General features: G+C 39.3%; 2 protein-coding genes across 2 annotated transcripts; one reads left to right on the top strand and one right to left on the bottom strand.

Moving 5' to 3' along the window:
- Positions 1-20,774: 20,774 nt before the first annotated feature.
- UBXN2B (UBX domain protein 2B) lies at positions 20,775-36,504 on the top strand. The gene is made up of 9 exons (XM_087735551.1): positions 20,775-20,914; positions 23,064-23,164; positions 25,612-25,683; positions 27,245-27,404; positions 27,951-28,028; positions 29,428-29,537; positions 30,031-30,168; positions 32,501-32,662; positions 34,822-36,504. The coding sequence occupies exons 1-9, from the start codon at positions 20,792-20,794 to the stop codon at positions 34,982-34,984; spliced, it is 1,107 nt and encodes a 368-aa protein (XP_087591677.1). The 5' UTR covers positions 20,775-20,791; the 3' UTR covers positions 34,985-36,504.
- Positions 36,505-58,381: 21,877 nt separating this feature from the next.
- On the bottom strand, positions 58,382-65,227 carry CYP7A1 (cytochrome P450 family 7 subfamily A member 1). The gene is made up of 6 exons (XM_009473050.2): positions 65,098-65,227; positions 63,533-63,773; positions 62,254-62,867; positions 60,614-60,744; positions 59,485-59,660; positions 58,382-58,866 (listed from the first exon to the last, which is right to left on the bottom strand). Exons 1-6 carry the CDS (start codon positions 65,175-65,177, stop codon positions 58,567-58,569), a joined length of 1,542 nt encoding a protein of 513 aa, XP_009471325.1. The 5' UTR covers positions 65,178-65,227; the 3' UTR covers positions 58,382-58,566.
- Positions 65,228-72,089: the final 6,862 nt, after the last annotated feature.

Here is a 72,089-nt window from a genome sequence, read left to right as displayed (position 1 = left end):
ACTAAATCAAACAAGTTATAGCTAAGGGACATGCAGGGAGAGGATTGGTTTTGTTTACTTCTCTCAAGGAGAGCAATACAGAATGTCTGAATTTGTATGTAGTTTTTTTAACACAGAAACTCATTTATTTTTAAAAAAACTCTATTATAGATTTATACATTATCTCTACAAAGAACGTGCTTCAGGAATAACAAGTAAGTTTTTCTTACATCTTGAGAATAAAATGTATATGGTTTAAAGTTCTTTCATGTTGCCAGAACAGTGTTTGGGTATCAGTGTAAATGAGAATCAGGCATTTAGAAATCCTGCATGGTTTTTCATAAAAAGCTTCCACATAAGAATACAGAAATTAATTAGTACCTGAAAGGCATCGATATCCTAATAGCTATTAGGATAGGGACACATTATGAATCCTTTCTTACCCACTTCCCCAAGTATGAAAACTGAGAATTTGGCTTGAGTATTAAATGCATTCATGTGACCTAATACTATGGGAACTGAAATCAGTATAGACAATATGCCGATGCTCACCATTTCAAATGTTGTGCCAGTTAGGTAATGCAAGTGTTTTCCCATAGCATCAACCAGGAAATGCACATTAACATTAGAATCATTAATATTTCTAAGTTTAAACAGAGCCTGAGCTCATAAAATTTACTAGTGGCTAATCAGTATGAAATCTATTCACTTTGCATCTGTTCACGTCAGTTGAAGCTAGATAATAGATATTTGATTCTTCATGCAAGCCAGTAAACATGAGAATTTACTGAAAAGAAAGCAAGAGAAGAGAAAGGGTACTCTTCTGGCATCATTCTTATTGCTAAGGAAACCATCTCCTTTTGCAACAGGCTACAATACCTATTCTATTGCTGGTGTCTGTTATATTTGCTCCAGTACAGTTCACTTCATTGCATGGCAGTAGAAAGAATTTTAAGTCTCATCACTAGTAATGGATACATTTAAAAGCATTGCCTGGTAACTGATTCAGTTTCTCCAAATTTTATTTTACAGCATGTATATCTTTTTTTTCTGACATCTGGTAATGTTCACAGATTGATATCTTTGACGTACCTGTTTACATACTATTCAGTACCTGAGAACACATACAAATATTTTAAATCATGCATACAGTGTAGTGAGGAATGTGTCCATTCCTTTTTTTTGCTTTCAAGCAACAATAACATATGCATACACATCGGTGTGTAACATGCCAAGTAGGACACTACAGTGGGATAAAGGTAGCAGATTATATGGACTGGAATAATGTAACTGAATTGCTTTGTACTGTATGGTCAGGACTATAATGCTAAACGACAGAGGGCATAGAATTGGGTGCCCACATTACTTAACTGTTAGCCTGCTCTGTTTTGGACTGTTTCAATGGGGTCTCTCCAGGAAATATCTGCTCTAGAGGAGCCAAACGCTAAGCACTGTAGATAAAAGCATGTCAGTGACACTTGGCCACTTTAATATATCAGTTTACAAACAACTCATCATCACAAAATGGAGGTTCTTGCATAGATAGTCAGAGTCATGGGAACCTGAGTCCCTGCATGGGTCAGTGCAGGCACTGCTGCCCTGTGTTACATGGGCTTTACCAGCTGGCGGCCAGATGCAGCCCAGCTGTGTTGGGTGGCAGAGCCAACTGCACAGTGAGACTGAATCTGGACCTAAGGTGACACATTACAAGTCACTGCATGGTACTTTGTAGCCCACAGTGATTGTTGTTAAAATGTTTTAATTTGCCAGAGAATGAGGATCATCTTCTATCAGTTAATTAATATGGAAATCACGAGGAAGCTTTTGGAAAAGCTAGACTTCCGAACAATATCTACTTGACGTTTTGATTCATTTCTACTGCTGAACTTTTTGTTCTGTACATTGAATGTTGCTTAGAAAAGTCCCATGATATCATTTCCTTTAATCAAACTTTTTCTTTCTTAGCCTGGAAAAAAAAAAGGAGGGGATAAGTCTGATACTTTCTCCTCCCTCTAAGATGTGGCACTTGCACTCTTTGTTAGTCCTGCCTTCAATAACCGCATTGATATTTTTGGACACGACATGCAACGTGATCGTGACTAGCAAGTAGTGATTTAATCATATTGGCTTCCACAAGTGTTTTCTGTCTCCTAATGTTGTTTGCCTACAGAGCTAATGATAACATTTTCTCCAGTCATCTCAGCTAAGTCTGCTCTATTGCACACAGCCCTGTTCAGTATGTAACCACATGACATATTCTTGGAACAGAGTAGAATAGGCTGTTGTATGGGCTTCTAAGGCTTTGCTGCCTTTGGTGAATTTCAGTACAAATATCTATGGGAAGAAGAGGCAAAAAAATTATCCGTTCTCTTCATCGTATTTTTTTAACATAATAAAAATCACCAAACTTCTAGCCTTAAGTTTATAAAATAAAATATTGCTAAAATGTCAAGGTTCATTCCTACCTTGACTCTAGCCTCAGACACAACGCAAGATAAATTTGGCTCATAGAATAAATAATTGTAATACTTAAAAAAGAAATCCAAGTAATACATATCCAAAAGATCACTTACAGCAGCAGGGTTCATTCGGTGCTTCATGGGACAAATCCCTCTGGCCTACCAGATTTCACAAAGGAAACACAGGGAAGACTGCTAGATGCAGCACTTAGAGCTGAAATATTTATGCACTGTATGTACCCAGGGAAAAGTGAGACCGCAGGCATTTCTTCTCCGTATGCATTTGCATGGCCCAACACTTACTGTTACATTAACACAAAACTTTGCAGGGGGCCTCAAACTGTAGGCCCCCCACCTCAATCCAACCACTGTAGCAGACAAGACAGGACCACCTGAAAGGTTTCATTGTATTGCCTTCAAAGCTATAATATTTACAGTGTAGGTAGGGTATTTCCATTCTTCTCCAAAAATAACATATAACTCCAGTGGCTGGGATTTTCAAGGGCAGCTAGGGGAATCAGACCTGCTGCTGAGGGTTTGCAAGATATTAGATCTAAAATCCCTTGATGCTTAGAAAATGCCAGTCGCTGTACCTCATCCAGATATATCTTTTTCTTGGGTGTAGCCAGACGCCTAGATTTGGCATTTCTTTGGATTTCCCTCTGGCACCTGCCTATTTGCTTCAGCTCCGCTAGCTCCCACTGCCTCAGGGACACAGTCCAGTGCTTTCTATTTAACTGAGGAGAAAAAAAAATGCTCTGTATTCCTTATCAATGCATGGGTATCTTCTCAATGGAAGACCCCCACATCCCTGTGCAATGTCCTGAGTCCTTCCCTTTCTAAAAAAAATCTCCCATGCAGAGGAAAACCCGTAATTCTTCCCTTTCTCAAGGCCCTTTTGCCCAAAGTTTCATCTTTGGAGCACAGCTGGGTGCAACAGATTCAGATGGCCCGTTTTGACTGTAGTGGTGCATGGATACAGGGTTTTGCCTAGCACATACAGAGAACCCTTAATGCTGCTGCTGGTACTGTTTTAAGAGGAGGATATGGGGCTGTAAAACTGCTCATTTTGTTCAATCAGTAAAGCAAATGAGAATATCAGTGTTTGGCTACTGTCAGCACCAGATGGAGGTTAGAGAGAAAGCAATAAGCAGAACACCACCGATGCACCAGCGTAGTCAGGAGAGGTTGATGAATTGGCTTGTTCTTCCCCATGATTTCCTGAAGGTGTAGTTGCTCAGGACTTATAAAATTCTCCTGTTAAATTTAAAGGGCCTTAGGTCAAGTCCATTGCAGTGTTGAGTACCTTTCCTGTATTCCTGGCAAATAAATCATGTTGCTTTTTGACATTTTCCCTGCTTGATAAGTAGTTGCTGTATCTTACACAGTGGTGTGAGGCTTGTCAGATTGGTGCGGTCTGAATTAAAAAGCAATTTTAACACAAATGCCAGCTTTCTGCAAAAGCCTTCCTTCAAGGGAGACTTGTTCCCTTTACGTTCTCCACCCCTCTGAGGGGGTCTGTTTATGTAGTGGAATACTTGTAGATTATAGAAAGGTCCTGTTATTTGGATTTAAATATTTTATTTTAACACTTCATGCATACTTATACAGTTCCAGGGTTTCATATCTTTAAACCACTTAGATTGGTCTTTTGAAGTCTAGTGGGAACCATATTTGTCACTTCGTCAGAACAAAGTGAGGCAGATGCACAGCACTTTTCCAGCCTTGTTTTGTATTCTACAGCCCACGTACGTTGTCTGGACAAAAGCATAAAGTCCAATAAAATTAGCATTGCACAAAACCACACTGAGCTTCCACTATTTTTTCCTTTCTTATGTAAACTTGCCTAGGATTAATTCTTTTAATTAGAGTATAAGCTCCTAAGTGACACATATATTGCATAATCTTATTTCTTTCTCAGATATTTTTCTTCTGCAGTAAAATGTTTCTTATCAAGTGAATTTTGAGACTCCCCACCACCCATTCAAATGAAATTGTAAAATGAAATGGCAAAATCAACAAAGTGTATATTAAGCATATTCATCACTAAGTCATACAGCCGCAAAAGTATCTGAGGTGTCCCTAAAGGTCTCTCTCTCTCCCTGGTTTCCCGTAAGCTGGTCACCTAAATGCCTTTATTGCTCCATGTCTTTTAACAAATGTAGTATCCTGGGGTCTATATTATTTTTAATTAGAGTTGGGTTTTTTCTTCTTTCCATATGTTACATTTATCAAGCCATAACTTTGTCTTACTTGTTGCTGAATCTAAAGTCAGTGAAGTAACACACTTTTAGCTTTATTGTTAATAAAGAGAATTTGTGTTTTAGATTCTCTAGATGCTCTGCCCAAATTTTCACTTGGTAAACATGCTGTGAAACAGCCTTATGGAACTTGGTAATTTCTTCTCTTCCCCAAATTTATTACAGCTGTATATTTTGATCAGCAAAGCAAATTAAGAATAGGTTATGCTGGTTTAAACAGGAATATTAATGTGTCATGTATAAATTAATTCACTGCATTCCACAGTTCTAAATGCAAATAATTTCATTAGCCAGTTTTTGTCTAATTAAAACAAATATATTTTAGAATTTTCTCAAAACAGCATTCTATATCCCTTTTAAATTGATTTCTTATATGATACATTGCAACAGAGCCATCATTCCACTTTCATTTTAGGTAATTTTGTGTCTGTGACCAATGGTTTAGAAAATTCTGCTTTCTTTCAGCAGAAATATCTGCCTCCAAATTGTATCATAATACAACCTTCAAGATGCACACCAAGGGCAGGAAAATTGTTAATATACTCAGCTTCATAACTTCTTTCAGAAATTTCTTTGGCATCAAATATGCTATTTGCAGAAATGAGCATGACTTCGGTTGTTCTCAGATCAAATTCTTGAGTTTTGAGACTCTCTTAGGGACATATTGGCTTGTTTAAAGTCACAAGAATATCTCTCCACCTCTCCCCATCTCCCATTCACTACACTTACTGTTACTAAATATATTTTTTTTTACCCTTCTCTGTATTTTTGTACATCTCTGGGCCAGTCCATTGACCTACCTGGAACTCTCATAGTCAGCAATGCCAGCTAAGGACTCTCCTATTTAATAGGTAACAGCCTTGTCTGCCCATGTGTCTGGGAATGCAAGCAGGGGAAAATGGTTGTTGTGCCTTATTTTGGAGAAAAAAGAATACAATGAAAACACTTCCATGTTTCTGAAATGACATTTTTTTTACCATTTCACTCTTGCCAGAACACTCCTGTACTTTGTTCAGAGTCAGAAAACAAACTTTCTTTATAAGTATTGATATTTCCAGAGTCAGAAAATTCTTTCTGTGGCCAGGAAAAGGCATGCTGCCCCTTTCCAGTCATGCTGCAGAGCATCTCTGCCACATCCTTGGTCTGGAAGCCGAGGGCGCTAGTCTGGGAAGATGGGAGCAAGTGCTAGCAGCTGGCTGGAGGGAGCAACCTCACTTGTCCATTCGGATGTATGCCCTGTTCTGGTGGCAGGGCTGAATAATGGTGATCTACTCATTATACAGTGAGATGCCTGCGTGGCATATCAGTTAGCGCTAATAGCCCTTTCAGCATGTCATTCTCCCATAAAGCTGCAAATGGACTTGACAGCCACATTGCAGAACTGGTGGTTCCCAATGCCATGGCCTCACCTGTCTTTGCCATGTTGTGACCCTTGGAGTTGACCCTGAAGCAAATGTAAGAAGGTCATTCTTGTTTCAGCTGCAGAATCACCACATGACTGCATATGGCACTATAGCACTAAGACCTGAGCATGAACATCACCTGTATATCCATACCACAGCTTGCATATGTGTTGTATTAGTGACCTAATGCTAAATCGGTCTTCTAGTGACTATAATAAATGTTAAACTTTTCCAAAGTAAAACTAGTTGATAACAGCATAATGGGGGATGGGAGGCTAGCCGTAGCCCAAGAGATAGTCATTAACTCCTGCAGTATCAGCTCTGTATTATATCAGATCTATATTATATAGCATAAAAGAATGATTCAATATCCAATAGTGCTTTGGTGTTCGTTCTGTTGAAGTCAATGTGACATACAGCAGACAAAAATACTCATTAACTTTGTCTCATCTTTACTTGAAAAGAAGTTGCTTACTCTCAAATAATCACACAGGTTTCAGGATGTCACTCAATATGACAAAATTAGACTCTACCCTGGGGAAAATCAATAGATTTTCTATAAATTATTCTAAGATAAATATCTTTTTGATGGAACTGAAAAGTTTCTTTACCGTGAAATCGAAACACCATGCAAGACCCTCCAGAATACTAAAGCATAATGAAACAAAAGTCAGTTATAAATGTACAGTCTTTCCTTATATTTTGGGGACATCATATTTTATGAAAGTTGCACTTCTGAATTCTAGTGAAGAATATGGCCCTTTGTGTCAGTTTAACATCTTGCACAAATCTCAGTAGACAGACTCTATAATCCAACAATCACAATCAATGCCTTGTTACACTGTTGAACAGAAAAAGGGTTCTTTGACAGGACGATTCGGTGTTATACATGCTAATGTGAGCCATAGCATCTGCAGAATAGCTCATGAATACCCCAAATACTGTTCAGCACTCTAGTCAGAGATGTGTTTTACTTAGCTATAGTGCCAAGATGCTGTTTCATTAACCTTATTTCTCTTTCTTTTCTGTAAGGCATAATTCTGTTGTAGCTTAGACTCACCAGGATACGTCATGGATACCAAGTAGAGTAAATAGTATTAACATAATATGCACAGTCTGTGCTTCCAATTTCCATGCTTCACACAGGAAGATGTGTAATGACTAAAGTCTGACAGTTTAATTTATTCAGCCCTATTAGACTGGTTTGTTAAAAACCCCTTCAATTTCAGATTCATTTTCCTTTTCTTAAACCATGAAGAAGGAAGTAATTTACTTCCATCCTGCCTTAATTTTTAAGTGACCTGTACTGTATACAGTTAATGGAAGAGCTCAGATTTTTCAAATGTCAACAGGGACACTGTCTCTAGTCTATACTTAAAATTCTGACCAGTTCTTGGTATTGACCTCGTGCCATGGTTTCTCAAAGTCAAAGACCAAATGAGTTCAATGTATGTTCAGAAAATGAACAAAGTTAGAAATACTGTATTAGAAGTAAGTTTCCAGGATGCAATGAGGTAGTTTTTTATAACAGGAAGGAAGCTGTTTCATTTTCAGTTTTAGCAAAGTTAAAAGCAAAACAAAAGAGAATCTATACTATGTTAGAAGTCGATGGAAATAAATTCCTTGCAAAAATTGGGAAATATTCTGGAACCGAACTTTTTCAGAGAGACCTTACCTAAAACCTCAGTTCAAGTCTCCATCACAGGTTTGCACTGTAATCATAGGCAAATCACTTATGACCAGATTTTTCAAGGTATTTAGACACTAAGTCCCATTAGACATTTTTCTGTGTCTGTAGCCACTTAAGTAACTTTGGAAAAAATCAGTCTCTCTGTCATAAAGTTCATTTCTATCGCAGGGAGGATAGACATGCTGACTTTGCTCAAAGATGTGGTGGTAAGTATGTTAAATACTGGAGTAACTGATAACTTTGGTAAATTAAAATACAAACAAAGAAAGTTTGCTTGTAAATCTCAACTTCCCAACATGCACAGAGCTCAGATTTTGAATTTTTCTTTGTACAGTCTCTGACTGTCAATTGCTAGCAAACTTCCCCTTCAGTCGCAACAAAATAATTAACAATAATTAACTATGTCAGAATACCTACTCTGTACAGATCACATTACAGCCTGAAAGCTCTCAAAGTTCGTCTACATGTGAAAAAGTTTTGGACTGTGCTACCAGAATAATTATTCTGATGACTGAACTGCTCCTGTTACATTATGCCTCTTTCAACACTCTTATTTTTAACCCCTTCTAAGGTATTGTAACCTAAATCAAAATCCCCAACTTTCTTACTTGAACTTTTTGTAAGGTTACAATACTCACTTCAAGATGGGTAATCTAAGTCATGATACTTGATTTTTATCACACACTAAGAACACACATGAACAGTTATCACCATAGTAGCAACTCATCAAGTCACAGATCACAGCCCTGAATCCTGTAATCCATACTTCATCTTAAACTAGCATACACTTTTCACACAATCGAGCCTCTACACTCCAATACGAATTCTACATAGTGACCTCCTTGGCTAGCATCAAAAGCAGCTTCTGATGAGTGAAATGATCCAGAAGTTCAACTGTGCAATCCAATATTCCACTCATATTCAGACAGAAGTGGAGGAGTTTTGAAAATTCAGGGGATATTTAGACAAGCAAATTGAGCTTAATGTCATTACTGATAAGAGAAACGCAGAAAAGTCTCTCAATGGCCAAAAATGTGCTCATTTTGAATTATTTAATGCAGCAATATTCCGTTGGGTAATAGAACATGTTTTTCTCTTTTCTTTTATTTCACAATAAAAATCGGTTCGTTTGTTTCCTAATACAAATGTAGCATCTAATTTCTTCGCAGACATGCTGTGCCAGTGGTGCCACTACAAAAAAAAAAAAATCTCTGTTGATCAAAGATCTCTGTCTTGTTGTTTTTTCCCTCCTGGAAGTGGTATGCTGATAGAGCTCAGCCACAGCATTCGCTCTGGTTCTGCTAGACCAACATCAATGTATTTGAAGGTGCTGTGGCTTGCTAATATCTTTCGTTCCTGGGCCAATGCCAGCTACTTGGTAAAGCTGGCAATATTGAATGTAATTCCACAGTCACAAGTGTAGAGATAGATACATAAAAGAATCCCTTAACAAATCAACAGTTTCTAATAGTGTCCAAACTTGCAAAGTTTTGACAGAAAATTGAATAAAAATCCAATAGAATAAGAAGCTGATACCCTGTAATACCAAGTAATTTCAAACAAGGCCAAAAATGCCCTATCTCCACTGGCTACTTGTGCAGCCACGCATGAGATTTGGACTACACAAAACTTTTCATGGGGAAGAGTCTTTCCAGAGAGTTTGGTTCCATTATCACTGCACTTGCCTCTGAATATCCGTCTTGGGAAGGTTTTGCCTGTACTAGTGTCTCATCATGTAGTATTACACAGTACACTGGAAAATGATGAGTGTTCAAGACTCCTTTTTTTGAAGTGCTTTTCACTTAAATGTAAAACAAGTCAGAGAAAGGAATCGAAGTTTACATAAACACACTAGAAGAAAGTCCCAACAACCTGTTTTTTGAAGGCAGGCTGTCCCATGAACAGCTTGTAGGTCCTAAATGGCAAATCAGTACAAAAGCATGAGTTCACTGTAAGTCCTGCTAATGTTGCTTGGCAGTGCCGTAGAAGCCAGCAGCTCTTCACCGATAAGTGGTGAATGAGAGGACATCCAGCTTCAGGCATCAGCAAGGTTCATACAAACCTCCCTCACTGTCCATCCTCGAACTGTTTTTACCATACTCTTTCACGAGCTAGACTGAAAATTGTTGACAGCCATATTTGACAAGAATATATTTTCATATCAGACAATCTGAAATGTAGTGCCACAGCAAGGCAGGTAACAGGATAGTGCCTTCACTCAGAGTGAGTTACTAGATTATTAGGTGAATTTGGAGAACCTTAGGAGTATTTTCACAGTCATCTGCAGGGAAGAAGAACAATAAGGCAGGACCGCAGAACTGCCTAACCCTTTCCTGTTATAAATACAGTTGGGCAGAAATTTCTCACTCAAGTGATTTTTCGACTGCAAAATGCCACATTGTCAGAACTGACATGTTAGTGAGGAAAGGGTTTTGGTTTCAACAAATATTTGTTCCTGAAAATATTTTGGGGAAAAAACACCACATTTTGAATGTGTCAAAATATCTATTAGTATTGTTATTAATTGGGAGATTCCAACTCTCTTCTTCTAAGTTACTTATTTTGAAATTCAAGCTATCTAAACTAACCAACCAAGAAACATTAAAAATAAATGACCTATTTAATTTTGCTCATGAATATTTTTCAAGATTTTATTTTTTCATTCTGATTTGAGCAAGGGCTGAAGCTGATAATAAAAAAGGAAATAAGTAGAAGAAAACCATTTTACTTCCAAAAATAAGTTGCAGTTGACTCCTAGCTACTCTAGTTTGCAGAAACCTGCAAGCATCAATCTACCAACTTATGCCATACCAAGTGACCTTTCTTGGCGTTCCTGTGCTTTTGCTTTGTACAGAGCACTTCAAAGACTCACTGGAGACATCTTTTTTTCCAGGATTCTTTCTTTACAGACATTTTTCAGGTGATGTCTTTTCCTAAAGTTCAAATATACCATAACAGCACAGGTGGTGTTTGTCATCTCTCAGCTTGCAAGGTGTGGCAGGTTCTAGGACTCCACCATGGGCTGTCCCTGCTAATGCAGATTAATGGGAGGGAGATTTGTAGATCCGGGTTTCTGTCATTTGTCTGTAAGTGCCTAGAAGATACTGTTGTGGCTGCTGAGTAGCTGCCAACAGCTGCCTCTTGTTATTCACCTCCTTTAATTCTTCTTTCCCTCCTCATTGCTTCCATTTACTGTTTCAGTAATGAGAGAAGATTAAAGAACTGCCAAAGATGATAAATGCAAAATGCAGAAATGAAAGGAAAGGTTGCATGGACAGAATGCCTGTAGATGACTTTCTAGAGCTTGTGCTGAGTTAAAGGTCAGAAGCTTAAGTGGATGGGGATTAAGTACTGCCCATGTTCCCTGGTACACTCTAATTTCACTCTCTAGGAGAAAAAAAAAGATCAGATCAAACTGTGTTCCAAGAAGGAAGACGACCAAAAAGAAAGATCAACAGGAATAAGCATCCCTTGGGGTCCAGAACACAGCTGAAATGTGTTATTTTTTTCTGAGCATTACTCTACAACTAGAATCTTTATTTAAAAAAAGACAAAATTTTAGTTGTCTCCAAAAGAACTGGAGACTTCATAAAATTTTATAACACTCAGTGCAAATAATATGAAAGTAAGCATGAAAGCTGTGTATAATTCTACTTATAAGAGACAGAAATTTAACAAATTCATTCATTTCAATTACCACTAGCAAATTAAAGAACAAATTAGTATTTCCTGGATTAAATTCCTTATGATGTGTTGCCTATACTTCAGCTGATGTTCCCTAACAAACATCTCACCTTAATCTATAGCAGAGCTGTGTACTGACGGACAGGAGGAAAAAAGACTCAAGGACAACCGGTGCTTTCCACAACTGGGTAACCATGAGACACTTATATTAAGAGCACTTTGTGGGAAATGTATTTTCCTTTGAATAATTTACAGGGTAAATGATTCAATTTCAGATAACAATTTGAAGTGGTAGGGATGCTATTCTATGCAGAGAATATTTCTCTACAAATTCTTTTTCAAGTGCCAGCTGTACAATGCAACTGTAAGTTTCAAGCATGTTTCTTTGTGTTGGTGGTAATACAGAGGTATTCCTGTAGGTGTGAACTATATTGAAGGTAAAGAAACCACCTCAACTTGACCTTTAGTTCATTGGTGGCATTTTGTCAAAACTTCTGAGAATTCCCACGACTGCTACGTAACACATTGTTCATCTGTGTGCATGAACCAGCAGAGAAACAAAATGCTATACATTGTCCTTTTGTTCTCTATGTATATAGAACTTAGTACTGTTTCGCCTTGGTATATAGCTACAGCTTTTAGCCCCCACAGCAGCAAGACGATAATATTTAAAATTAGGAAGTGATGTAGTAATGGTATCAGCTGGGAGGAAACGTTTTGAAGTGTTGGCTTTGAAGTCGAGTCTGCAGATCCTGCTTACTGTTGTATCAGCACCACCTACTGGTACTCACACCCTTTTTCTTTGTAATGCTGTCAGGAAGTTTTCCCCTTACATTTCATTTGAGCTCTAAAAATACTTGGGGGCCATTAGAAACAAAGTTTGTTGTTTCCTAAACTCTTCTGGGACTACACAAAACAATTTGCGCTGATTTTATTTGTTGTATGGAGAACAGAACAAGAGGCTTGTCTAAATCTCTTAAATCCTGAGTTAGGCAAACCTTGCTCTGAACACAGTAGAGAGGATGTGGAGAGTTGACTTCTGGTTTGCATAATTTTTTCACATGTAATCTAGTTCAGCATATTTTTGTAACTGAAACAAAATTGGATTCATCAGCACAGTGAATGATTCTGAAAAGTTTTGTATACACACTTCATTTCAACTGTTGTGACTGTGAATAGACCCAGCATTTCAAAGGAAGGATTTGTCTCACGTAACACAGTCACGTCCAAGAGTATGTCCCTGATCAGCTGAGTGGGTCTGGCCAGATATGACTGCCACAGCTTGTCCCAGAAACTCCCCCTTGCTATTCTTGCAACAGTACAGTATGTGTCATGCTGAGATTGAGGCGCCTCAGCAACCCCGGAGTGAAATCAGTAGGTATCAAGAGGGGACATCCATCCCATGCTGAAAGAGGCATCAACGACTCTTCTGAGGTCTCCCCACTGGTTGCAATAGGTGCTCTACCAAGCTGACAGCTAGCATTAAATGCACATGCAAGCAGAAGTTCATGTGGGACTGACGCTAGCAGCTGTATCTACAGAAGGCCTATATATGTCTATATATTAGACACATTAAATTACTGCTAGTTGTGTGTTATCTTCCAGAAGGGACTGCCAGGGGAGTAACATGAGATTGTACTACTGTTAAAAACATCAGGAACACAGAAACTCAAGATCAGGAGACATTTCAAAGGTCATCAAATCCACTCTGCTTCTATTATTCGCCGATAAAATACATCAACTTTTTTACTAAATTGAAGTTGAATTCTACTTTCTTTTTGCTAGATATCCAAATCTAGCAAATAGATGCCCAAGCGAAGCAGTAAGAACTTACTTATTCATGCATCAGAAGAGGGAAACGTAGGAATAATGAAGTCTGTTCATTCTTCTGGGAGGCAGCCAGCCAGCCAGCCGTGCAGGATACACACAGCTATGGACAAGCCACAGAAGATGATGTCCCTGGTCCAAGTGATGGGTCGAAATAGGTAGCTAGGAGACACAGCAGGCGAGGTGGGACATTGCAGTGCAAGGGTGCTGGGGACACAAAACCGTTAATGGTACTTACAGAAGGGGCTGGAGGTACTGCAAGGGCCTTGGGGAGGACGGGAGAAGGGAAGAACCTGATATTTTGGCTTGGAACTGGAGAGGGATATAATAGGAGGAGGAATAAAGGGAGAAATGGAAATAGGGAAGGCAGGATATAGATTTGTGGGAATTTGGCTTCCTTAGTTCTGTGGAACAGTTTGTCTAATATTTTTATTATTGCAGCTTCGCCCTGGCAGAGGCGGTGGGAGGTCTGCTGAAGACTCGCTGCCTGTAGACATGCTCGCACATCAATGTAAATATGCCCTCACTGCTTTTCCTCATCAAGATGCTTTCCTACTGCAACCTCTTAAATCTGTTTTGCAGCATCTGCTGTGCTACAGACCAACTGTCAAACCTCTGAAACCTTCGTCTTTTTCTGTACTTTGCCTCTGTACCCACTGGTTGCCCTGAGGGAGGCAAGGGGATGGCTACTAGAGCAACAACATGAAGTAAACATACATTAGTGCTGGGAAGATTAATTTGAATATCCTAATTTTCAGAGCATCTGCAGGAAGAATAGAAAGACTTTGTTTTAAAATACCCTTAAAAATATAAGAAAATATCTCTTTTGCTTTTTATTTCATGTGTCTTGTATGTGGAAGATTTGTCTGATATCCTTAAATCCCTCTGTTCTTTCCTGTGTGTTCTTGAACCCTTTGGTCACATAGTGTCAGCTGCAGAGTTAAGGTTGTCAGGGATCTTGTATCCTCCTTTCAAAGGTATTGAAGTGGCCAGCCTCATTTTGTCTACTGGAAGCAGTTTGGTTCTGCTCTTGCATGCTACAACTGGAGCCGTAGTTTTGGGGGTTTTCTTTTTTTCTCATTTCTCTTCTCTCTGCATCTTTCATTTTATTCTACTGTTTCTGTTTTGTTAGAAAACTTTGCACATGTGCAATTCTTGTCAAATAAAAGCCAAATACCTGTCATTTGTAGATTCCATAACGGAACGATACATTACTAAATCTTTTCAATATCCTAGGGAAATATGACCAGCTAAAAAAGCTGTTGTCAGTGATAAAACATTTGGAGACAACCAAACAGCAGTGGGAAAATGAAGACACTGTTGCTGTTTCGCAATTATTGTAATATAATGTCTGTAACAAAATCCAATGCAAATTGAAGAGTTAAGCCGAAGAAATTCTAGGTTGAAGTGATGATGAAACGGCAGAGCATTAGACCTTAACAACAATAAAAAGCCTATTAAAGTATTTTAACATACTGAGTTTGAGAAGTGTAGAGGTTTAGAAATTAGTAATGCTGATATATTTTTAATAGACTATGTTCTGTTTGCTTTGGTGGTGATTTTTTTTTTTTAAATAGAAATGTGAATCTCTCAGCCCCTAAGAAATTTCCTTTGATTTATCATACAATGTTATCAGTTGCAAAACAGCTGGTACATTGTGACCATGGGCCATGACAACCCATTGTGTTCACCCCAAACCTTTTCTTGTTCCTATGTTATTTTCTATGGGAAATTTCCCTTTAACACAGTTCACTCCACAACCACAAAGGTCCTCCTCCCTATTGCACTCCTCCCTTTCCAGCACAAGCTCCATGGGACTGCAGCTCCTGGTGAAGCAGTAAAACCAGGGAATTACCTGCTGACCACTACTCACAAAACTAGTATTACAGGACTACGCATTTTTGGCAGACGATAAGTAAATGGATTTTTAAAAAAATGTTATGTCAGCACTCATTCATCTGCTGTTTGAGTAAGAAAGATACAAGTTTTCTAATCAAGAAGATATTATACTTCACTGTGACTTCAGAAGTGCCTTTAAAAGTTTTTGTCTTGCATATCTTCATTCTCCAAACTCTAGTGTGGGTTTTGGTTTGTTAGTTAGAAAAAAAGAACCAAAACCAAACACTATGTTTTCAGCCTGGAAATTTACCACAGAAATGCTGTGTGAAGCCAAGTCAATTATAAATTACTCATTCAAAGTCTAAAGGCTGGAGAGGCACAGCGAATTGTCAAAGCAGCTCTAGCAAGAATTTGGTATCAAAAGGTGGAATGTTCTCAAGAGCTACTGATGTGCTGAGATTTCAGCAAAAACCTCCCTCCTGAAGCTCTCTTGAACTCTGACACATCTCTTCCAGCTGCCTTAGTTACCAGATCTCTACATCAACTACTTCTGAGAGTTTCAGCAACGATATTGTGCCTTCTCAGAGTAATGAAAAAGTGCACATGACGGCAATATCTACCTATAGTTTTCCCTCCCACTGCTAGCCCTCCTAGTCCAGAGCTGCTGGAAATCCAGTCCTGGCCAGCCCCAGGACAGACAGCATCCCTCACTGTTTTGGCAGGTCATATCTGAACTAAAGCTAAATCGAAAGAAAATTATATTTTCTATGTAAGGCTTAGCCTTATTGTAGTGAAAACTCAGCAAAATACAGCAGCCAAGGTCAAGTTTTGGGAACTCCCATAAAACCCACATCAAAGTATCAACAGCTGTCCTGGTTCTGCCAAAAGACATCTTCCATTGAACCATTTTTATCTGGGAACATTGTTGACAGACCTTTCTGAATACTCTGTATTCAGAGTACTGAAGACAGGAGGCTTTTCCTCAAAGAGCAGAGATAGGTGTTTGACAAGTAAACCCAATCCAAGCAGTTATGCTCTATTTCCTCCAAGAAAAAGGTATCAGATTGTACAGAAGATTCCACAGACTGCATGCAGATTACATGCTGCCAGTTAAACCATGTTTAGCTAAGGAATGTACCATAACTAAGTAAACTAATTAAACCCTCTGGTCTTTCTATCTCTCTAGATACATACATATAGATAGATAGATAGATAGATGTATATATAAAAACGCCAAGACTTTTGTCACTTTAAATATATACCTTTTATTTATTTTTTTAAGATACTTGCATTCCTGTTTTGTCGGTTATTGAAAATTACCTTCCAAATTTATGTGCTCCGTAATAGATAGAAAGGTCTCCCATATGTTCCTGAGGTTTGGGATAATCCCATTGTGCCTGTATGTAATCGGTTTGTATCTCAAATTTTTTTGTGTTGTTTTTGTTTACACAGTAAATTTAATGTGGCATCACCAGTCCTTGAAGTTCAAAGACCCGGGATTATATTGCTGGTTTTATTTCAATCTCAGTTCAATGAGCATTTAATCACGTCAAGTTTCAGGTCTCTATCTCAGCCTCCAAGCCCTTTGTACTGGTTGTTTCTTAATGTTTATAAACCTAAAAATACAAATTTTATTGTCTCTCCCTATCCTGATCACTTTTTTTAAAGCCTCTACAATGCTTTTATTTTAAATGTCTTTCTAAGAAAGTTACTACTAATTTTACCTTTGTTCTAACTTTGTTCTTCTTTCCTTCTTCTCTCTTCAGTTACATCCAAAATTTGAGGTGGTGGGTGGGTTGAGTTTTAATAATTGGTTTTTGTTATTTTTACTTGAATTTTAATTATATATTTGCTTCTGGGCAGCACCAACTGCAGTGAAATTTGTTGTCTGTTACCTGAGTTACTCTCAAATAGAAGACTGTAAATTCTGCTAGTTTTAATCTCTAGGAAGAAAATATCTAAGATAATTGAAGAGTATTTCAGACATAAAGAAAAATACAGGACCAATTTTAATTAAGGAACTAGAGCTGCCAGATAGTAATTAACTGTTTGAAATCTACAGCTGTGTGAGAAAACATTGGTCACAATAATAATGTTATGCAAATTAAAATCGCTGCTTGGGATACACAGATTTAAATTTCCAGATGTCTGTGACGATATGAATTTCACTGAGAAAAAAACTATGTGCTAATCTGTATTGAGGTGATCTCTTGAAACATTGTTGGCAGCCTTAATCAATGAGGAGGCAATCACAGAGAAAGACAGACAGGAATAATGGCAATGTTTAGGGAAGATACGCCTGTCAAAATATGGGACACCTAATTATAAAAAACTGATTTAATAATAAAGTTATTTGGCTTTTAAAGAGATTCCTGTTTAGACATCCTTTCTGCTAATTCAGTCTGTATCACCATAGGACATTTTCATTTGGACAACACCTGCGCACCACGTATCAATCCAAGGAAGGCTCAATGAAACAACATGTGACTACATTTTTAGTCCTAACATATTCATTGTATGAAGGCTTCAAGTACAGGAGCCAGCTGAAGGGGAATCTTATTTCTGTTCAGTTGTTTTTTTTTCTAAATAAAGCAGAGTGGAAGAGCTCTGTACAAGTATACACGATCAGCTTATATATTTCAGAATATGGGAGCTATGTAATATATATGTAATATATATTTTTATATATATTTTATATATATATTTATTTTTATATATATTATATTTATTTTATATATATTTTTATATATATTTATTTATTTATAATATAAAATATTATATATATATATATATATAAAATATGTCCCCAGTGGTGCCGCTCTTCTTTGTCAAACACCCCAAAAAATTCTGCAGAAAAAAATAAGTATTCGTACCTACATTCTCCATAAGAACAATATTGCCATAAGTGTAGAGCAGGTAGCAATCACTCTTGAGATGGATCTGGGTACCGGACCACAGCTTTTTCCCTGTTGTTCATGGGCTGAAACAGATCGTTCTGTCCATGTGCTCGCCAAGGGTTTGGCTGACTACAAAGGCACAAATGTAAAAGTGCACAGTCCTGTGTGATCCCAGCTCCATTAACCACCATTTAGAACGACAGGAAACGGCCTCAAGCTGCGCCAGGGGAGGTTTAGGTTAGATATTAGAAAAAACTTCTTCACCGAGAGGGTGGTCAAGCACTGGAACAGGCTGCCCAGAGAAGTGGTTGAGTCTCTGTCCCTGGAGGTATTTAAAGAACGGATAGATACGGTGCTTGAAGACATGGTATAGTGATGGACTTGGCAGCAATAGGTTGACGGTTGGACTCGATGATCTTAAAGGTCTTTTCCAACCTTGACAATTCTATGATTCTATGATTCTATGATTCCCAGTGTTTCTGAAATGTAAGCTAGCGTCAACAGGGTCTAGACAGATTGATTAGAGAGTATGATGGGTGTTTGAGCTGAACGGCACTGGAAACAACCGAGGACGGTTAGCTGGCTATTCCAGCTGCCACTTCACAGGTATTTCAGTTCAGCATTCAGGTCACAGTCACCAGAATCCCCCTGAGTGCCTCAGGTGGAGGTAATCGAGCATTATGTGTGAATGCCGGACAATTAGTGATTTTACTTGTCCATCCACAATTCCAGATGAAATCCCGATTGCAAACTGTAATCACCTGCATGTTCACCAGTTTGGATTACTAAACATTTCAACTGCCAGTCAGCTCAATGGGCCTCACTTAGGGCAGCGATTTATTTGTGTGCAGATACTATGGATCCACGTCTTGATGAAATATTTAATTGGAATCTGATTTGTTGATTCCTATTTGTATTATTATCAATACTTCTTTCCCATTATACGTAGAAGCCCTTGTTTTATATCAAAGAACATAATGTTTGCAGTCAGACTGGTTGTTGTGATGTCTTGCCCTATAATCCAAATGGCAAACACTAATGTCTGCTGAGAATTTATTTTAAGGATTTCTTTCACTGCCTTCTTTCTTTCTTTGTCTTACGTTTATTCTTGAGAAACTGAAAACATCCACTTTTAAGCATTACTTGCTCTTCATTAGTTATATTTAGGGTCATTCCAGGTCTTACCTATAGCACTCGTTTTTTTATTTCACTGCAGATTAGCACATAAAATGTTCAACAAAAATTTCAATAGTTCATTGTACTGGGTCTGGCTAGGGTGGAGTTAATTTTCTTCATAGTAGTCTGTAAATGCTGTGTTTTGGATTTGTGACTAAGCCAGTGTTGACACACCAGTGCTTTGGCTATTGCTGAGCAATGCTTGCAAAGCATCCAGGTTTTCATTTTCCCACTCTGCCCCACCAGCGAATAGGCTGTGGGTGAGCAAGAAGCTGGGAGGGGACACAGCCGCGACAGCTGGCCCCACCTGACCAAGGGATATCCCCTACCATACGGCATGATGCTCAGCAGTAAAAGCTCAGGGAAAGGAGGAGAAAGGTGGGATGCTTGTGGCTATGGTGTTTGTTTCCCCACATAACCGTTACGTGTGATGGAGCCCTGCTTTCCTGGAGATGGCTGAACACCTGCCTGCCGATGGGAAGCAGTGAATTAATTCCTTCTTTCGTTTTGCTTGCACACGCAGCTGTGCTTCACCTATTAAACTGTTTTTATCTTGACCCAGGAGTTTTCGGCTTTTGCTCTTCTCGTTCTCTCTCCCATCCCAACCGGGGGGGAGTGAGCAAGCAACTGGGTGGGCCCTTAGTTGCTGGCCAGGGTTAACCCACCACATTGCAGGCAGCAGAGAACTTTAAATAAGTTTTTACTTCTAAGTTTCTAGTTTTAGTTTCTGACATGCAACATTGTCAAGTTTCGTATCTCACTACAAAATTACAACAAAATAGCTAACATATTTCTGAAAGTTTCAGAGTATTTCAACCCATAAGATGAAAGCGACAAACTGAACTTCCACATTTAAAAGAAGTTTTTAATGCTGAATATATGAGAGTCAGAAAGAAGACAAAATCTCACACTTTTTAAACCAGCCTGGTATTTTGACACCCACGAGCCACCACTGCGAGCGCTCAAGAGTTGGCATACGCCAGGCTGATATTGCTTTCTCCTCTGAGTTTGCTTAAGCATTTAAGTGAGCAACCCAGTTTGGTTTTAGCCATCACCAATGGTTCTTCATAGCTCTGCAGAGAGCCTTGCATGTAAAAGTAGAGCGCGAAATTCCCCGGTGCCACAGGCACACCCTGGCCATTGGGCTGACACACGGAGCGAGGGCTGGCAGCCTCCACCAAGGCCCAGGCCGGCCCAGGCCTGTCCGTGGACAAAGCCTTCCTCCATCCCAGGTGCTGAGCGAAGGCCGTGGGCAAACCCACTCTCCCCTTTGTGCCCGCTGGGAGGGACAGGGCTGGGCCCCTGCTGCCCAGGGTGACAGGCACACACAACACCCCTGCTGGGCAAGCGGGGCTGAGGGCACACAGACAGACAGACAGACACACTGACACACACACGCGTGCCCCGTGGGGCCAGCTCCCTCGGTGGTAGTAGGCCCCCGCCGTCCCCATGGAAACGGCGCGGTGGGCGGGGCTACGCCGGGCCGGCTCCTCTCGTTGCCATGGCAGCTCGCCGCTCTGGCCCCGCCCCGCCCCGCCCTGCCCCGCCCCTCGGCCGCCGCCACCGCCCTCGGAAGATGGCGGACGGCGGGGCAGCTCCCGTGCAGCAGGAAGGGGACGTCTCCGCGGCGGCCAGCGGCGGCCGCAGGGATCGGCAGCCCCGCAGCGGCGGCCGCCCACCCAGCGCCCGGGATTTGCAGGTGAGCGGGTGGGGATGGGCGTCCCGCTCCCTCCGCGGGGCGGGGCGGGGCGGGGCGGAGAGCCGTGTCCCCTCGGGGGCGCCCCGGCCTTCCCCCGGGCCGCCCTGAGGGGAGCGGGCGGTGCGCGGGTTCCCTGCCCCTCTCGTTGCAGGTCGGGGCTGCCGAGTAGTGGGCAGGAGGGGCTGGTCTTCAGAGCAGGGGCTGCCGTCTTCTTTTCTTTCTTCCCCAGCTCTTCTGAGGCTGGGAAGGGCAGGACAGGAGGCCTCTGAAAGAGGACGAGGCCCTTTAGGAAGGGGTGGGCGGTCCGCCTGTGTGGTGGTCGCCTCGGCAGGGAATGGAGGGGCCCGCCCGACGCTTCAGTGGCTGGGTTTTGGCTGTGACTTGAAGTTATTTTGGCGTCATTGTATTTCCTGATTATGTGGTAGGAATGTCCTTCCCCGCGTGGAAACACCACGAAGGTGGTGTAAGGCTGAGGACAAGATTTTTTTCCCAGGTTTACATGGGGAAAGTTTCGAGGGATTTTGATCACAAATGTAACTCAGCATTGGTACTTAAGTGCTTAATTGCAGACACTTTTAGCAGTGTTCCTTTTTTGTGTGTGACTTTGAAACTGTATGAAGGTTCAAAATATTTTAGCAACAAGTTGATTGGAAAACAAGTGAAACTTTTAATAACTCAAACTCCCCCTGTTTTATTTAATTGTGTGTAATTAACAGAGAAAGATGGATATAGTTTTCTTTTTCTTGATTACTGTTTGGGATTTTCGTAGGTTCTTGTTGTGATTAACTTTGCTACAATATGTAACAGTAACTTCTGGTTTGTAAGGTCTTCAGTTGGTCAACTGATGCAGACAGGCATTTTGGGTAGACGATTATTGATAAAATGTTAAAAAACAAAGAAGGTACCCACCTGGGTCAGAGTAGCTGACCATCCATCCATCCATCCATCCATCCATCCATCCGTCTAGCTCAGTACTTGGTTTGTTATGGCACGATAAGAGATGCGGTATAAGGAATGTACAGAAGCCCGACCATGCCTTTTTACACTCCCTCAGCATCCCTCAGTCGTTGGATTAGGGATGGTATGAGGTAGATCTTTGCCTGTTCTTTTAGTGTCTGCTTATGGACTTGTTGTCTATGACTTACCCCATCAGATTTACATATCTAAAAGATATTTGCTTGTATCTTCAGATAGAATGGAGGTCTGCAGTGTTTTTATTGAGCTGTCTCGTTACTCAGTTTAATTTTCTTAATGGGTGTGATTCCTCAGCTCGTATTTTTCCCCTGCAGAAAATGCCTCACAATAATATGGGATTAATATCCTGTGTTCATAGCAGTGTGTTTTGAAGGACGGATAATGTTTCATTTTATTTTAGTGTGTATTCCTTCTACATAAAACTGTAATGAAATTGTAGCCTAGTACCCATTCTGGTATGTATGACAAAATGTTCATATCACTTGCATAGTGTGAACAAAATGGTTTGGGTACAAAATTAAGGATGATTTGACAAAGTAGAGTATTATTCAGGACAAAAGTAAGATTGCTAAAAATTACATTAGATGTGCCTCACACAAATTCCTAAAAATGAACTTGCCAGTGATATGGCAGCATTTGGGGAACCTTTGTGAAACCCCCCCCCCCTTTTTTTTTTTTTTAAAGTATTTGCAATGATGTCTTGAATTCAAGCCAGCAAGGCTGAATTGGATCTTAATTCTAGTACAGGCTTATTTGAGTTACATTTTTTTCCATTTCTGTGTAAAATGTTTGTAAAATTTATTATTTGCTTCCCAATCTTATCAGAAGGATACCTAGCAACTTTATTTCAATTTATTAACATTAATGAGATGATGCTTAATATATATGTGTGTATATACTCTTGTGGTTCTGAATCTAATACAAGCTGAATGTAGCTAGTGATGCAGTGTGAACCGAATGAAAGCAGAGTACAAGTTCCAAGTCACAATGGCATTAAGCATCATGTGTTTTTTTTCATAAAGCAGAAAGGAAGTTGAATTTAGAGAAGTAGTTGGGGTTACTCATGTTGATGTTTCTAATTTTCTGGAGATTTTGCATGAGTTTTTTTCTTATTTCTGTTCCATATGTAGTTCTAGAGTTACAAGACTTGTATAAAGACTTCTGTTTCCTACAGTTGGCCTTGGCAGAGTTGTACGAAGATGAAGCTAAAAGGCAGTCATTGTGTCCTGACAAACCAACAACTACAAGGATCAGTAACACAAAAACGTCACAGAGGTAAGATGTGCTTTGTACTTCAGCAATGTGTTGAATAGGTACTGTATTAGCTCACAAAACTTGGTCATACTTACTTGATCTCCTCCTTGTATAAAAGGCGACCTACAGCAGTTCATAATCGGGAATTGTGAATCCCTGTAATAGCGCATAGTCTGTGTCTTCTCAGAATGCTTTTTAAATTGTATTTATTTAGGAGCCTTTGTGCTACATGGTAGTGCAAAACACTTTAAACCCACTTCTGCTAAGATAAAATTAAGATACTGTAAGTGAAATGCAGTGTTGCTCTTTGTTTACGCAGATAGAATTTGGAAATTTGCTGTATTGGAAAAATACTGCAGTTCTTTGCTTCTTCAAAATTCAACAAATTAGTAGTTTGTGTGAAACTTGGCAAGTGAGGTGCTTTGAGTGTTGTACTTAAGTCAGTACTATTTAAGTAACTAACCTGAAGAGACAAATACTCATTTAAAAAATTTTTAGTAAGTTCATTAGTAGGCTCATACGGGGTGAGAGATACAAGAAGGGCTTCTTAATGAATTTGTCTGGTTTTGGTAGGTGGAAGAAAAGATGTGTATTTATGTATAAATCCAAGTTTTGCTGGCCTGTGATGCTTGCAGTTCACGTAGCGTTTGAAGATTCAATGTAGTTTTAAATTTTTTATAAAGGAATCATGCCCATTTTTAATTAATTTTTATTTAAATTGTTTTAAAGAAGTCTTTAAATCAATACTGTCAGTGATACCGTAACAAGTCTTGCATTTGGCTTGTCTTTCAATCGCTGCTGCCAATATGGATCTCTGTTTTAAAGGAGGTTAAGCAGCAGAAAAGTTCTTAGTCACCAGAGCCATGCTTCAAGTGCATCTGCAAATGCAGATCTTCAGGAAGAGGGATTTTAGCACAATATGTGGCACTTGGCAAAGAATAGTTTTTTTGGTGAGTTTTTTGATTGTTTTGGTAAAACCACCGAAGTTGACTAATCAGTTACATAAAGCAAACAGCTCCATTTACCAATACATATCATGAAGTTACAACTTCCCACTCCAACTGAAGGAAGAGCTGCAATACAGTATCGAATACTTCAGTGTGATAGCTGTTGGCAATTGTACTGGAATCTGTCTGAGAAAGACGAGATGGCTGCTATTTGCATGGTATCCAAAATGACAAATTTTTTTTTTTTTAATAGAATTCACTTTGCTCTCAGATGAGCAGTGTATTAATTGCAAGGAAACATAGTGCTGCTCTTGAAGTCATCTACTCGGCTTGCCTTCCACAATTGCAGGTATAGAAGAATGTCTCTGGGCCCTGCTGGAACAAACGCGATATTATATATGCTATCATGCTGTGTAAGCTCCTTTAAGAAATTTAAGACTATTGGCACAAAAATACAAGCACCACAAAACCTACAGTGCAACAAAGGAAGAAAATAAAAGAGATTAAAGTGTTTCTAGTGCCCATGACCTAAGTCCATAACAATACATTTTTTTTCTAAGATAGTAATAAGAAGCAGATTCTTCACTGGGATACAGAATTACATTGTTTTATCAACACTGATACTTAAAAAAGCGATGGCCTGCTCTGCTACACTTTGATTTCAAAGGTAATCAGACAAATTGCATAAATCTGAACTAGTGATCTGCCATTGCTCATGTAGCAGATTGTATGTATGTTCTTATCCCATGGTGGTTGGCTACCTCATATACATCTTGCATTAGTGAATTTTATCATCAAGTACTGCAGGATAAGAGCATATATCTGTACAGCTTTTCCTGGCATTTTGCAAGCTAACGACCCTAGCTTGTCTTGTGGTAGCTTATCGATCTACACTATCGTAAAACAGAATCTAATTCTGCATTTTAATCGTCTTTCAAAAGTCTTTGTGATGTTGCCATTTAGCGTGTTTTTAAAATTGTGTAAAATAGAAGTGAAAACTACTACTTTTTGGTTTCTACGATCCTCATAGACAGGGGCTCCAGGACATCAAAGAAAGCCAATGTTGACTTTGCTAGGCAACTTACCGTTTGACAAAAACAGCTAAAATGTGGAAAGAATTTGAAGTGTAATTAATTCTGGTAAGCTGGATTCTGAAACGGCTGTTGAGCTTGCACTTTACCTGTGTTATCTATCGGACTACCAGAGGCGTAAAGCAGAATTCTGCATAACCTATGCCAGAATACAATAGAATAGTTCAGTTGGAAGGGACCTACAGGGATCATCTAGTCCGACTGTTATTGCAGAATGGCTGTCATGCACATGCCCTTTCCTGTTTATTCACTGAGAAGCATTCATGGCTATGTACTTTGGCAAAAAAAGTATGGTGAGAACAAAAAAAACCCCAACACCTTGGTATCCTTATTTTTTAAAAAACAAGTAGTTTCAGAAGTTAGGTATGAAGTACTTAGTGAAGTGTATGTACCAGCCTTCTTCAAACTTTTTCTTTTATTCTCTTGGCAGTCTTAAAATTGATTCTCTTAGAAGGTTGAGAAAACCAGAGAGAAGCATGAGCGATGACAAAGAAAACCAAAGGTATTTTTAGAACAAAAAAATTCATTTAACAATTGTGAAAGTAATTGGTTTTTTTGATGACATTCATACTTTGCTCCCCCCTGTTTTTCAAAATGCATGTGAGCTAAGTCTCCTGCAAAGAGCTAGTAACTACAGAGATGCTATGTGAGTTATTAGAGTAAGTGTTAGCTGTGCATTGCTGTAGTAAAACTGTATTCCGCAGAATCAGGCTGTAGTGATCTAGGACCTGTAAATGCCTTAACATGTGACTGTATGGATGTAAAGGTTGTAACTTACACTTGGACTCAAAAGCTTTTTGCCTTTCCTCAAATATCCTGAATCACTCTGTGTATCCATTACTCAAATATTTGAATACTTCCTTTCTTTCTTGAATGCAAATTCTGATGAAAATTCTTGTTTCGTCTCCTTACCACTATCATTCTTTTAAATATAATAATTAAAGATCTTCCATATAAATGGCAATTGGGATAATAAATACCAAGTGTACCAAGGACAGATGATACTAAGGGATTGCCAGTTATGTGACATCATAAAAGCAGTATGATTGTACAGCACCTTCATACGCACTACTGTTTTAGGGTAATTGTAAAATATGGTGGAATCAACAGCATTTTGAAGTCACTGACCTGAGAGACAGATTCACATGGATTAATTGATTTGCCTTGCCCCAAGTGGTTAAGTGAAAAAGTTAAGGAAAGTAGAAAGTACTTATTTTATTAGTTATTAATGCTTCTTGTAATCAAAGACAAAACGCTCTCAGGTTTGCCAGGTTTTGTATTTATATACAGATATTTTTTTTTTTTTAACAGAATCTATTCCATTGGTATTTAGAGATTTATAGTGCCTTCCTCAAGGATTATCTCAATCTTAATAATCAAACAGATACAGTTTTGAACCGAATTATTTGTAGTTTAACCTTTTATCTTCAAGAGCTAGAAATGGGGCTCTGTTGAAGAAGAACAACACACATTAGCTGTCACAGCAGTTTCTGGAGATTTTTAAATGTCTTGAAAGGCTAAATAAATTTATTAAAAACTTGCCATTTGTAATATTGGCAGGAATGGAAGTATACTAGATCTTTAAATTAAAAGATCAAATTGTGGCACTGTTCAGGTTTTCCAACAACAGTTTTATGCTTCTTCTACCAAGGCAGTGTTCGTTGTGAATCTGTATTCTCATCAGCCCAGGCACAGTCCCAGGCACAGGACACCCCTGAGGAAATTGGTCTTTCTGGGAGCAGGCAGCATCCACATAACATGAGGTGTATAAAGCCACAGGTGCATCAGGACTGTGTTCACTTAAACATACAGCCTTGGGCCCTAACCTCTGGGATCTGTTCCAGAAGGCACCTTGGTAGTTTTGTTAGTGAAATGTCTTTGGACTAGTGCTTCTTGGATTGTTGGGAAGGTCAGAACCAAGTGGAACATTTCTGTGATCAGAATGAAAAGCTTTTGTGCCAAATTTGGCCCTTTGTTCGTTAATTTATTTTCTTTTGATGGGAAGAGGAAAATTATGCTTGTCATTTAGAGCGTTGTTGCTTATGAACATTACTATTCTGAAGATTTTATTCAGGTGACTCGGAATATAGAGGATTACAGATTTCTGGGGCTTCTCATAATCCGAGTAAAATTGTTGCCGAACTCTTCAAAGAAGCAAAAGAACATGGGGCTGTCCCATTAGATGAAGCCTCAAGAGCATCTGGTGATTTCAGTAAAGCTAAGGTAAAAGTTAAAAGATGTTTTGTTCTCTATTTACACTAGTGTCTCTGACACTCTAACCATATGAGAGCAAATACGCCTCTTTGTGGATTGCGAGGTTGCAGAGGATTTGATCGACACAGTTGTGTATTATCTGTGCTCAAATAGCTTGCTCTAGAAAATAAAGTGGGGAGGAATCACACAATTTCAGGAGAAATCATTAGAAATCAACCTGAACTGGAATGACTTGCTTTATTTTTAATTAAAATTGATTTAAAAAAAAAATAAACAGCAGTTGCATCCCAATCAAAATCTCTTATCTGTTGAATTACTAATGTTTGAAAAAGTGTACAGATTAGAAACTGAAATGCATCGCATAAAGCCTGCTTAGCCTGATTATGGTTACTAGGTATGATTTTCCACTTAGAAAATATACAAGTTAGAACAGTGTATTTGCTTTTTATCACAGAAGCAAGCTTGCTGATGCTTTTATTTGCACCTAGGTAGGAATTGTAATAAACTGTTTCAGATATTTATTTCAATAAGCTTTTCTATGTATTTTTTTTCCAGTCATTTTCTGGTGGTGGATATAGGTTGGGTGACTCATCACAAAAGCACTCTGAATACATATATGGAGAAAATCAAGATGTAAGTAAAATTCTGAATAGCAGGAAACAGAATCTCCAACAGATATCGGCTTAATCCTGTTCACAGCTTGAAATGCCAGTATTACTGTAACTATGTCTATAAGGAAAAACTAATATCTAAATATTAGATATGTGTTAAGTAGAAGTTGTTAAAGTGAAAAGTGTCCACAGGGGACAGATGTTCATTGGATACCTCTAAGGTCTCCATTGTGGAATTTTCTGATGTAAATTACTTGGAAATTCTTAGCAAACACTCCTTTCAATTACTTTCCTTCAGCTGTTGTTCTGCCTTCTCTTACCTGTGCTAACATTTTAATCCTCTTAGGTTAGGAATTGTTTCTTCTTGTGGCTTGCAAAGTAGCCAGTCTCAAACTGGAAGGCATGGATGTATTCCAGGAATGGTGAAGCAGCCAGTTAGAGGCTTTTGGAAAATTGTCTGCCCTTTCTCTCCTCTCTCTTAAAAGGCAAGAATTGAGGGAGAAAAGGGGGAAAAAACCCAAAGTTCTCTACACTTTGCCATTCATGTGAATGGCTAGAGCAAATGTTATCTAGAAACAAAACCAAGAAATGTCAGGCCAAAAGATGTGGTTCGGGGGGGGGGGGGGGGGCGGGGCTGTCATGTCACAGCAGGAGCTGCTACCTTCTACCCTCTTAAGTAATCCTTCTACCTTCTACATAATGGTCGGCTATACTGAGCCAAAAGCCTGTTGCAGTGGGGTTACCATAACTGGGGGCAAGGAGAGTTCTCTAAGGGAAGGTCAGTTTTACTGGCTAGGGCCACCTAGATGTGCTGGACTGCAAGGCATTAGTTGCAGAGAAGAGAGGTGCAGGCTCTGAAGGTGAAAGGCTCTGGCTGGAGGTACAGGCATGCAGCAAATTAAGAAGGGAGTGAAGGAGGCTGGTTACCAGGATTCTCAGCATTTGAACTGAATGGAGCTAGTATCAACTTTATTGGAGCTCAGCATGTAATAATTTCAGGGAGGAATAGTTTTTGCTATAACTGTATCAGCAGCAATTTGTAATTTTATGGATTTATTTCTTAATTTATCAACAAGAAATGTCTCCTGCTTTTTAAAACTAGTTGGAACACTGTGAAGATCACTCCACAGGCACTGTGTATCATCTGTTATGTCATGGATAGCAAATTAAGAGATTCTTTTTCCTCAAGTGTAAAAGTGGTTTTGAAGTAGATCGTCTCTAACTATTATTTGCTTTTTTAGAGGATTCTAAGAATGATAGTTACAGTGCAGTTCTTTTGTCATTTGCATCTTGTTTGTGGTCTGCTACAAAATCGGTTAAGTATACATAAAAATTCTATAACTAGTCTGTATGAAATTGAAATACCGTATTTGTCTATCTTCATTTTTTTTTTTTTTTATTTCACCATTTTTGCTTCGTAGGTTCAAATTTTGCTGAAACTATGGAGGAATGGCTTCAGTTTAGATGATGGCGAATTGAGATCCTATTCAGACCCAACAAATGCTCAGTTTCTTGAGTCTGTTAAAAGAGGGTAAGTTAAAATGGCAACTTTTTTGAGCTATGGCTTTCAAGTGAAGTGACGAAAAATGCTTTCTCCACATGTTTATAATTATTAAAAGCTTCAGGCTTCTTCTCTGCTTCCACCCATAAAATATGTTCTGTATTTGTCATCAGATGCATGGGGCATTTTAAAATTTGGAGCACTTCGGTTCCTTCTGGTGGTTTAACTCTGAATGCTACTTGCTACAGACAGCTGTCAGTTTCACATGTTTTGTTAGCACATTCTAGGTTTTGGCTGTCAGTATGTTCTAGGTTTTGACTGTCAGATCACTGATATTTTTTTTTTCTTCTCTTCCTTTTTAGTTATTCATTTTATCTGTTATTTTGGGATGAAATCAATTTGGACATCGATGACTTTTAAAGTAAACATATTAATAGTGTCATACTGTACTGTACAAGGTTTTAGTGTAATTTTATATGGCAGTTCAGAACATAATTGGGAAACTTTTATTTTTGTAATTAAGGGAAATTCCTGTGGAACTGCAGCGACTTGTTCATGGTGGCCAGGTTAATTTGGATATGGAAGACCACCAAGAACAGGAATATGTGAAGCCTAGACTGCGATTCAAAGCTTTCAGTGGAGAAGGGCAAAAACTTGGAAGGTAAAAAACACTAGGTTTTCTGTTGTGTGTTCATATGCTATTTCAGAAGTGGATTTTAATCAATTAGGAGACTGTTGGAGAAGCTAATCAGATGACAAAAGCAATATGCCAATTGTGCCACAAGTCTCAACCCTGATTTCACAGAGTCACCAGGAATCATGGAAGTTATATTTAATCTTAAAAAAAAGTTAAGTCTTAGTCCTATGTCCTGGAACTGCTCATAGATTTGTTAGATACTTTGAGCTTTGTTGTGACCGTGAGATTTCTCCGCCTGTTCTTGCATGTAATTTTGCCTATAATTCTTTTTTAACTTCAGCTGTGTTTAAAATGGGAGCAAAGGAGGCTGAAAGGTGATTAGCACTATACAAACTTCATGAGAAAAATCGCTGGATAGAGGAAACAGATCCAAATAATTTTCCCTATTATAGCGAGGAACAGGCAGAACTTAGTCATGATATGATACTGGCCAGTAAGGACATACTCTGCTCTGGCTTAACTGCAGTACATGTTGTCTTTTACTGCTGGGATCATCACAAAGGGAACAGGAGATGCTACTGCAACAATATGGCTGATGCTTGGCTTAATGCAGATGGAAAGTATTTTTGTATGGGAGCAACTCAGCTATTTTTTCTGAAATGAAGCAGCAGAAATACTGTCCTGAAATAGAACTTTGCAAAGAGTCACTCACTAGAAGTTATACAAGACAAGTCTATTAGCTTTAAGAAAGAGAAATAATTTGACAATTTTTTTTTTAATTTGATCCAAAATAAATGAGCAATAAGTTGTATCAAAATCTCTCAACTTTTACTAGGATTTGATTAAAACTTCAAATGATGCCGCAAAAAGTCTGTAGTAGGAGCTGTTTTTTTAAAAACAACCAACCAGAGAAATTGTACATGCTCACCTAGATGAAATAATACTGCAAAGCCTGGATTGTGGAAGAGGAGGGACTCAACTTTTAACCTCTGACTGCAGCTCCCACTTCCTCCAGTTCTAGCGTTATCTCCAACTACAGTATAAAATTCATAAATGTAGTAAAAAATCTGAAATTTAATGATTTAGAAAAGCTTATACCTGGTTCTGTTTCATTTGCTGTCCTGGTGCAAGAGTAGGCTGATGCCGTTAGAGCTCTAATGTGTATAATTCAATTGAACTGATATATAATGTGCCAAAATTAATTCTTGTGACTGAACATTTCAGACTACTTTGTCCAAAAGTGCATAATCTCTGTTCAGCTTAAGGCAGTCAGTAAGAGTAAACAGTAATGTGACCTCAACTCTGCCAATCATCAGCTTTTTCACATAACAATTACAGGCTTTATAGCATCTTTTCCAGCTGACTTGATATTAGCTGTTGAATTGTAAATACTTCTAGGTTTCTGTTCGTGATTGCATTTATTCATGTAATATGTTTTGTTGCCAAAAAAAAAGGTATTAGTGGTGTGCTTCTGCAAGTAATTTAATTCAATAAATGATTCTTAGCTGTTTCCAATCTAGATTTCATCTTTTTAAAAATGAGGAGATATGCTTAGTAAAACTGAGAAGGTGGTGAGCTCTGGTAGGAGTGACATAGGGAACAATTGTATATAATAACTTCTTCACTTGAGCACTTGCTAAGATGATTAAAGAAAATAGGGAAGAGAGGAGGTTCTGTATATAAGAAAATGTGCACACCTGTTGTGTGGCATTTTTGTTTGTTTCAGTAGCTTATGAAGTCTCAGGTATGTAAGCAATGAAAGGGGTAGCCAAATGGTTATCTCCAATCAGATTTATATTACTTCTATACTAAATGTAAAAAACTCCAAGCTTACTATGTGGTGATATCAATTACCTGTCCGTATCATTTGTGCTCTAAAAGGTGTGTGTGGGATGCCTGGAATCATAAAGTAGTGCTCCTGAAAGCGATTACTAAAGCAGTTTGGATCAGTTCAATGCAGTACAATAGTGCATGATTATTTTTTAATATAGTCCATAAGGTACGATATATAAATCTTTAGTATCATTTCATGCTCTGTAAGCATAAAAAAAGATGGTTTTGTTTGTACTTGATTACGTATTTAAATCATGCAAATGTAATGATATGCACAGTTATAAGAAAAATAAATATGAAATATTGCAATCATTGACAAGAAACTACGAAAGCATTATTTGTGTATCTATTTAAAAAGCTGTATTTGTACTTAGTTCAGATAACTTTGAGAGGATTTTCATTGCTCATTTGTAGTAGCTATACATGGTAGTCATTCAATGAAAAAGGCAACTGAAATATTATTCTGTTCTGGTCTGACTGCATTAGTAACATCTGGGTTTGTGTTTTTTTTTTAATCCTCTAGCCTTACACCTGAAATAGTCAGCACACCTTCTTCCCCAGAGGAGGAGGAGAAATCCATTCTTAATGCGCCTGTTCTGATTGATGATTCCATGCCAGCAACTAAAATTCAAATTAGATTAGCAGATGGAAGCCGATTAATACAAAGATTTAATCAAACACACAGGTAAATTGATTTTGCATCAATGCAGGTAACCATAACTATTGCGATGAATTTGTGTTTTGTCCTTAAATGAATATCAGCAAGACAGCAAAAAGAGGAAAAATACAGCTCCACTGAAATGTTATAGCTCTATCTCTTTTTCATAACCGGTAAATTCAGAGCAAAATTCTGTAATTGGAAACACAAAATATTTGATAACTGCAAAGCCACAAACTTTCATGACCAGTTATGTCCTGTGATTTGTAAGGACATGGTACCAGCCCTAACTGTTCTCAGGGCAACCGAAATCTGGACAGCCTTGCTATGTAGTCATCCCAATCCTGGGTCCTTCTTGGGAGGAGCATGTGGCTGACTTGGATGACTCTGTGAAGGCACTTTATTGCAAGGTGTTTTGGAGTACAGTCTGAATTGGAATATAGTCCACATTACAGGCAGAGAAATGCTTTGGCCCATAATTGAGAGCTCCAGCTTTCTACCTTGTTATACTTGAGACTATGACTAAAGACACAGGTTGTAAGTGTAGACTGCAGCCCTTATGCCGAAGGGTGTATGGACATAACATACTCACTTGCAATTCTAGCATGTAGGCTGGACATAATACTGAGAACCAACCTTTGTTTTGTTTTGGGTGGTCATCTCCTAGGAACTGGCAGCACGTGAACTTGATGGGTTTTTTAGATCTGTTAGTTTGCTGGTTAGGGCTTGCCATCAGTTCTGTTGACATTGTTAGGGCATTGCCACAAATGGTGTTGGCCAACCCCATTTATTTGCCTGAGAGGTTGTGTTAGTGCAAGGTTCTGCAAAGCTCTACTTTGCACTGCGTGGCTGAGAGAACTTTGGGCAGAGGGCAGAGATTTGGGCAGTAGTTCCACCCACGCTTCACAGCAGGCAGGGTTCAAGCCAGCCCTGGTCTGAAGTCTGCACCATTGTGTTAGAATACAGCTGAAACTGAGCTTGAATCCTGCCTTGGAGGTGTTCTCAGCATGGACCCAATTCCATGTTAATATTGTTACATGGAGAGTTCACCCGTTTCCTTTTTTTCCTTCTGGCCCAGAATAAGGGCAGAGCCAATGTGCAGCTTTCTTCACCTGACAACATACATAGACCACAATGAGGCAATTTTAGCTGAGATGCCAATAGGGAGGAAGATACAGCAATAATTTCCCATATTTTAGCAGACCTGATAGTACAGGCTTAGATCCTTTCTTCACAGCACATGCTGGAGAAGTGACTTGGATAAACAGTGGGGCTCATCAGGAGCCTCTGTAGCCACGATGTGTTTTCTTTTGCCTGCATGAAAAAGTAGAAGTGGTATTTTCCCAGTAACATCTGTAACCAAGGGCGTGTTGACAGAAGCTTATTTTAATCATTATTAACTTTCTCTTGGATGTGGATCTCTTTAGTTATCCTTGCCATATGTATGATCAAAGTCAGCTACTAGAGTGCATTGCTTGTGTCATAAGCCTTGAAGACTGATAGAAAGTTGAAGTCCCTGCTTATTTGGCTACAGTAAATCTGCCTACTTATTAGTTACAATAGATCTTCAAAGATTTATTCTCAGCTTACTGTCTTAGCTGAGAAATCTCAAATTTCAGTTTTATCTGTAAAATGTTATTTATTTTTCATCCATGTCTTGTAAAACTAAATTGTTCTTGTTATACTGGTGATGTGATTGTTTTATGAACTGTTGTTCAGAAATTCAATGCCAAGTGAAAGTAGGGGAAACCTCTTGCTATTAATAATTCCCCTCTGCTTTTTCATCACTGTCACCATATATTTTAAGATATCTCTTTCCATTAATAATTTAGCCTTTTTGAAATATACTAATTAATAGTGAAATTTTTGACAGCTGGTGTTGAAAGTACTTGACTTCCTATGCTAAGCATCAGTTTGCAATATACTTCTGTGTTACAAATTTTATTTCTGTTATTTCAGAAAACAAGCAACATTCATTTTAATTTTTCAGGTTTTGTATGCAAGAAGTAAAAAATTCTAGGCTACAACGATTAGTCATCTGGATCAAATGGAAATCTAAAATCAATAGGACATATTAAATGGTTTAGTCTGTTAGAAGGTTGTGTGTTCTCTGATGATATTAATGTTCAGAGATGTATGTCAAAATTGAATCATACATAGTTTTCATGTCCATATCCTTTCCACAGGATTAAGGATATTCGAGATTTCATTATCCAGTCCCGTCCAGCATTTGCAACAACTGATTTTGTTCTTGTGACTACCTTTCCAAATAAAGAGCTAACAGATGAAAGCCTGACACTACAAGAAGCAGATATTCTTAACACTGTGATTCTTCAGCAATTAAAGTAATCTTACAGTTGTTGGTACAATATAGGGAGTGTGCTGTATTGTCATACAATATGTTTCCAACAGATGAAAAAAAGGAAAGATCAGTGTCTTTTTATTCCCCCACTTTCACGGATCAGATTTTTGGGTTTCATGTCTTCCAGCAATAGCATATCTAACTTTTTTATTTTAATTTCTCAACATTGTTCAACCTTTTTTCAGTGTTTAAATTAAGCTTCCCTATGTTAGTATGTTTCAAACCACATCTTGTACTAAATGTGAAATGAGATATGACTTTGACTTCATTATTTTGAGGGGGGTGGGGGGAGAAGCATTTTTCTGAAGGGGACAGTATCTTTCATACAGTGGGTAAGATTTGCACTATGGAAATGTTTTATGCTGCATTGACAAACAGCCATTTGAAAACTTAGCCTGTAGGTTAAAGTTTACCTTCCAAGCGGTATTAATATTAAGGTGTTCTGTTTAATACGTTGACAGATAATTAATGCCCTAATATAATTTTTGTATATTCTGTTTGTAGTGTTTCATGGTGCAGTATATTTGTATTCTAGTTTTTATGTAATTTTCCCTGTATAGTTGCTCATATGAGTGAATCAGTTCAGGACATGCAAATCTTGGCTATTGCAGACTGTAACAGATTGTTTTAATTTGTATCCTAGTTGTTCTACTTGTGGTGAAAATAAGTATGAATTTTTTTCTTCTTGAAGTTAGAGAAATGGGAGAGACCACTGTCACCTGGAGAAATGCTGTGATTTAGATTTCATGAGAGTAGGCCTGTGGTCACTTTGAACTTGAATATGCAGTTGAACCCTGTGCAGCTAAATGATTCTTCAGATGAACAGTTACTTAAATAATCCCAAACAAAAACAATAGAGGTGCACAAACACAGAACTTGTTTATGCTGTCACTTGCATGCACAAAAGTAGATATGTTAATTGGTCGTGTATTTTTGACCTGAATTTCAGGTCTTTATATTTGGAATTTTGGCCAAAGGCATTTTGTAATATTCCGTGGGGATCTGGTTGTGCAGCTTTTGCTATACTTGTTTGGAAGCTGTATAATTAAACCCCTTATCTTTGAAATTATATATTTTTTCAAATAACTTGGCCCTACACTGCAGTATGCAGGTAGGAATCTCACGTTATGGGCGAACTGGCTGCTGTGCTTTAGTAGTATGCATTTTTATAGTATTTGTGGCTTTATATCAGATGAGTGGATCACACTCTGAAGGAGGGTAAATGGGCTGTGTCTCTTGTACTGATATGTGTTAAAAACGCTGTTTTCACTGATTATTTTATTCTGAAAATATCAATACCTATTTATTTATGCTAAGCTTATAATTGCTCAGTATATTTGATTAATCTTACATTTTTACCTCAAAGTAGATATTTGAGTAAACTCTAAACGTGCAATTGTATTTGAAGTATTTTGTTTTGTAATCTGAATATTTGCATGATTTTAATTATAATTCATTTCACGTGCTAAGTAATTAAAGTTGTAAGCTAAAAAGACTATAGGCAACACTTCTTGTTTTCTTCCCAATTTATGTTGTGATGAAGTGGTGATTGTGTTGCATGACAAATATTTAAGCCTAAACAGAAAGGAATGGACACTTACTATACATATATTTTATATACTAACACTTCTCTATATAAATGTAGGGCCAAAGCCAGTATTGTGATATCAGTTTTGGGCAATCTGTGGTTTGGGCACATTTCAGTTCAGAATATAGGTTAAGTTACATTGCCCAGTACTTCTGAAGATCATTATTAACTAAAAACTGATGTGTGAAGGACAGTGGTTAACTAAATTATATTTTTGCCTCTTATGCCAAAACCCACAACTGCATATTATCACAATCTCTTTGTTTCAAATACCTGGTAAATTTTAGCGTTCAGTAGCAGCTGACAGTAACTGAAGGTCCCAGTAGTTGACATTATTTTGTCAAGCACTAAGAAAATGTATCAGTGCTTGTGTTTAAATATTTCACTGCTTCTCAGTACTTTAAAACCTATAGAATCTTCTGTCTCATAATTTTATGTCATACCTTTTATTAACATTGAATTCTCATTCTTGTAGCTAACATCTAGGCATTTTTGGGACAAAACAGTTCTTTGAATACAGACCTATGTGGATATGCAGTTAAGACTGGCTACAAGGGAGAAGGGAGACTGAAACAAAGGAGAAGGAACTTGGTAGAGGATGTTGATCTTTCCCTCACAGCAAGGCTGCTGAGCTTCTTGGGAGTTCCTCTTAGCTTCCATGAAATACAGGTAATAATCCTGTCACTTGCCCTTGTAGGCAGTTTATGAAAGGCTCAGGCTTCACCTTTGCTTGTCTTTTGCAGAAATCCTGTATCACACAGGAGCCAAATAGTCCAAAACTGAATGTTTTATCTTAAGAAAAATCTCTCTGGACCTGAATCCTTGTGCCTTTTTGCCTTTTTTTTTTTTTTTTGGACACTACTCCCACCTTTATAATCATTTATTCTGGGTAAACACCATCCGGCTTGTTAGTTTTTAGGTTTTTGTTTTTTTTCAGCAGCATATTAAGATGTTTGTAAACATTCTACTTTAATCTGACTACTGGACACACTCGTACAATTAGCATATATTAACAGCTATATCATGCTGTTCTCTCTGGTGAAAATCTGTCCCATATTAAATGAATCAAGGAAGAGCATGCAGGCACTCAGAGGTGCTATTACTAGCTCCCTGCCTAGTTGCTTGCAATAAGCTAAAGTGCCTGTTATCTTTAAATTGTATTATTCCATGCCGGCAGGATAGACTGAGAGATGCACCTTCCCCTTGCTCGTGCTGTTTAAGCCTGACAGGCCTCAGCGTAGGCATGTGCCGTTCTACGGGCAGATGAGACAGTGAGCAGCAAGAGTCTGGAATAATAAAAATTTAATTCGTGGCACACCAAAAGCAGTAAGCTTGTGGTGTTTCTATGGGATGGATATAGTTGGAATGGGTTCCCAAAGAGAAAGTAGGACTGGTGCTATTTAGCTGCTCATCAATTATTTGAAAATAAACTTTGAAAATCCGAAGATTAATGCAATGAGAAACAACAGGAGGCAGCATCTGTGATGAACATTTAGTGAACTGTAGCAATCGGATCAACTACATCCTTAATACAGCCAAAAGTGAAGTTACGAATCTGGAACCGACTGCAAAAGACACTACTAGCCTGGAAAGTAGTTGAGTGACAGTAGGAAAACAATGCAGCAGAACTATTTACATCCCTTTGAGGTTTACAGAGTTGACTTTGTGACTGGGCGATGATTTTAATCTGTGTGTTTGTTGGCGAGTTTGATGCTGTTTATGGTGCTGGTCCTGCTTCTGGAACTTTAGAGAGGGGGCCAAAAAAATCCGTGGAAATGCTGAATTAAATTTCTTGTCTTAAAAGAGCTCAAAAGAGGTAGCTTATCAGGAAGACAACAGAGAGATGAGGTGATTTAAAGTGGGCAGTTACTTAACAGGGAACAAGTAGTATAGGACTGTTTGGTAGAGAAAAGCGTAACAAGAATGCGAAGCTTGTACAAAGCTGGAAACTCAGTTCAGGTATTTTCAAAGTGAAATTTAAAACACATTTTTCAATAGCTGAACTACTGGAATGAACCAACCTTGAAAATCAACTTCTCTATCTTCTGGTTTTTTTGTTTAATTCTCATTGTTATGCTGGCTTTCTGTGAGATTTGTTTTAATTAAAACAAATTTATTTGGGTTTTGCTACTGAGACAATAAGGTAAAATAAGGTAGCTTAGTTTTTGGACAGCAATTTACTTTGCCTTTGTCATACTTACAATTAATAAATTCTGCTGTATATTTCATATTTAAAGGCTGGAAATGTCAAGTACCTCACTGTGCGTCTTCAATATTTTCATTACAGACATTCCAAAAAAAACTCTGCTGAACTTCAAAGAGATGATTAACAGAACTCAGATTACAGACCAGAACTCACCTTTTACAGTTCTTACTTGCAACTTTCCTCCTTTAGTAATGGTCTTGCTCTTTCCATAATTGAAAAGCTCTGTGGCAGCACATCTGAATGTTAAAGGAAAGAAACTAAATTTAAAAAGTTTTTCATCTAAAACTGATAATTGAGGAGGATATCTAGTTCTTGTATGTTTGCTGGGAGCTGTTCTGCTCTTGAGATAAATACGTGATCTATAAGCTACCTATTTGGGCTCTTTTTCTGGGGTATGAGAAAATAGATGTGTTATTCCAGACTGAATTAAGGTAAACTGAGCGAGACATTTTTAACTGTGGAATTAAAAAAAAAAAATCCTTTAGGGAATTATTCTGGAAGAGGCACTATTTTACATTTATAGATCTACCTCAGTCCAAATTAATTTACTGAGATCTTAGACAATTTAAACACTAATGAGCAAGTACTCCCCAATGGGAATACCCCGGAGTAATTTTTCCTAGATGATGTTTTTAGCTGAAGTTTGAATAGAAGGAATTACTTAGGCAGGGCTGTGAAGTTATTTATTTCATGGAATTCTTAGTGTCTTACTAGGTGCTGAAACAAAAATTTTGATTGTCCGTTCTAGCAAAACAAAATAGAATTCATATTGCTTACTAGCTCTAACCGAAAAATTACCACATAATTGCACTTCAAGGACAAAATAAATTTTCTGATTTCCAAATAAAATTTTAATTAACTTTTTCGTGCTAACAGCTGTCTGTAGCATTTTGGACCAATGGAAGCCTCAGAACTTTAGGGCCTGCATTGTGCAAACCCCACGCAAATCTTCTGTTTCAGTGAAAAGGACTCATTTCTGTTTATCTTGCAACTGTTCCTAATCAAGTTAAATTAAGTCATCATTAATCAGACGTTCACAATGTAAATGTCCATGCCGATTTAGTTAATCCATTTTAAATGAGAGTTTACAAATAAAAATCTCTGCCTGAATGTGAAAATGTAAGTGCTAGTTTTTTGGAAAGTTTGCAGTTAATAGAGAAGAACTTAGATTATGTTTTTATTTCTACTTGCATTTGAATTCTTCTTCTCTTAGCAAGCTGGTTCTTGCTAAAAGAAATTAAGAAATTTTCAATTGAGAAGACTTTGGCTCTGAATGCAGAATAATGCTACCACTGTTTGTCCATGAATGAGTACCTTGATACATGTGAATACTTGTTTCCACTTTTTTATTTATCACTTTTTTTATATTGATTCTCTTGTTTTGAATGTTATGTGTATGCTTTCAACTCTTAACTATAAAATTATATTCCTGCATATTTTTATTAATCCAGTGCTATTTCCCATAGCAGTCCCCAAATCCTGTAGTCTAAAAGGAATCATTGAAAGCAGAAGAGGCAGCATAAGGGGATATAGGCAGATGGTTATGTTAAAATGTTTTTCACTAAATGATTTGTTTTTGCTCTTATAGTCCAATAATTCTTCTGGTTTTCTGAGGAGTCTTCCTGAACACTATTTTCCCTGGAAACAGACACGGGTCTTAGATGCAGTTGGAATGGCTTGGTAACCTTGGTCTCCACTCAAAATATTGTAAGCCGGGATTTGGTCTGTGTGAAAGGAGCGAATGCTTCATCCGGAGAGATCAGACAATTAGACCTTAAAGGGATCTGCTCAGAGGGAAAAAAGTGAACCTGAATCCTATCTTAAATCCCAACACTGGGAAAGTTCAGATATACCACTGAGTTGTGTATGCATATTTAAGGTTTATTTTTTCATCCACAAAAAGGGAAAGTGGCTGTTCTAACTTGATTTTATTTGTTTTGAAGGTGCTATTCCCTCTGCTCTTTGTGAAAATGGTAAAAATAAGCTTTGTGCAGTTGGCTTGCAAGGCGACTCTTTCTGACCTTACTGTACTGCAAGCTCGTTTTAAGATAGAGGCTAGCAATCCACCTTGGTAGAATCAAAAATAAACCCCAAAGGCCTGGAAACATTCTAGGTTTCAGCTAGACTTAACAGATAGGTCTGGCATCGGTCACAACCCTTAACTATTATTAGGGATATGCCTAAGGGAGATTCCCTGAACATTGCTATCTTGCCCATTCTACATTAACCACACCTGTCACAAGGACAAGGAAAAATTGGAAAAGATAGATACTTTGCAATGTGATGATTTAAGGTGTTGATGTTAGCAGAGTGATTTTTACTTGCTGACAAAAGGGTTTAATTTCAAAGGTTTGTTTTGTTGGTTTTTTTTTAAAATGTAGTGCAATTAGGCTTCCAGGTTTCTGTCTTGAGTCTGCATGATCCCTACGTTCCTCCTCTCTAGAGCACTTACTTAAATGAATGGAGCTAAATAAACAGAGGCGAGGGGACAGGTGGATGTGTCAGTCTGACAAACCTGGAGGCAATTTGGGCCTCGGAGGCCCAACAACCACACTCAGCCAATGTAGGTAGGAGAGGATTCTTGTTCAGTGGGGACCTGTAACACACCCCAGCTGAAATAGTCACTGTTCTGAGAGAGGCTCTTAGCTGGATCAAAGCTGGTACTCCAGGCTGCTGAGCTTCCGACACCTGCTTTCCTTCATTCCTGACAATCCGCTAGTTGTCTCTGCTGGTCGTTCCTGTTCAGTAGAATAGCATCTGCAGTATGTCAGTTCTTACAGACAGCTGTAGTGGTTTGCAAGAGTCTGTTACAAAAGGCAGACTTGAAGTCTTCCCCTTTCCCTCAATACCTTCCTTCATCCAGTTTCTTCAGCGTAAGACCCCAAGATACACTAAACTAACACTTAACCTGGGTACGTTAAGCAAGTTTGGAATGTCTTACCTTCTCACCATGTCACTTATAAATATTGTACTTGCCCTACTTCTATTTAATTGGTTCTAATACATGTGCCCCAAACAAAATAAATTATACAATCAAAATTTTGGTGATACCCGGTATCCTTTCTGGTAAGCTTATGGTGCTGGCAGATAATTTCTGCCCAAGGACTCCAGCCCTGTGGAGTTCTCATGAGGGCAGCTCTCCTTCCTCAGGTCCACACTTCGCTATGGCAAGAATTTTTTTTTTTTTTTTTTTTGCTTGGTTTATTAGCAAATAAAGCTTGGTTAGTCATTGCGTATTCCAGGCTGCACAGAGTTCTCCAGGTTTTGATGTTTCACATTTAAATCTGGCAGTTCTTTGACACAAACACCCCCCCCCCCGCCCCCCCAAGGGACTCTTAATAATATGTGAGGTTTACTTAGCTAGTGCTTTTTGTATTCCTGTTGTTGCAGAGCTCAGCCTTGGAATACAGTTCTCTCTGGGTTTTGTGGCTGTTCTGTAGTATCTCATGGCCCAAATTAAGAAATAAAGCTTAGGTTGCACATATGATAAAGGTGTGGAGTAGGTCACAGTGTCAGCAAACAAATGTGAGAAAACTAGAACCTTGAAAGGATTTTGGAAGAACTTTGATTCTCCATGTTTCTCCTCTAACCTGCACTGACCTTTTCCACGCAGCAGTTTTTACTTGTTATTTGCCCAGCTAAACATTATCTCATATGTGTACAGAAAGTCTCTTTAAGTTCTGTATCAGAGGCTTGAGCCTGCAATGCTTAATGCCTGTCTTCCTAAGCAGCTCCCTGGAGACTACTGCCCTGCCTGTAGGCACATGTGAGAATAATTAACTTTAGGTTTAATGCTTGAATCCTAAGCTTTTTGTGGCTGGTGCCATACCTCCCAGTGTGTCTGCAATTCCTAAAAATAGTGGCTGCCTAGTTCTAGTTGCAATCTTCAGGCCCTACTGCAATAACACTTTGAAACAACAAAAAAAAACAGTTTAATGACTACGTTATTGGTTTCTCCAATTCTAGCTCCTAGTATCTTGACTGATACTGCAGCATCAGTCCCATGGATCTCCAGGTTGACGCATTGATGGATATAATCTGTAGCTTTGGTGTAGACAAAATGTATGGAAGAGAAAAATATTTGTTTTCTCTTTCTTTCTCTTTTGAAGTAGCAGTTTAGCTCAACCCATAAAAAGTCAGAACATGTCAACCTGGCAAGGTCTGTTTGCCTTAGTTGTCTGTATAGGCTTTATTACCCAATCGACTGCGCAAGCAGAGAAGGTAGAGGTGACCTGGAGTTAGTGATTTCCAAATAGCCTTTACTCATGGCCAAGGCCACCAACAAACACACATTTAATTTTATGAATCTTCTTAGAATAGTAACATATGCAAGCTCAGGTAGTGCCACTGTCTTTGTACAAGCACAGTAACTAAGCATTTGTTAAATGCTGTTAAAATAGTGAGATATCTTTATTATGGAGAAAACTACGTTTTGCTAATAGACTTGTTTAAGTCTACTCTTAGATGAACAAATCGGTCTCTTGTGTAGAGTAACAATGTGATAGTCAATAATATGGATTTTTGTAATATGTTCAAAAGAACTTGAAATTTTGTGTAGTAGCATTGTTATAGAGAGTTTGTCTGCAGTTATAAGGATATTTTAATTCCTGCAAGAGAGGATTAAAAAATCTGTAACTATACTACCAGATAGGGAAAACTTACTTGGATTAGGATTTTATAGATGAAACCAAGAAGGGGTTGCCAAAGCTGCTGATCTGATTTAGTGGTGGACTTGGCAGTGTTAGGTTTACAGTTGGACTCGATGATCTTAAAGGTCTTTTCCAACCTAAATGGTTCTATGATTCTGTGATTCAAGAATGAACTATATTATGGTTTGTTCAGGATGTGGTAACTATTTTGCCTAAATTCCCGCAGTGAAATATGGATGTAGATTCTGCCAATAACTTGCACTTCATAACAAGAGGAAAGTGTTAGGCTTTAAAAAGAAGCCTGAGTGTATTGCAGATTTGAAGGCCAGACTTGAATGTCAGTTAAACATTTGAGAAGGAGCTGCTAATATCCCTAAAGAGCCTGATTTTCCTTACTAGTTTGCCCTTACATAGAGAAGTTGATTACAAACATGATGCAAGTTGGTCATAGCAAATGATTAAGGAGAGATTTTTCTTCCCTTCTTTATGCTGTCATTCTGAGAGAGGAACAGATTATAATCTCTATCATGTACTTCTGCTAGAAAAGCTTCAACAGATGTGACAATAAAAGACACTGCCTTCTTACTCCAGCTATCATAGCACCCACCGCGCTTGCAGTCTACACTTTCCATGCAGGTGGCTGCCTGTCTTTCATAAATGTCATGTTTTCTTCTTGTATTCTTGCCTACTTGAGCATCTGTCACTGAAACTGCGGGAGTCTTCTGACAAAATATTTTCATTCTGTACTCTCAGGGTCTCATCTATTATGTTGCACCTCATCCATTTTATTTAGTCTTCCGCAGCTCATGCTTCTGCTTGAGTAATGAGTTGCTTGGGTGGCTAATTAGGCTGATCATGTAGCAGTTTCTTTTCTGCTGAAAAATTACTTTCTTGAGGACAGATCATAATAGTTTGTATCCCAAGGATTCACCTTCCTTCTGAGAGCCAGATTTTTGTGCATACTTAAGAAATCATTTGGAAGACGTGTATTAAAGTGGAAGAAACGAACACAACTCTTCCTCAACTCAGGAGTGGAAGATTGTCATGCTTGATGCAAATGTCACTAATGGATTCTGCTTTCTACACTCTTTACACTTCCTTTTTTTGCCATAGCTAAGCTAAATTTTTCATATTAAAGACCTTGAACTTCTTTTATGTTGCTTCTGTGTTGCCAGTACTCTGAAGGTATTGGTACCTGGATGTTTCTCAGCCCTGCTCTGGTCAGAATGAAGTCCTTTAATCCATAGACAGAGGTAAAAGGCAAGATTTGCACTGGAAGCATGAGCCTATTCCCTTACTCAGTGAGCTAAAATACTGTGAATACAGGGGATCTTTCTCGTGAAATACCATGGTAGACATAAGAAGTGAATGATAACAACGAAGGACCTTGCTTAGCATGAGAGGGAGTGGTGGCAGGTTCTCATGGCAATACGTTATCATGGACTACTTTTTTCCCCATTGCTTTTCTGTCTTTTGCATGCTAGATCATGCCTCTCTCTTTCCTCACCACTTTTGACTAAGTGGACGATTATCACCTTTAACCTAAGTTCAGAGCACTTTGACAGTATTGCCAGCTCTCCTAATTTCATCCCACTAATGGGATTTTAGCTGTCCTTGCAGCTGATCTCTCAACCCGTGACATGCCAAAGACTGCAGATATCACAACCTAGCTGTGGGAGAACTTCCCCTTTCTGCTGTTTCTTCTATTTTTTTCTTGTTTCTGTGTTTCCTAAAGCAGAACAGTCAGACTGGATTGCTGCAGAAGTCAGCAGGAGTCTGTTCTCATGTGAGCTGATGGGGTTTTCTAGATAAGGAAGTTAAAAGGAAACCAAACAAAAAAAAGCTCCAGCAGCAAAAAGTGGCTCTATTTATGAACTTCTTCCTATGAGCACTATATCAGTCCCTTGAAGCTTTCCCTTCCCTGCTGTAGTACCAAGACTGGGATAAAAGAGGAGGAATGAATCATGGAATAACTTGGGTTGAAAGCTGCCTCTTGTTCAGCTGTACCCTAGGGTTCTTTCACCCTACTCTCCAAACTTAGTAAGGGACAAACAGATCACGTTGCATTTAAACCCATGGTAGTACAGGAAATCTGTGGAGTTGCAGGTGAGAAATATGGAGTACGAAATAATGAATTATGTTTCACCAATGGCAAGTCTTGCCTGACCAACCTAGTGGCCTTCTATGACGGAGTAACTACATCAGTGGACAAGGGAAGAACTATGGATATCATCTGTCTGGACTTCTGTAAGGCCTTTGACACGGTCCCCCATAACATCCTTCTCTCTGACCTGGAGAGATAAGGATTTGATGGGTGGATTGTTTGGTCGATAAGGAATTGGTTGGATTGTCGCATCTGAGGGATGGGATGCCATCCATAGGGACCTGGACAAGCTTGAGAAGTGGGCCCATGTGAACCTCATAAGGTTGAACAAGGCCAAGTGCAGAGTCCTGCACCTGAGTTGAGGCAACCCCCAGTATCAATACAGGCTGGGGGATGATTGAGAGCAGCCCTGTGGAGAAGGAATTGGGGGTACTGGTGGAGGAAAAGCTGGACATGAGCTGGCAATGCGTGCTCACAGCCCAGAAAGCCAACTGTATCCTGGGCTACATCAAAAGCAGCATGGCCAGCAGGTCGAGGGAGGTGATTCTGCCCCTCTGCTCTGCTCTGGTGAGACCCCACTTGGAGTACTGCGTCCAGCTCTGGAGTCCTCAGTACAGGAAGGACATGGACCTGTTGGAGTGGGTCCAGAGGAGGGCCACAAAAATGATCAGAGGGATGGAACACCTCTGCTATGAAGACAGGCTGAGAGAGTTGGGGTTGTTCAGCCTGGAGAAGAGAAGGCTCCGGGGAGACGTTATTGCAGCCTTTCAGTACTTAAAGGGGGCTTATAAGAAAGATGGGGACAGACTTTTTAGTAGGGTCTGTTGCGATAATGGTTTTAAACTAAAAGAAGGTAGATTCACACTAGATATAAGGAAGAAATTTTTTACGATGAGGGTGGTGAAATGTGGGTAGATGCCCCATCCCTGGAAACATTCAAGGTCAGGTTGGATGGGGCTCTGAGCAACCTGCTCTAGTTGAAGATATCCCCACTCATTGCAGGGCGGTTGGACTAGATGCCCTTTAAAGATCCCTTCCAAGCCAAACTGTTCTATGATTCTGTGAATTCCCTGGCTGAGGAAAAACAGACAGAAGGGATGTACATGTCAAATGAAAAGATGGAGGTTTGTGGACCTGTTGGGACCGTTGCCACCAGTGACAATTCTTAGACCAAGGACTTGATGCACCTTACTTCACAAATGATGGGAATAAGTGTCAAGACAGGGAAAGACCCTGAAGACTAAAACATAATCTTTTCCCCCAGAATCATGACTTTATAAGTTTCTGGAATACGACTCAGTTTTCAATTTTATATTGGTGAGGTTGTCATTTAGGGTAGAATGTAGTTCTTACCCAGAAGAATTCTCCAGATGTCTTCAGGTTTCTTTAAAATTCTTCCTTTGAATGATACGATTGATGTAATTTCTTTCTGAGGTTTGGGGGAGGAAAGTAATGGTGGAGGTAGGTTTGACTTGCACCAATGAGCCTAGTGAGACAGGGTCTTTTTTCCTCCTGTGAGTAGAGATTGTTCTCTACTGTTCTATATAAAACAAGCAAATTAATAAAATTCTCATGTTTATAAGAAACATCTGCATCATCAAACATAAATATGTAGAAGCTTATCAGAATAAACAGCAAAAAACCCCAAAAAAGTTGTATTATAAAATGACAGTCAGTGTCTTAGGTTTCCGATTAGGAATTAGGATAGGTTCTCTCTGTTATATTTTGAAGTAAACAAAAAAGATGCAACTCTGCGTCTGAACTTTTCCTGTAATGGGTTTATGCAGCGTACCTCTCACCAACTGATTTGAACAGTATGGCTGTGACAGTCATGAGACGCTGCATACCAAAATTTAATGTCAGCAGATGGGAACAGCTCTGTAGTTTGGTGGATCCATATTTGTGCATACAGTAATAGACAGAAAATCATTCTTGGAATCTGCCCTGATATCTCTCTTCTGCGATTTCAAGTTAGGAGAAATATACAAAGCCACTTTCTGCCCTTATAGTAGAAGTTACAGAGACTTTCAAGAGCAGTACATGTTGGTTTCTCTTCCTATGGTGGAAGTTTTAGATTAAGTTCCTACTGATGTTGACAAGACTGGAAGCAAACCGATGCCAAGTGTCTTGGGGAACTTTTACTGTGTAAGAACTCCAAAGAAGTGGCTGGTAAATGTTTTCAAAAGAAAATGCTATATGAGTTTATATAGATTTCAATATATTAATACCTGGTAGGAGAAAGTTAACAGTTCTATGGTTAAAATGGAAAAAGCAGAAGTTTTAGTTACTGGGGAAGCTATGAAAATAATTCATTTCGGAAAGAGTTGGATGATAGCCATTTAGCAGATCTGACCTAAGTAAAATATATCAGAATCTTCAGCAAACCAAAACATTGTGACAGCCAGTGTAGATCAAATGAAACAAAGTGCTATGCTTTCCATCTTTTAATCATTTAACTTGAAGTAATTTTGAAATGAAAGGGCTTTTTAAATGAGAAGAAAACCAGAAATGTGTCATTTTGAATACAGTGAAAGGAAAGAATTAATTTGCTTATTTTCAATCCAAGCGATTCAGGAAATACAAACCATATATAACTGTTTTGATTGACTACAATGTGCATTTTTTTCCACAAAAGTTGTTGGCCAAAGTGTTTTGCCAGATCTGTGCGATCTTGGCTCCATTGGCTTATGCATCAATTACATGATATGATGCCTAAACCAAGAACACTGTCTTTCCAGTAGCTCCTTTCAGAGGGTAATTGAGAGCAAAAGTCTCCAGGTAGGTTTATTATTTTACATGATTGATAGCTCTTGTTCCTGTAGAAATCTAAATCTGTTTTAAAAGCCCATGACCAAAACTGAATTCAAAGCCTGCATTTCTTTGGCAGTCCTCAAAACTCTGAGAAAGAAATTCATTTCAAAGACTAGGAAACTGAAATGTAGGTATCTACCTGGACGCATTTACGTGTGAGCGAGGTGCACAGCTCCCATTCTGGTCGGTGGAGGTTTAGACCTTGATCGGGCTGCCATCCCACAGTCAGATCCCAGAAGCATTTTGGTCTCTTAAGACATCATGAAGTTGACAGGTTTGACACTTGGCTTATGGGATCTGCATGCCTGTATGAAGTGAGCCTAGAGATTACATGGGATACCACAGGGCATCTCAAATGGCTCCAGATACCTGTGTGTGGATAAGTGAGTCAAAATCCTTGTTAGTGCTGTCATTTGAGTTTAGAGATTTATTTGGTTTGTTCTAAAATAGACATGCATACTTTGCCAGCTGCTGGTGTTCAGATGTCTGCTTGTGCTGACCAGATCTCCACTGGCTATATTAGGAATTTTGAAACCTAGTCCACATATGGACACGTACAGATAAATTTCTTAATCTGTGAGTTGACTCTGTCAATCTCAAAATAGGACTTTAAACTTTTTTTATTTTATTTTCCTATAGTCTTTGGTGGCACAATTTAATATTTTATTTTTCAGACTATACCATAAATTATTTTCATCTATATATGGGGGACCCAATTTTTTCTTTTCTTTCTTGTATGCTCACCATATATTCATTGCAAAAATCTATATTACACTGAAGCTAGGAACTTAAAAGCTGTAAACTTATGAAAAACATCTGCCTCAAATATTTTAATTACCCTCCAGTTAAGCATAACAAGCAGTGAAAATTCTATATTTCATAGAATCATAGAATAGTTTGGGTCAGAAGGGATCTTTAAAGGTCATCTAATCCAGCCCCCCTGCAATAAGCAGGGACATCTTCAACTAGATCAGGTTGCTCAGAGCCCCGTCCAACCTGGCCTTGAATGTTTTGAGGGATGGGGCATCTACCACCTCTCTGGGCAACCTGTTCCAGTGTTTCACCACCCTCAGTGTAAAAAATTTCTTCCTTATATCTAGCCTAAGATAGTTTCCTATTTCCTTAGTTACTTCTTGTTGCCCAGCATGTTTTTGACAATGCCTAAACTGTAATAATGGTTCTATAGTGCTGGTGATAGCTGCATGTGTGTTTTATTTGGCAGGCTCCAGATACATTATTTTCTGTACATTTTTACTGGTAGTCCTCTGCACAAAGGTTCAAGGCTGATTGACGGTGCAGTTCAGTGTACTGATCTTTAGCAATACCTGTAGTAGTGGAACACCTTAATAAATGCTGTTCAAGGCCAGTTTCCAAGGCTGAACATTATCACCTAATAACTTTGATCAGAGTGGTAGCAAATATTTGCATAAGTACATGCATGTGGATTCAGTCTGCTGTATTTTATTTACAGCAGTAACTGTTTGGAATAGGATCTGTCTGAGGTCTACTCTGGAAATTGAGGTTCACGGTTTCCACTAAACCGGCATGCTTACTGGGCTCTCCTTCTGACTCCATCCTGTCATATCTCCTGAGAGTTGCCCTGTCTGTCACTCCTTTCCTTAACCTGTTGTGCTCCCTCGCTTTTTTGTTACCTAATGCAAGCTTGCTTTAGTCGTGATCATGCCCCGTTCCTTTCTCTCTTGTTTCATAGCTTGCTGAGCACACCATTTATAATCAGAGGCTGGACTGCTGCTTAAGTGCTGCTCTGGCTTCCCATCAATTGAATTTACACCCGCTTCACTCAAGTGATACTTCTTCCCAATGTCTTAGCCAGGTCAAGTCTCAAAATCAGTACCTCATCCTCACCCTTGGTCACCCATCAGCAATCTCTGTCACAGTCAGTGGTTCTTCTCTTCTTAAAATGTTACCTCTTGCCTTCTGCGTAACTGCTGTTAAGATACAGCCTTTCCTAGCCATCCTCCTAACAAAACATTCATCCAAGTGCTCCCTTCTTGCTCTCTATCACTGTAGCAATTTTCCAGTGCTCGCCTGTCCTACTACATCCATTTGTATTTTTGCTGCAAAGGTCATTTCTGTATACTGTGATTCCATCTCCCTGGCCTTCTTCTCCTGCATCCTTTTTAGCAGCAAAGACAAACTTATTTCACTTTCAAGGACCTTCATAGCTTAATCCTTGCCTGTCATCTGGTATTACCTCATAGTTCTCATGGTTTAGATCTGATCAGATCAAGATGCTCTAATGTCAGTGATAAACTTGACATTAACCAACCTGTTGGTCTCTTTGTACCACTAGCTGGCATGCTGGGAACACTGCCTCGTTGTTTACTTGCTCTCCTCTAGATGGATGGTTTTCACCTTGTCTTTTTCTTTGATTGTGATCTCCTTGGGAGAAGCATGGTGGTGGTGTTCTATGTTTGTATGATTCTTACAAAGTCCTAATCTGTGTGGAAATAATATCAATAATAAACATGAACAGTAAAAACGTTCTTAGCAGGGAGGCCAAGGAATGAGCATGTAACTTCTGCCATCATTCAGCTTTAGAATCCTCTCCTGGGGTGAGATTGGGCTGGCCCTTCAGCCCTGGCCTCTGCCCTGCCTGCACCAGGAGCCTCAGCACTTAGCTTGGGTCTTCTGAACTGCAACCAGGATCCCAGTGCAACTCCACTAGGAACCTAATGTCAGCCATCTGCAGATCGCTCTGCAGTGTAGCATATCATATCGCTGTGTATCTGCATCTGGCACCCGTAGCATCTGGTTATGGTTTCTGCAGATTCTACAGAATTCCTAATGCTTTATCACCAGATTCCAGGAAAAGTCCTTTGACTATAGTCTCTTTACGGACATAAGAGAATCTCTTCTAACTCCAGACATGCAACTTCAATGGAGAACAGTTGTTTTGGTCTTTTTACATAGGTTTGTTGTGTCTGAATAATACCTGTAAGAAGCTAATGTACCAAGAGTATGAGGCACAGTTAACAGAACCCATATAACTGACTGTTGCTTGCATCATTAATGGTCTCCCCTGTCATTTTTAACATCAGCTTTTAATCCTCATAAGGATATTATTCTTGTTCCAAGTTCTTGCATCTGGGAAATAAAATAGCCATGAAATGAGTCAGTTCAATGTGGAGGATGTATTTTTAGAGAGCCTCCCCCTTGGCTGTTTGCCTTTCCTGAGGCTTCACTTACTTGGGCAGAGCAGTCGAGCTGAAATGTCGTGTAAAGCAGAGAGGAAGTCTTTCCCTCAGCATAAGGAGCAAGTATCATTAAAGAAGAGAGCAGAGCTGAGGTCACAGTAGGTCAGCAAGGCCCAGATCTCCTCTTGCCTGCTGATGCAACCCTCTGGGCCACGTTCCTCATCCTGTGCTTCCAACCAGTCGTGCAAGCTCGTGGTGGTGAGTGATAAAGGTTTTGCAGGCACCAAATGTTCATATCTGTCCACAATTCTCTTGCAGGCTCTGATTTGCCTTTTGAGGAGCTCCAGGTGATACAGGCCAGACGTCTGTATGGAGCATGGGCTGAGAAGAGACAGAGAGCTGGCACTGATCTCTCTATATACTGCGTGAAAGGTGAGACTGGCCACAGTGCAGCTGGCACAGGCATGTCAGAAGGGTGGCAAGGACTGGGCCACGCACTCCTGCCAGCAAGCGCTTTGCGCAGGGTGTTCGCCAGCAGCTAACGCGAGGATGGAGGCCTCCCAAAGCCCTCCAGAACCTCACAGACAACCAGTCGTTTTCTTGAAAAGTGCTGAGCACTTGTAGGTTGAGCACTTCTGAGAACAAGTCCATTGCTTAGGAGACTTATATGGATCCCGAGGCAGCTCCACTCATGCTTGCCGTGCTCCTGTGTACTTCCATCGGCACCTGTGGGTCATTATTCAGAAGAAAAACCCAGGGTCAATTGGACCTCTAGCCTGATCTTTTGCAGCCTATGGTCTTTAATGTTGTTCTTGTGGATGTTTATATGTCTCAAGTCTGCAGTTACTGGAGACTGTGAGACATCTAGTCCCCTTCCAATCAACTATTACACAAATGTTACTGAGAAATAATTACATGGCTCCTCACACTGAAGAGTTCTCAAAACAAGAGTGATTCAACCAAGGTGTTTTAATCTTTCAAAATCTCTATGGGATCCTGCTATTTGATGAGATGAATTTCAGAAATTACTGTTATCTTTAAAAAGATAAGCGGGGTCTGTAGGATCTTAGTTATTTGTGAATGATGTAAAATGAACTTTTAATTTAAAAAATCTGTGTCTCTTCAGTGAATTGCTCTGAAGTGACCTCTCTCTCTTTTCATGACACGTGGACCACTGGAGATCATTTGATTTGAAGTGTGTCCCACAGAGTTGTATGGCTTGCCAGAAAACAAATTAAAGTCAACAACAGTTAGCAAGCTGGGTATTTACACTGACAGCAGTCCATTTAATAGTATGTAACCTTTTTTTGTTTAATTCTAAGGTTATTATGAAGCAATGACTGCTTTTACCACCAAACCTCCTGTATGCAGCTAGCTAAAGGACAGACTGCAGGCATAATTATGATCAAGCCCCCTCTATGTGCTTCTTAACTGTGTTGACCTTATGTGTTGTAAATGAGAGCAGAGCTTGGCCCTATCTTCAGGCTGCTGACATGCAACCGTAGCACTCTGTGCAGTTCATAAACGGTGGATACCTGTTTACGCTGCTACAGCTATCCATTTACACCAAGACCATGAACGATATCTTTTGAAGCACCCTGTGGACAACTAAGCTATCGTTATCACTAAAATTTATTTCATGCTTTCAGGAAAAAATAGCCCAGAGCTAGGTGCATACAATTCTGTTTCTGTTTGAGGCCAGAAGTGCTGTAGTTTTGACTGAGAAGAGCAGCACTTTGCACACAGCTTTGACCCCCAGCCCATCAGGATCCATAGACCAGGAGTTCCTCTCCCTCTGCCATTGGGGAGCTCCTCCAAGCAAGCCTCACAGATCAAGTCCTCACACAATGCAGCGGCAGCTTCTTCCTTTTAAAATTTGGCTAGAATGGTTTTAGCTTCATCTTGCCAAGCAGTTCCAGGCTGAACCTTAACCTTGAGAAAATCACCGGTGTGCTGCAGCTCACAAGGTCCCCCTCCACGCTGCATCCTCCCGCTCCCAAGCCTGCACTGCTGCCTCCAGGTGTGGTGGCTGCTGCTGCTTCATGCTCGTGTTGCTGGAAAGGAGCTGGTTCAGCCTGCTGGATGCAAATGACTGCCCAGGGTAGTTTTACATGACCCTTAGTATCCAGCAAAAGCTTATCTGGTATAGTTTCTCTGTGGATGAATCCCAACTGGTGAACAACAGCTATGGCCAGCATGGTTTTCTGATAAGGTGTCTTGTTTCATTAGTAAGGTCATCATGTCACCTCCAAGAACTCTATGATGAGGTAAAGATTTCCTTTAGCCTGAAAACTGTAAAACATTTTCACTGCCTAGATTCCATCTGCTCCACCAAAATGCCTGCATGTTGGGTTATGAGGCATCTGCTCTCACTCAGCTGCCTGTGTCTTGCTCCTAATCCCAAGATCACTGTGCAGAGGCACCTGGCTAGTCTCATGCAGAGCTCATCTGGATCCAAAAAACCTTGAGCACTTAAACTCCTTGGTGTGCCTAATCTCTAATGTGCTTGTGCCTCCCTCAGGAGGTACCCCTCGCTCTTATTCACCCTTTACAGGACAACCACAAGGTTAGAGTCGTCGCCTGGGGTGTGGGAGAGACTGGACTCTGTTCTCTTCTCTACCTCAGGGACTTCATGTCAAAATTGACAAATCAAAATTCTCAGCTAAGAGAGCACTTTAGTTATAAGGGTACCAGCAGGGAGTCATGCAAATCATCCTGTTGAATCTGTTCCATTTTTCAGAGAAAACAGGCTAGAGATTCCCTGAGAAAAGGAGTGAATGCCTGAGCACCTGGGAGGTGGGGTCTTTGCCCCCCTTCTGCCCATATCTCTTTATGCATTTTACCCAGTAAGTATGTAATGTGAAATACTCACCAACCCGTGGCAGACTGCCTCCTTCCCACCAGCCTGGATCTGCCCAATATTTTTCTAATTGCTCTTATGGTCTTTAGTCTTACTTTTTTTGGTCTCCTGTCTTAAGAAAAGTACTGCCATTAGAAGAGGCAGCAAAGAGAATTGCTCTGTAATAACCTTGTGGTGTCCATGACCCTGGCAAGGCAGATGACTATCGATTGCTGAAGTATTTGATTACATTAGCTGAGGCATAGCAGCCACAGACTTTGTACTCTTTTCTCCCCTCACTTGCATCTTTGTGACCCCGCTAACAGGGGTTTAACTGAGGTTAGAAAATTAGCAGCCATGGAAGCAAACCAAAACACTTGTATATAGCCCAATATAAAAAAAGAAGAAATCCCTATCCAAAACTGTTCAAAGTGTTCATCTGTATGTCTTTTCTAACAAATTGGAAGCATGCTCAGGAGGTTATACTGGATCTTTTCAGCTGCATAATGCTAGGTCAACATTAGAAAGTGGCATTGCTCCGCAGAGTCCTCTGAAGACGTGCTGATATACTGCTCTTGTTACAGGAGTTCAGAACCAGGCAGAAAGAGCTGGTTGCCTCTCTTGTTTTATACTTCTTTGCCACTGAATATCAATCTATAGGTTACGGGTCCAGCCATCCATTAAGAATTGCTACCCCAGCAACAGAGGAGGGATGGGGGGCTGAGTGGCGAGGGCTGCACTCCCGCAGGAGTTTGGGCAGGAGCCCCTGAGCCGCCCCTGTGGGACCCTCTGTACGGTCTGGCAACAGTGCTGGCTTCTGCCAATTTACAGTGACTCTGCAGTCAAGGCACTGGACTTGGTTGGGATGGATACGGACCCTCATGCCTGCCTCTTCTGTGGCTTGTTAGCCTGGGAATGGTCTCGCTGCCTCTGCTAGGAAATCTTTGAATTAGCTCTCCAGGAGGGCAATGCGAGGTGTACTAAAGCTGGCCATTTAAAAGTATGCAGATCTGTGTTGTTATTATTACAAGATAGTTGTGTTGCACGAACGTTTGGGAGTTCAGGCCATTCCTTAGTCATATCTGCCCTAGCAGGAGTATATCTCTTTTCCATTGGACTTGGATTTATGAAGATTTCTTTGAAAAAGAAACTTTGTACTTTGCATATCGGAGTAAATAATTTCTAAAGCAAAGTTGTTCATCATGTGCATCAATATGTATTACAAATTAAAAAAATAGTTATTTTAATTGCAAATAAACTTTTAAGAGCATCAGTTTAGATTATTTCCATTAGAAATTTGTAGGGATTTATGCAACTTGCAATGAAGCACTTTTTGTTCTAGAATGTCAACAGTTTTAGCATTGACTTCAAAGCCAAACATAAATTTGTAAATAGCAGTCCAGCCTGACAGAACTTCACAATTTTTATTTGCTTGCACTTCATCTTCTTGGTGCAAAACTGGCTGAAGGCTATAGACAAAACCTAACATATTTGTAGCATTTATCTGGTACATTCTGAACATTAAAGACTGATCTAATCCTCACTGAAAAAAACAATATGAAAAAGTATACATCAAACAGAAACTGAATCTTCTCCCTGTATGCCTGCTGCAATGAAAAATGTGGCATGGTTCCCCGTAGCTGAACTTCTGGTTAAAATGCTGAAGCCCCTATGAAGGGATTGAAGGACCAGATTAACCACACCAGTACCTTTCCTAATACCCTCTGTAGATCTGCCCATGTGGCAAGTACCCAGAAGGAATGAAAAACGAATATAACAAGGGGAAGATTTAGTAGTTGAGGGAAGAGTGGGTCTAGAGTCCCAGGAAAGAAAACAGGCATCTGCCCTAATGCACACACTGTCAGCATAGGGGGGAAGACTGGGTAATGAGGTTGGGCCAGGCCCTGAGAACAGAATTGCAGTAGACCAGGATTATTACACAGCAGGGGAAGGAGGAAGAAGTGCCAAGTAGTCAACGCAAACATGGAGATGCTGGCTTTTGTATCTCCTGTGCTGTCTCTGAGAGCATCGACACGTGGGAATAAAGCCAGTAGCCTCCCCACAATGTTCAGAACTTGATTTTAACCTGCGGGGTGAATCCTGTGGTGTTTTTACCTTCCCCTCAGTTCTCTACTGTTGGTATTCCTTGGGTAGCTGAAAGTCAGATCAGCTCTAGAAGCTACTGAATACTTCAGTTTCTCATAGACCAAGGAAGGTGAAAGAAAACATTAAACCACAGTCAGAGCAGTCTGGAACAGTCAGTTTGAAGGAGACAAGAGGATGTAAAAGGAGGCTTAATTTTCCAGGGAACCTAGAATTAGTTTAGCAGTCATCACCTTATCTTTCGTTATCTGCTGTTGTAATTCTGTGTTGAGTTCCTTTTCATCAAGGAAGGGTATTTGGCTTAAAGTATTGCATAGCCTTGCTACCCTCAAAAACTTGATTTAAGCAGGATTTGTTTAAGAAGGGGGGGAGTAGGTACTCTAATCGTAATAATATGTGCCAGGGTACATGTAATTATGATAATGTCAGGCTTTCATGTGCTCTCTGAGTCAGTGCTAACTTACATTGAATGTGCTATAATTTATATAAATCATACAAAAATGTAATTGACAGAAGTATGAAAACAAGCTGTACCTAAAGACTGGATACTTCCCTTACCAAGGGAACCAAAGTAATAGTTCAAAACCACTTGCATTATACATAATAGTGTAATATTATAGGTAGTGCAAACAGCAATGAATTGGTGTTCTCTGTTCTCCTTTGAAAATGAAAAAAGATTAAATAAAATTACAAAGACAACACACAGGTAATAAATAATCACACACTACAGAATCTTTTTATTTACGTTTGAATATTTAGCACAGTGGATAGTGAGAAGAGAAACACATACATAATTTAAAGCGGTTCTGGGACTCAGTCCAAAATTCCATGTTTAGGAAGAGCTCTATCAGCTAGACTGGATGACTTGCCAGAATGTGAAATTTGAAAATATCTAATAGTCCTGTATCTCGTGTTCTGTGATGAGGCTTACTTTTGAGTCAAGGACAAAAGGTCAGACCATAAATGCTTTGAAACATACAAAACCAGGATAACAACAATATTTTAAGTCTATTTGTTCTTTTCATTGGCAGATGATAAGAAAGCTATCTTTCAGCCTGAAGATGTTTCAGTAAAAAATGGACTTTTGTGACATCTATCCATCCATCATTTGCAGCAGAAAAGGACAGGGATGTTACAGAGAACCAAATTATATTATCCCTGGAACAATTGTTCTTATGGACATGCCACCACTAAAAGTGAAATGTGTGGGCATACTCCCCATGATAACTTTAATGGAATTAGACTAGGAAGACTTAAGGAGTATGACCGATGGAGGCTTATGGAAATACGGAGTTCAGAGAATGGTGCAAAATCCACTGGTGAATATATGGTGGCTATTTATTTATCTCCATATTGGCGTTTGAGCTGGCTAGTTTAAAGCTGGCTTAGGTGGCTTTGGCGTAAATCTTTGAGAATGTTAAGACATTAAAATGACAAACAGTCTGGAGATGCATTTGGTTCAGCCAATATCATTTATTTTAATACAGTTACAACTTTCTGAAAAGAAGTATATTACAATGAATATAATACAAGTTTTGCAGTTTCACTAGAACGTGAACATTTTTGTAGAATTTCTTCAAGTCGTTTTCTAGTTTTTCATAAAACCGTAAAGGTACTTCCCCAGGAAACTCTCCCCACCACAAACCTGCCTTTATATAACAAAAATTTTATTTCAGCTGTGAGCAGAACAACCATCCCCAACATTTCAATTATAAAAAAGAATAAGTTTTAACTGTAGTTTAATTTTGACAATCATTGTGAATTAGCTGATGAAATTCTAACTCTGGGAAAGGATTTCCTGACAGAAAAAAAAAAAACAAACAAGAACTACTGTACATGCACAATTCAGAATCTTAACTTGCATTTCAAAATGGTTGGTAAAAGGGGAAACATTTGTATCAACACAGTGCATAAACCCCACTGCACGCTGGTACCATAATGGTATCCATTATGCATTTTCCATTAGACTGATGAATTAGCATCTTCATATAGATTTTCCCCCAAGACTTGCAACGGTTCATTTGCATACATACATAAAATATATATAAAGAATATGTTATATAGTGTAGTTATATAGTACATAGTTTATATGTATAATGTAAAATATATATTCATAGACATTTCAGTCTATACCTGAAATCAATGTCATTGGCTGGTTGCAAAATGCCCAGTCCTGCACGGGATTGATCTAAAGAAGGACATTGCACATTACAGTCCACAAGCTCTATCTCAAAATATGAAAATATCAAAGCCAAAAACTGTTTAATTTCATGGACAGCAAATAACCTGCCAGGGCATTTTGCTATGCCTGTCCCAAATGGCATGTAGTAATACTTCAACTTGCGACCGTTGCGGTAGAAGTCAGTCTTTTCTTCTCCATTCTCACTGAGAAAGCGATCATATTTGAATGTCTGTAATAAAACACACAAAAGAGTTACTTGACATTTGAATACCTCCAAAGACTAGACAATGCCATTAAGACGCAAAATGCAGGCTGGGAAAGAAGAGCCTCTAGCAGTAAGCATTGTACAGTAGCACCAGGTCCCATGGTGCTGTTTTGGAGAGGGTAGCCCTGAGAAGCTCTGGTATGTGGGACATGATCCCAGGTTCTTTGCTGATAACTCTCCTTTTCTGACTTCTTAAAATAAGGATTATAACCAGCATCCTTGTTCATGCAGCAGAACTGGAAGATTTCTCGTTCTGTGCCTTTGGGAAAATATTATCTTTATCCTTGTCCTCCCTCGAACCCCCCCCTAATGGTGATCTTTCCTCACTGAGGAAGGCAGTAAGTAGAAGGCTCTCTTGAGCGGCAGCACTCTTTTTGGTTACACTAAAATCTGTTTTGCAGATAGTGCTTGCACTGACTTTATTCTTTTTGTTGCCTATCACTCTGTCTCCAGGTGTAAGAACAGACTGTCTGGAGTACAACAGAAAACCAGCTCTGGGGGCACCCCTGATAAATGCTCTATTTAAAGGCATATTAGCTTCTGCTAGAGCTCAGAGTTTAATGCACTTTGATAAATACTTACCAAGGGATCAGCATAGATTTCTGGATCAAAATGCAGCAGTTGAGGATAAAGAGCTACAATATCATCCCTGCGAATGTTGTAAAAATCATTCTCTAACTGCAAAGTGAAATCCTCCTTGGCAACTCGGAAAGTCATGGATGCACTCGATAGCCTCATTGCCTCCTTGATGACGCTGTCTATAAGGGAGAGGAAAAGGAACGATTACCGTGGAAATAGTATGTGTATGTCCTCGGGGGAGGTCATGCATTTTGAACTATTTCAAACCCATTATCACACCCTGCATTTATTAGAAGAAATATTTGAACAAGAACTTTCTAAATGCCTAAGAAAGTATCTTTCTCATTTCTTTTTAGCATTATTATCCCTTCTGCAGATAACACTGAGAACATAATCCACTTTTCCCTAGAAAAATACTTAAGAGTTGATGCAACAGAATATTTGAAAGTGAGACACGTTTTCACTCTGAGATAAAGAACAAACCAGTCAAAACTGGAAACAACAAAAAAAAGAAACAGTGCACTGATCATGATTGTCTGAAACTTCAAGAGGTGATGCATAGAAACCAGTACTCAGAAAAAGTAACTTGAGGGTTTTTTTTCATTTCAACATAAGCTGATTATATTTTTTTTAAAAAGCAACAGTAGTTAAAGGGTGACATTTTCAAAACTCTCTAGAACTTGGACACTTTTGAAAAATGTGCCTATAATTTGAAAAATATTAAGAAGAACTAAAAGTAATGGTATGAGAAGATATTGCTTCACATCATAAGAACTGGGATATAAAATCTGGCAACGCCCTTTTATGTGATCTAAAGTCATTACTAAGAAAAATATTGTTCTGAATTATCCATGGGTCTCCAATACTATGTTATGTAGGTGTGTAGCAGTACTGAGACATGCTATTACCCACAAAAAAGTGCTATGCATGTGAATTTTGATACTCTCAGTACCACCTGGGACACTGGGAAGACTGATGCTGTTGGCTATTGCTAAGGAACATACAGGGTTTTGTTCTAGTGTGTGTTGGCTAATTCCCTAGTAATTCCTTAGCAAGCCTTTATGTGGTAACAAACAGAAGACTGTGAAAATTGTGGGATGATTTCTGGTACTCCTGCATACAATAATCATACCTAGTATTGGCATATTATCCAGCTGTTTTCGGTTCAAGGAAATATGTTTGCCATCTAAGCTGATCTTCTCTCCAGCACTTTCCAAAGTACTTTGCACTTCTTTGATAGCAGCTCTCATTGCTTCTGGACTCCTAAGATCAAAAGAGCAGAAGTAGAACATAATTTTACACTTAAGAATGCTTTCAAAAGGGAGTTTGCCATTAACTTTCTTCCTGACTAAAATTTAGTTTATTAGCTGACAAGTACAACCTTCTAAAATGAAAATGTTGCAGCAAAATGCTGCAGTTAGTTACACTTTTTCATGTCTTGGCAAAGGTACGATAGCTTCAGAAAAATGGAAAAGACCCCCAAGTATTTGATTCTGTCTCCAGTGACAAGTGGGACGGAACTAATGTGCATAACCCAGGTAATAAACAGTAATGTCACTAAAAAGCAATGCCAAGAATAAGAAATAAAACAATCAGTTGTAGATTAGGAAATAGCCCCACTGTGGCTAGAAAGTTTAGGAACAGGATCATAGATCAGTTTTATAACATGACGTATCCTGGATGATGTCCTATTACGTGGCAATATTCTGTCTAGCTGAAAAGAATCTTCCTAATACTAAAAGTCCACATAGAATCCTTCACTGTCTAGACTTTCTTACAGACACAGAATATATGAGCTATGGTGAAATACGTATAGATAATAATACAGGATGCAATAGTGTCTTGATAAAGGCACAATCAATCAGGGTATTAAAAGACTCCAAGGCCAGAGGACATAAAGCCAATGCATTCCTGGAATGAAAAGTACTAAAGAACCTCAGATATTAGCATTGGCAGGTAGATATGAGGGTGCAAGACACTGGCTAAATAAAAACGTCAGCAATTTAGATACAAATTATAATAATAGAGTTAGTCATGCTGAGGTAGATTATACTCCATTCCTGGAATGAAAAGTACTAAAGAACCTCAGATATTAGCATTGGCAGGTAGATATGAGGGTGCAAGACACTGGCTAAATAAAAATGTCAGCAATTTAGATACAAATTATAATAATAGAGTTAGTCATGCTGAGGTAGATTATACTCCACAGAGGCCCACTCTAAAATGGATATTTAATAGTATTATCTGAGCTGTGCACTCCTCTCATGAGTAACAAGCTCAGCAGCTGCAGTCTCCACTGCAGCCTCAGTAGGATCTATCAACGTATAAACTATTTTGTCTTAAGTATCTGTGAAAACAATAATGAAGCTAAAGCTCATTTTGCCTGCTCTAGTGAGATGATCTAAAAATGTCTGATTATATTGGGAGCCTTCAATACAATTAATGTTCTGACTGCAACCAGCACTTTTAATGTCATATCATACAGATTTACTCCAAAGCTTTCTTGACAAAGTGTAACATTGCCCTGGAGTGTTGTTTTTGGGTTTTTTTTAAGTTTCTACAGAATTGCTCTGTGGTATCACTACTTTGTCTCAGGTGACCGAAGGGGGTTGCTGTGGAAGTCCAGAACAACATGCCACGTCTGTTGTAATCAGTAAGCTTTTTTGACACTGATGAGGTATCAAGCAGTGGAATTTGCCTGTATTAATGAACTGATTTCTGAAGGATAACAAATGTTTTTCTTGTTTGGAAACAAGAAGCATCGGGACTTACTTAAGAAGATAGAACAAGCTCCAAAACGTGGCAGGAATGGTGTTGGCTTGCGAGGCCCAGAGCACTGCCACGTGGGTCTTTGCTTTTTCCATGTCATCGAAGGTTGACAGAGTGTCATTCAGGAACATGCGGAGGGTGACAAGCTCAGAGAGGTTGTCCCTCTTCAGGAGGTTCTTGTGGAGGAGTGCCTCTCCCAGCTTCTCACGTGCGCTGTGGGCACTCTTGAAGAGGTGGATAGGCAGCCCTGCCACGAGGGCTGGAAAGATCCTGTCAAACTCCTTGAAGTTTTCGAGGGCATTGAGGATATGAGCTCTTTCAGTTTCCTGCTTTGATGATAGATTTTTGTCGTGATTTGAATTAAATTCTTTACCAAAAAGTGTTAAAAAGCCAGACTCGAACATCACCTGGCAACAGAACGTATAAAGTCCTTCTGTCACCCAGGCATTGGACCGAAGTTTGGATGTTCTTGACTGCAGCATGACGTATTGTAGGTTTTCCATCATTGCTTCAATGAGGGCATCTAGGGCATTACCTTGAAGGGTTCTAATGAAAGTCTGATGAAAATTTTCAGTGGTGTTTCCCTCCGCTGGGTCAATGCTACCATGCCCAAAAGCCTGCCACAAAATAAATCGTATGCATGATAAATAAGGCCTGCCATAACCTTGATGATAAAGTCTAACAGAAATTAAAACCAAAGTATAACTTCATAGCTTACTAGAGGGAAGCATAATAAGAGCTATTAAAACTAGAACTGATACTTTCTCAGTGAACCATAGCAGTTAAGTAGGCAAATGAAAATAGATTTGAATAGATGGTTACAAATAAATGGGTGTGGTTACCTAGACCATCATTCACCTCCCATTGACATCAACAGGAGACTTTTTGCTTATGAGTTTGACTGAGCTCCTGCTGTGTTGCATCATTTTTTTAAGGCATTAGGACCAAATCTTCCATAGTGGTGAGCACCTCCTGAAGAAGGTTTCAGCAAGCTGTATTATCATTTTGCAGATGGCGCTAATTGTATTTCTACTTTAGCAATTTGGGGTACTACATGATTAAATAATGTCATTCTCAGACAATCCAAATCACTGAACATTTCCTTTCCATTAAGGAAAGGGAAAAAAAGACCCCAATATTTTAAACCAACAGAAGTGCAGAGATGTGAACCCAATGATATTTCAAAGGCATAGTTATGCTATAGGGATTATTAACTGGGTTCATCTGTCTTGCCAGCAGATACTTTGCATGTTAGATATTAAAACCATTTTTAAAGTGGTACCTTGGCAGACGTAGCAAAATGGAACTTTTTCCAGTCCAAGTGTTTTCCCTGGCGTATCAATGCATGGTATGAAAAAGGGTCAGTGAGGAAATGAATGTATTTCCCTGCTACTCGGCAAGTGAAAATGTGGCCATGCTTCTTCTGCTTTTCTCTGATGAATTCAAGGGGGTTGGCACCGAACTGCAAGGCGCAGCCCAGGTATGGGAGGAACCCGTTTTCAAGTGGTGGCTCACCTCGTCGCCTACAAAACACAAACAAAAGCTGAATTTAGAAGTATGTATAAAGATCTCTCCTCCAGGACTACGAGGTAAGTAAAATGCTGATGGTAGGCTTTTTGTAATGTGAAAAAATGTAAAAAACCCACCCAAACAAATTGTATATTGACAAAGAATTTTCTCCCCTTTAAGGAGTAAGCCTATAGTGAGGTCTATGGCATACAAGAAAGAATAACAGCCTGTATTATAATAAACATAATAAAACACAGTTTGATTATGTCATTTTTCTTTTCCCTAGATCAGGAGTATATTTTTCACTTGTTTAAATGTAACATTTTTGCCACTAGCTAACATGCAGTTACATAATTGCCCTATAAATGAATAATCCATCCCACTAATATTGTCTGATACATTTTTGGGCAACAGTATTCACAATTCAATTTGAATACCAAGGCGAATAGCCTTTTGAGTGTAGAAAGGTTGTTATTATTGGCATATTTCATTTGGACCAGATCCTGCTGAAAACAGTGGGAATTTTGCCATGATCTTCAGTAAGCATAAGAGTTAGTCTTTCAGGCATAGTGCCATTAAGCACATGCTTTAAGTTAAGCATGTGCTTAAAGTGAGCCATATGCTTAAATGATATTTTTTATTCTCAGTCAGAAAACTACTTTCCTGCATAAGGATACCATGGCTGCTAAAATAACTTTCTGATAATACTTTAGCTTTTCTAGTGAATTCCTGGTGGTTATTATCTGAAGTTAACTATTTTTCACCTTTTTTATTAAACTTTTTAAAGTAAAACAAGAAGATGACTGCTGGAAAATACAAAATTACAATAAGTAAGCAAATTACTTGCTCCTTATGTAAATGTGCCAGTAGCATAAATGCTTTTAAGGACCATGTATTCAACACAGTAAGGTACATAAATATTATCTATATTAATCTGTGTAACTGGACACAGACTGATAATATGAAAATTTTTGTAAGTAGGTATTAAACTATAATTAGATATAAGTAGGTATTAGCTGTGATTACAATGCAGGTAAAACTATAGCCCAGTACTTTAGGAAATCAGAACATGCATATTCATATTTTAATTACCTCATTTATGCATAGATTTGTATCTACAGCTATTACTAGGCATTACCTCACTATTATTAAAAAGCCCGTACACAAAATTTCTATTGTAAAATAAATCTCAAGACAAAACTACAGTGTTGCCCATGCTCTCCTGCATCTGTCCATCTGATAGTCTTAAGATAACACTTCTTTTAGTTATGTACACAGTGTATTTGACAGAAATAAAGGCTAGGTTCACTGAGATGCATTTACAAATATATTCCTTACCTCCTCCTCCTCCCTAGAAGAAACCAAAGCCCACAACAGAGCATTATCACTGTTCCCCAGACCCATGGTGCTGTGAACATTTCTGGTAATGCCCAAAAACTTCCAAGTGGAAAACTGGTAACTACCAGTATGGCAGGAGAGGTGACTGAGAATGATACAGAAGACAGGTCATGATATATATACAGTAGGTGCACCACTGTATCTAATGGCATTCAGTCAACCTAGCAAGCTATTGATTAACCATTTCTGGAGAGAGCCTGTTTTGTCTCTGTTCTGACATCTTTCTGCAGAGAGCTTTGCAGGATTGATGTAGACAGTTGCAGACATAGCCTTGAGCTGATGTCACATATCAGTAGCAGGTCCAAAGTAATTAAACAACTGTAATAGTTGACAATTTGAAGGTCTGCCAGGTGCTTTTAGATCTATCCTGCAGATTTGCCAATTGCAGTTTATAGTTCAAGTTTAGCAATATAAGAAATGGCTACTGACAGATGTCCAGAGGATTCAGACTGGGCGAAATGGTGGCTGCATTTCATGTTGTCCTTTAGGTGCCAGGCTGCTCATCCCCTCCCTTCTTCTTCTTGTGGGACTGCCCTGGCTCTGGTGTGCCACTGCAAGAGGGAACAGTGGGGGGTTTGGCTGCAGGTAAAGGGATGGCTGCAGTGATGGACTTACTCTTTCTAACAATGTTTCTCTGGTAGAAAGGGAAAAATGGGCTTTCTATAATGCAATGTATAAGAGAAGAAAGCAGGATTAGACAACCATACTGTTTTTTTTTTCCAATGTCCTTGGATCACCTTTTACTCTCCCATTTAAATCTTCCACTTTCTGCCTTTGCTCCAAGCTGTACAGCACCTATTCAGTCAACTTTGCAGCCTTGGAATATGGTCTCTGGTCCTGTGTCAGGAAAACTCTGAAAAATGTATTGAATTTTCAGCACCTAGAGGACCTAACTCCTTTTTTTTCCCTCTAATTCAGTCCTTTCTCCTTAAATATATCCCTATGTACCCATTTTCTCTTATCATCCACATTGAGTTCTGCCATGCCCTGTCCATACACAGCTAAGTCCTTTCTAATGTGCTCTGTAGGCATATTCCTAGCCCTGAAGAGGTGCCACTTCAAGTATAAGTAAGTGCTGCAGAGTGGCCAGGAGAACAACAGGAGAGACAAATACTGCTAATTCAGGGGGAAAATGATCTAGACGGGAGAAGGAAGGAAAGGAGTAAAGAAGACCTGTGTGGGCGAGAGGATTGGGTTAAGTGGAAGACGAACTGCAAAGGGCCAAATGGGAGATTGGAACAAAAAGTATACTAGCTGTGGGCAGGAGATAATCCAGGCATAAAGTAACTGCAGGAGGTATTGCAGCTGCCCAAAGGTCAGTGCTGGGAGTGCTCCTGGACATGCTCCTGTTTGGCAGAGAGTATAACAAGCTTCTCCTTGCTGTTTTCCCTCAAGACTAAGCTGTGGGGAGTAGGAGAGCACTTTTGGTGCTCAGAAGAGGGAAAAGGGTAATCTGGGATGAATTCAGTACTCATTAAATAGATATCCCCTCTTGTGTTTCAATTAAAGACTTCAAGAAAAGTTAAGGAAAACATCATGAGGGTTATGCTGCTTCTTGTTTGAAATGAAGAAGTACCATGACTAACTTGCATAGTGAAGGTTGTTGGATGGCCGTTGAAAAAAAAGGGAATGGCAATGTTATTTCTCTTCTGATGCTAGTTTAATCACTTAAGATTAAACCTTCTTCCCTTTCTGTTTCTAACTGGAGAGACTTCAAACTTTGGCTTGCCCCTAGCATCTGGCATTAAGCCATTGAGGAGGCAGCTCAGATAGCATATAGTGATGTCTCATTAGTCGTTCAGGCCTAATATGTTACTAAGAGAGAAACTGATGGGTTTTAGTCACATTTTCAGGCTCACTTTTGTACCAGTTTTTGCTGGTGTCCCTACAGCTGTATGATAAAACAGTAAAGATCTGGACTTTTCACCAAAGTCTGCCACTTCAAGCACTACACTGAAGGCATTGAGCTGCAAATCTGGTAGATGGGAATATTGTCCTGGCTTCAAACCAACGAAGGCAGTGAGGTATGGGATAGCTCTGTGCACATGCCATTACATTTGAGGAAATTTTTAAGTTTCTATACTGAAGAATAAGCTTTTTACGGCATTGGCATTTGCCCTCACTTAATCTAATAGCCAGCTCCTTTTGTGTGTCAGCTCAATATCCAGTCCCCCACCCCATTTCCATTTAAGCACAGGTATTTCTCATATTTTCCTAGAAAAACTACTTTTTCATCAGCTGAATTTAACCCGTTATAACAGAATTGCTTCATAAAATCCATGCTTTCCCATTTCCTGCTTGTTCCCATTACAGGAAATTTCAGTTCTGGGTGTCATCTTTGACTACCTCCTATCTTCATCCTAAATAAGTGTGATCATTTAACTATGCTTGTGCCTAATTCTTATTGCATCTGTAGATCTCAGCCTTTTTATGTCCAAACAACACTGAATGAGAAACTTGAAAGCTTCTGTCCGTTTTGTATCTAATACACAGGAATAACGTTTAACGAGCAACAGATACCTGTGGCTCCTCACACTATCATGTGTTGCATCAGGTAAAGCTGCCAGTCACACTTGCTTTTTCCTTACATGCTTTGGGTAGTTTTGCTGCAATGTGATGATAACATCATTCATAAACAGCATCCTGCTGCCACAACAGGAGTAACTTCTCTAAAGCTGCCCACCTTCTTTCTCTTTTTGATTTGTATATATGTAATAGTACTAAAAGTGAAACCAGAAGTAGGCAGAGAACAGAAGCTGCTTGGCAGCCTACCTTAAATAATTGCTCTTTCTGTCAGGAAAATCAAATGTGCCCCCTCTTTTCCATTTAAGTGACCTTTATGTGGCAGCACCCTTGATAAATAACTATTATGACAGAATAGAGTCACTCTCACATAGTTTGAGATGCTTCCTAGTCGTAGATCATCTCCCACCTAGTTTCTTAAATAGGCCAATCTATAGCCCCAAGGCCAGCCAGTACTATAGTAGGCTGGAGCCTGTGACATATGTCCCTGTGATAACTGTGAGCAGGAGCAGTGTCTGCCACAGATACTCCCCCAAATTCAGCAAATGAGAAGTATGAGTCTCCTTTCATTTACATCAGTGGGCATTAGGCTTCCCTGATTTTTCAGCAGCACCAGTTGGGTGCCCTGACTTTCTGGATATTGGCATTCTTCAGTTCCAGACAGAGAGAGACATGACATCTGGCTGGGTCCCATTTCCCACTGCCAAAGCCCAGGCAGCTGTCACCAATCTGAGCAGCAGGGCTTGAAGGCACCATGTTGTCCCACTGATGGACAGATATTACATTTTCTGCAGCACATTGTGTGTTGTGTATGAGGTTGGCTTTCTTGCCCCAGCCCAGAAGAGAAACCCATAGAAGTTATGGATGCAGTCAGAAAAAACACACTCATTTGTTTTGCCTTGGCTTTGTGAAGCAGACTCCTGGCATAAATGGTAAGAAGAATATTAGTGCAAAGAACTGACATGACTTGGGCTAAAGACTCACCTCAGGCCAATGACACCAGCAGGAATAAAGCACCACATATCTTTGAATGTATAAGCCTTTGTCATTGCAGGTTTGAATATGGGCGTTCATCCCTTAAGAACAGTGGAGAAACTCAGCTATGCATTGAATGGTAGTTAGAAAATGGAAAACATTTTAACAACTGTCATTTGATCTTTTAGTTAAGCTATAGTGCATACTAAGTTAGAACCAGTCCAAAAAGAGCAATTCAATAGAACAAAGGAGCGTGCTGACATTTTACCCAGTAAGATGTGTTTAGCACCCACTTCCACCTCAACCCAGCTGCCCACACCGGCTGTAAGGTCAGCAGAGATATGGCTCTGCTTATGTTTTCAGGGCCAGGACTTGTGTCAAGACTGATGCAGAGTTACATTGCACCACGTTCCCCAAAAGGGCACCAAACCGTTTTTCACCAAGATATGCCCATTGGCTGTGGGCAGAGGCTGCCAGGAGCACTCCTATCTATCACCTCTGCTCCGGCTGGTGAAGTGTGTTTGGTCATGGCCTCCATGGAGCCAATACTGTTCCCAAAAATCAAACGGGCCAGCTTACTTCTGAAGAGGACCTGCGATGATTCCTCAAGCCTAAGAGAAGCCTTCTGGTTTACTTCGTACAGCTGCTTGGAAACAACTCACTAACCATCCGAACACCGGCTTCATCTCATGTGCTGTAGCTATATGGCTTTCATTAGTCATGACCCACACATGATATTTAAATAGACAAGAACAGATAGGCCAAGCTGAGGTGAATCATTTTTTCCAGGGTTACTGATGGCTTCGTAACTCAGGATCACTGGTGCGCAGAAGGATGTGATGGAGTTACAAGAGGCTGCTTATTACATCTGGCAGCAAACTTGCACACAAGTAACTATAAAACCTGTTTATTCACTGGAAGTAAATAAGAGGTACACCCTATAGAGAAATGATTGACTTTTTTCTCTTGCGTGTGTTGTGAGAACTGGGTTACTATCTGTCATCAGGAGATGAAAAACACTGAAACCCCACAAAAAACAGCTCAGCAGTGCAAAGTCAGCCCTGCAGTTCACAGAGCAGGAGCAGTCTGACGTGCTATGGCCAGGAGACACAACTGCAGCTATTAAACATTTCTGTGAAACGTGTAAAAGCTATCTCAGAAAGGTGGAGGAATATAAAAGGAAATCTTAACAAAAAGTTGCACAGCGTAGCTGCTTGTAGCTCAGAACCTTTTGCAGCCAGAAAATTGCTAATAAATAATTATATGTCACCACCTACTGGTAAACCTCTTTGAATGGCACTTGTGCGTTGTGGTCTACAGCAGTCATTGAACTGTGCTAGTCGCTATTTGCTTCTTGTTTCTATAAAACAAAAATGGTATTTATTCCACGTGCCTATGTATTTTTCTTTGTATTTACATACAAGTATAGCTTTTATGAAAGCTATCATACCACTAGTTTCTGGGGAAGAGTGACTTAGGTTTGTTCAGAGTATGGGTGTTTTGGAGGCTGTGGATTGCTGTCTGTGCTGATGTGCTGGGTGAGACCGCTGAGGTTCCTGAGGGACGAGCGGAAAACCTGGCTTTTCTGGGGTCACTGCGAACGTTGCCATTGACTTCAACAGAATCAGGGTTTTACTCTTCTCCAGCCATGAGTAGCACTTATTTGTAGAGAGGAATGACAGCTGTCGTCACACAGGATCCTGTACTGAGGGGACAGTCCAGAAATTGAAGTTCCTTGTCCAGCATCAGTGTTGACTTGACACAGCCACCCAGTTCAGAGCATAAACTAGCTGCCATTATCAAGTGATCATGCCAGAAATGTAGTATCTTCCCCAGAGAGACTGTAATCCCCAAAACAAATCCAACAGATCCTTAGCTGGATTCATATTAAAGATGCTGTAGAGAATAATGCCAATTATCAGTTTAATTATTTAATGATCTACACAATCTGTAGTAAATTCATACTACTACAGTATCACTCTACAGCTCTATTTTAGCAACTGTCGTGGTTGTTCAAAGGGCACATTTTGTCTACATTGTACTCTGTCTTCTACAAAATTTGTGAGTCATCTGGCTCCAGGAAAATGGTGTGCTCAGATTTCTTTTCTTTTAATTATTATTTATTTTTCCATAGATTGTTTGAATGTAGTATGGTAGGAATACAGCTCTTTTGTAATCGAATATCTTTGTGATATCTTTGACCCTGTCTTTTTTTTTTCATTATGAAGCACTCTGCACATACAATGCCTTGTATTTGCATTAGGATAATCAACATGGGTGGGTTATAAAGTTGGACAGGCTTGGGAACTGGGTTTATTTGCATCCTGTTTCAGGACAATTGCCCCTGAGCATTTAAATAATAGTATGGACAGATGTTTCCTCTAATGACCAAGTTAATATTTACATATTTATCTCAAGAGTATCCTCTGAATGTGTTAATATATCAAATAATGGACTTTGCTTGCTTACACCTTATCAGTTCATTTTCTCTCTGGAATTTTCTTTGTTCTTTTGGAATGTCAATTCAAAATTTAGTAACCTTTCCATCAAAACTTGGAACTTACAATGCCACTATCTTCCCTTTAATACCAAGCATTATAAACTAAATCTCATTAACATCCTTTCATTTGAATGAGAGTGTTTTAATAATATGTTGCATTCTGGCATGACAGGTTTCCTTAAAACTGTAGAAAAGGGAACTACTAAAGCTATGGTTGCGGGTAACGAAGGAGAAAATTAAGATTTAAGTAAGTTACTGTTTTCTAGCTATTGCAGAGAAGAAACTGTAAAGAAAGAGAGCAATTATGAAAGCAGAAACAAAAGAGAACTGAGATGGGAACCCAAGCAGGGAAAGGAAATGGATGCAAAATAAGCCATGAGGAGTTATTACTATTCACTCAGTGCAGCAAACTGCATCTTCTTAAAGCAACACTTTTTTTAACACTCTAGAGTTGAATCGTATCCTTTGATAACAAAACAGCAGCTTCTATATTATCCTATTACATCTCAAAGCCTAATTGCAGGCACTCAAAACACTGAACAGGGAGAAATCAAAGCTCAGATGTGATTACAAAAATGATGCAGCTCATCACCACCAAATAATTACTTGGAGAAAGGAAGCTAGGTAACAAGCCAGTAGAAGATTACTACAGTACAATTGTCTGGATATGACAAGCTATTCTGGGCTGCCCCAGCAGATGGAGCAGGGAATGTAACAGCACCTTCAGCCTCTCTTTGCTTTCCTTTGCTTTTCTTATGCTGCTGCTTTCTCTTTCTTTTTTTTTTTTCCTTTTTGTTTTTACAAATAAGAGCACTGTCCTGTCTCCCACATACCGTTGTAGCTTACTAGTTGCTCTTTCGGAACTTGTTGCATGGATTCATCTGCTTGAGTTAGCCATCCATTAAGTGTAGCTCTTAATTCATGTCCCCTACTT

The sequence above is a fragment of the Nipponia nippon genome, unplaced genomic scaffold, assembly GCF_047370975.1.
Source record: "Nipponia nippon isolate SJK-2023a ecotype South Korea unplaced genomic scaffold, ASM4737097v1 scaffold_1, whole genome shotgun sequence".
NCBI classification, from domain to species: domain Eukaryota; kingdom Metazoa; phylum Chordata; class Aves; order Pelecaniformes; family Threskiornithidae; genus Nipponia; species Nipponia nippon.
This window is presented reverse-complemented; position numbering and strand designations above follow the sequence as displayed.

What these genes read in the sequence shown, in the direction of transcription:
- CYP7A1 (XM_009473050.2), bottom strand. Translation starts at nt 65,177, where the DNA reads ATGTTCACAGCACCATGGGTCTGGGGAACAGTGATAATGCTCTGTTGT. An exon ending in CTTCTAGGGAGGAGGAGGAG is followed by an intron (nt 63,774 to 65,097) that starts GTAAGGAATATA and finishes TGTGTTTTGTAG; the next exon opens with GCGACGAGGTGAGCCACCAC. An exon ending in GGATAATATGCCAATACTAG is followed by an intron (nt 59,661 to 60,613) that starts GTATGATTATTG and finishes TCTCCCTTATAG; the next exon opens with ACAGCGTCATCAAGGAGGCA.
- UBXN2B (XM_087735551.1), top strand. Translation starts at nt 20,792, where the DNA reads ATGGCGGACGGCGGGGCAGCTCCCGTGCAGCAGGAAGGGGACGTCTCC. An exon ending in TATATGGAGAAAATCAAGAT is followed by an intron (nt 28,029 to 29,427) that starts GTAAGTAAAATT and finishes TTTGCTTCGTAG; the next exon opens with GTTCAAATTTTGCTGAAACT. An exon ending in CTTGAGTCTGTTAAAAGAGG is followed by an intron (nt 29,538 to 30,030) that starts GTAAGTTAAAAT and finishes TTTGTAATTAAG; the next exon opens with GGAAATTCCTGTGGAACTGC.